The 72089-nt window shown below is 37.0% G+C and overlaps 2 pseudogenes; both read right to left on the bottom strand.

The window, feature by feature from the left end:
* Window positions 1-26824: 26824 nt before the first annotated feature.
* LOC113884243 lies at window positions 26825-29528 on the bottom strand (annotated as a pseudogene).
* A 23478-nt stretch (window positions 29529-53006) lies between these two features.
* On the bottom strand, window positions 53007-53942 carry LOC113884414 (annotated as a pseudogene).
* Window positions 53943-72089: the final 18147 nt, after the last annotated feature.

Raw genomic sequence — 72089 nt, 5'->3', positions numbered from 1 at the left:
CTGCAATTTGGCAAGAGATTTTTTGTATAGGCCAGGATTCAGGCCACTCGTGTTTAGAAATAATATCAGATCCGATGTCAAAGAGGCCAGAAAATCTTTTACCATTAATTTTGATATTTATGTTTGGTCGGGCATATTCAGATACCCATGATGTCCATAAGGATTTTTTTTTGATCTGTACTGCCAAATCCGCCTGTCCATACATTATGAGAGGAGTTAATAGAAATGTAAGGTAAAAGAAGTAACTGAGAAACTTTGTCCCCCTTTTTGAATTGCCATAGAATCTGAGATGACATCATAATTTGAATCTCTCCTTTATAACTTGAATCAATTACTCCAGGGTGAATAGTAATTCCTTTAGAAGTCAAACTAGATCAGCCAAGTAAAAGACAGGGGGTTTGTGGGGACAAAGACAGGTTTGTGGGGACAGGGGTCCAAAAAGTCTGGTAGGTATTCTAGAAGGGACTGTTTGAGGGTATAGAAAAAAGTCATTTAGGGCTGGTATATTGATGGCAGCACTGCTGGATGTTGAGGGTTTGAGGGAAAAGATGGAATTTGCCCCTGGTTTTTGTTGAAGGGGACCTGGAGGGGTCTCTTGCTTGGAGTTTTGCAGAATAGGTTTCGCTTCAATGTCAAATTTAGATTAACAGTATTTGGCCCAATGCATTCCTCTATGGCACCAAGGGCAGATTTTTGGAGGTTTTTTGTTAGCCTTCTTAGAGCAATCCCTTTTTAAATGGTTCTAATCTCCACATGTAAAACATCCTTCATTTCTCTTTCTAAAGGCAGCAGCCATTGTTTCAGCTAGCATTTGCATCTTTTGAGTTTCTGATCCTAGATTGCAACAAGCCTTCTAATAATCAATAATAGTCCCAGACTCACGAATCAGTGATAGCTTTTTTACATTCCTGATTTGCATTCTCATTAGCAAGTAATTTCTCTAGCTGATTTTTGGCTTCTTCTCTGATTACAGTATGGGAAATAGCAGTTTCTAATCTAGCTAAAAAATCAGCATAATTTTCATTCAGATCAGATCAGTTGCTCAGTCGTGTCCGACTCTTTGCAACCCCATGAATCGCAGCAAGCCAGCCCTCCCTGTCCATCACCAACTCCCGGAGTTTACTCAGACTCACGTCCATCAAGTCAGTGATGCCATCCAGCCATCTCATCCTCTGTCGTCCCCTTATCCTCCTGCCCTCAATACCTCCCAGCATCAGAGTCTTTTCCAATGACTCAACTCTTCGCATGAGGTGGCGAAAGTACTGGAGTTTCAGCTTCAGCATCATTCCCTCCAAAGAAATCCCAGGGCTGATCTTCAGAATGGACTGGTTGGATCTCCTTGCAGTCCAAGGGACTCTCAAGAGTCTTCTCCAACACCACACTTCAAAAGCATCAATTCTTTGGTGCTCAGCCTTCTTCACAGTCCAACTCTAATATCCATACATGACCACAGGAAAAACCATAGCCTTGACTAGACGAACCTTTGTTGGCAAAGTAATGTCTCTGCTTTTCAATATGCTATCTAGGTTAGTCATAACTTTCCTTCCAAGGATTAAGCGTCTTTTAATTTCATGGCTGCAATCACCATCTGCAGTGATTTTGGAGCCCAGAAAAATAAAGTCTGACACTGTTTCCACTGTTTCCCCATCTATTTCCCATGAAGTGGTGGGACCAGATGCCATGATCTTCGTTTTCTGAATGTTGAGCTTTAAGCCAACTTTTTCACTTTCCACTTTCACTTTCATCAAGAGGCTTTTGAGTTCCTCTTCACTTTCTGCCATAAGGGTGGTGTCATCTGCATATCTGAGGTTATTGATATTTCTCCCGGCAGTCTTGGTTCCAGCTTGTGTTTCTTCCAGTCCAGCATTTCTAATGATGTACTCTGCATATAAGTTAAATAAACAGGGTGACAATATACAGCCTTGATGTACTCCTTTTCCTATTTGGAACCAGTCTGTTGTTCCATGTCCAGTTCTAACTGTTGCTTCCTGACCCGCATACAAATTTCTCAAGAGGAAGATCAGGTGTTCTACACTAAGATATTACAAGTACATAATTTTCATTAGGTACTTGTAATATTTTTGTGTAGCTACCTGTAGGCTCTCCTTAAGGAGTAATTTGATTCCAAGCTTCAAGGGCCACTGTTTTTAATTGTTCATGCAACAAGGGAGGGCATTGTATTTCAGCTTCTATGGCATCAAATTGTCCGGTGCCAGTTAACATTTCAAAAGTAATTTTGTTTTGGGGAGCACCAGCTCAAGCATTCTTGTTAGCATAATCTCTGGTTATATCATGAAACCATAGTGTCCATTGAAGATATTCTCCTAGTTTAAGGAGAGCCTTTACTAAAATTCGCCAATCATAGGTAATAAAGTTTCCAATAGAAGATGCCACATCATTTAGTAAAAGGCGAATGTGGGCCATACATAGTTACAGGCTTTTTCATTTGTTGAATGTGAAAAAAGTTAATACCTTCATATTGAGGTATTATGTGCCCTTGAGTGTCAGGATTTCTTAAAACTGGAAAGGCAGAAAACCCATCAGCTTCAGAGACTTGTGATTGCAAAGCCAGCAATTCAGAGAGCCTCTGTCGCTGAGAGTGAGTAAGTGCCGATTTTTTGCAAATATGAGTTTGTGCTAAGGACTCATCATTATTATCCAGAAAAGTATTGCCAGTTTTGGTGTCAAAAATTGTCTCAGGAGAGTCATTGTCAGAATCATTAGGTTCCAGCAAAGGAGAATCTTTTGGATTTGTGCTTGCTGGCAGAGGAGGAGCTTTTGGAGCAGCCAGGGTATTGCTTGTAGGAAAATTCTGAAATATTTTATGTTGTTCTAATTGGGCCTTTTGTAAAGTTTCATCATCTAATTCATATTCATGTAACAAGTGTTCTGTCTGTTGTCAAATATTGTGAGGGCTAGGATTACCTTGAAATGGCAGAATTACAGCTTTAATGAGACCCCATAGGGGCCAGAAATCAATTGGAATATTCTTTCCCTGCCTGGTGGCTCATTCAACATTTTCTTTGACCTGGTGTCAAATTTCTAAATCACAACTGCCTTCACCAGTGAACCAGAGATTGTGCTTCACTACTGTTTGAAGGCAAGCCTCTACTCATTGGCAGGAAACCAAAAGTCCCTGAACTTTAAACAAATGGTGAAGTAAAGTAGAGAAATGATGGGACTTTCCAGCCGTTTGACCAATGTCTTAGTACTTACCGACCTCAATGGGTCCTGACCTCAGTAGGTCCCGACCTCAATAGGTCCTGAGTTGCTCCGTCCGAAATGCCACATATACCAGGTCCCTGTTCTGGGCGCCACTTGTTGCAGTCCTTTAATGGACCGGAACCTGGTGGTCTGGAGTCAACGATAAGAAAGTAAAAGAGAGAAAGAAGCTAATATTCCCTGGTTTATGCAGAGAACCAATAAAACCTTAGAACAGGGCTTCCACCACTCACAAAGGCACAGGGCATCCTCTTGAGGAGGTCTTGAAAGCCCGGGCAAGAAAGAGAGCTCGGCAGGTTTCCACTCTCCAGAGAATTAGCCAGAGGGAAAGGGGGAGAGAGAGAGAAAGAAAGAAAGAAAGACATGGGGATCCAAGCCTCTGGTGGAGCAAGGGTGCTTTTAATGATCTTTCTGTGAGTATATACAGGCTGTTGTACAAGGAATTTCTTTCAACAATGATGAAAATCAGAAAACCAAATGTACAGCAACCGTTATCAAGGGAACAAGGAATTAACAATGGTCATAAAGTCCATATCTCAAGAAAGAGGGTCGTGACTAAGCAGTTTTGTTGTAAGGAGAATGTTTGCTGAACGAAATCCATGCACATGTTTCATCTTATGACCTGAGATGCAGCAGTCCCTGGGAGCAGCATGCCATTCCACTCATTCCTGTTGCCAGGAACTGATAAGAAACAGAGGAACTGATAAGAAACAGAGGACAGACAGAAAACAGCACACAGGAATCCTCCTGTTAAACGTTCCCTGACAAGAGGCCAGCCAGGCCTGAGCTCCTGCTGGGGCTCGTTCAAGAAATAGTTCATTCTGGAAAGGAGTTATAAGACCTCATAATTTGCAGAGTTCAGTATTATGTATGGGCTTCTAAGGTGGCTCAGTGGGAAAGAATCTGCCTAACAAAGCAGGAGAGGCCAGGGACGCAGGTTTGAGTCCTGGGTCAGGAAGATCCCTGGGAGTGGAAAATGGCAATCCACTCCAGTATTCTTGCCTGGGTAATCCCAGGGACAGAAAAGCCTGGCAGGCTATTGTCCATGGAGTGAAAGAGTCTGAAACCACTGAGCGACTGAGCACAGCACAGCACAGTATCATGCATAAATAAAGAAGCCTTCTGATGGAATAGAATAGAAATTCCAGAAAAGGCTCAAATATACATGACAATTTGTCATTGACTGAAAACAGCCTACCAAATTGGTAAAGCATGGACATTTAAAATAACTGTTATTCAGACAACTGAACAGCCTTAGAGGGGAAAAAACAGTATATGTATTTTTGATAACTATCCCACAGCAGGATAAACCCTAAATAATACACAATTTTGTATATTTTAGAGTGAAATGATGACAGTATTCTAAGAAATGGGTTTTATAATTCTGGAATAAGGAAAGTTTAACTAATTAAAATTTAGAATGCAGGACAAACACACACAAACACATACACAACCAAAAAAAAATGTGTAAAAATAAATGATTCTAGATGCTAAAAAGTAGCAAGCCCCATAAGTATCAAATATAAATACTATAATGGAAAAAAATTGTTACAACTGATTTCTGGTAAAGTGGTCTTGGCTCCTTCTTTAATACAGAGGAAAAGTCTAAAATATAAATTTTAAAAATGGGTAAAACAGATGAATTAACAATTCACAGAAGAAAATTATTCCTGGAGGAGGAGCCAAGATGGCAGAGGAGTAGGACGGGGAGAACACTTTCTCCTCCACAAATTCATCAAAAGAGCATTTAAACATCAAGTAAATTCCACAGAACAACTTCTGAATGCCGGCAGAGGACATCAGGCACCCAGAAAAGCAACCCAACTCTTCGAAAGGAGGTAGGAAAAAATATAAAAGACAAAAAAAAGAGACAAAAGAGGGAGGGACGGAGTTCCGTCCCGGGAAGGGAGTATTAAAAAGAGAGAAGTTTCCAAACACCAGGAAACCTTCTCACTGCCGAATCTGTGCCGAGCTTTGGAAGCACAGAGGGCAATATAACAGGGAGAAAAAATAAACAATTAAAACTCGCAGATTGCGAGCCCTACGGTAACTCCCCCAGCGGAGAAGCAGCGCAGACGCCTGCACAAGCCATTAGCAAGCGGGGGCTGGGCAGGGAGGCGCAGCGCCTGCTGCATCGCTTAGAGTAAGAATCTGGCCTGAATACCCTGAGCACTATCTGAGCGAAATAATTTGGGCTAGCAAACCAGACTGTGGGATATCTACCACACGAAAAGCCAGCCCCAACCTAAGACACCGCTAGGCCCGCGCACAGAACAAAGGACTGAACAGAGATAGCCGGCTGCAGACTTTCCCCCTCCGGTGACAGGCAGCCAGAGCCGGAAGGGGGCAATCGCAGCCCCAGAGAGATATTATCTATAAAACTGTAAGCAGGCTTCTTTGCTAACTAAAACTTCTTGGGGGTCTGGATGGTCAACATCTGCCTGAGAAGGTGCGCTTGTTTTACACCCAGATAACCTAGTGGCGGGGAGGCGATAAGTCGCAGCATTGGCGTTCGCCAAACACCTCATCACCTGAGCTGCTCGGACCTGGGAAGGGCACAAAATGCAGGCCCAACTGAGTCTGCGCCTCTGAGGACTACCCGAGTGCCTGAACCTGAGCGGCTTGGACCTGGAAGGTACATGCAGCCCAGGGCCGGCCTCGGATTGTTCTTGGCGGAACCACCTAGAGCCCGAGCAGTGTGGGCAGGGAGGCTACACATGCTGTGAGTAGGGGCAGACCCAGTGTGGCTGAGGCACTGCGAGCGCACGCCAGTGTTATTTGTTTGCAGCATCCCTCCCTCCCTGCCCACAGCGCGACTGAACAAGTGAGCCTAAAAAAAAAAAAATAAGTTTCCCCCACCGTCCCCTTTGTGTCAGGGCGGAAGCCAGACACTGAAGAGACCAGCAAACAGAAGAAGTTATAACAGAGGGAAACGCCTTGGAAGCTACGGGCAATAGATTAAAACCCCGTGGTTACTACGGACTACATAGGAAGGGGCCTATAGATCTTGAGAAACATAAGTCGGACCAAGGAACTAGCCAAAAATGAACTGAACCCACAATACAACAAAACCAGAGAAAGTCCTAGATATATTTTTACAATTTTTACGATCATTCTTTCTTTCTTTCTTTCTTTCTTTCTTTCTTTTTTAAATAAAAAAATTTTTTTAAGTCCTCTCTTGTTCCTTTAATTTTCACTTTTATAACCTATTACTTTGCAAAAAAAAAAAAAAGACCCTATTTTTTTCTTCTTCAGCAAACTTCATATATATATATTTTATAATTTTTTTACCTTGTTTTTTTTTTTTTCTTCTTCTTTTCTTTAACATTGTATTTTTGAAATTCCAAACTCTAGTTTTTTAATTTTAGCTTTTTGGTATATGTTATCAATTTTGTACCTACAGTTATTTTTTTTTATAATTTCTGTGACTTTTTTTTTCTTTTCATTCTCTTCTTCTTTTATATAACACTGTATATCTGAAATTCCAAACTCTACTCTAGATTTTTAATTTTTGCTTTTTGGTATTAGTTATCAATTTTGTACCTGTATTTTCTTTATAATTTTTGCGACCTTGTTTGTTTTACTTTGTTCGTTTTTTCTCTCTTTCTTTTCCTTCTTCTTTTCTTTAACATTGTATTTTTGAAATTCCAAACTCTACTCTAGATTTTTAATTTTTGCTTTTATGTATTTGTTACCAATTTTGTACCTTTAAGAACCCAATCTTCAGGACCCATTTTTCACTATGGAGCGAGATTACTGGCTTGACTGCTCTCTCTCCCTTTGGACTCTCCTTTTTCTCCACCAGGTAGCCTGTGTCTCCTCCCTAACCCCTCTCTACTCTACCCAACTCTGTGAGTTTATGTGTGTTCCAGATGGTGGAGAACACTTAGGGAACTGATTACTGGCTGGATCTGTCTCCCTCCTTTTCATTCCCCCCTTTTATCCCTCTGGCCACCTCTGTCTCCTTCCTCTTTCCTCTCTTCTCTGTATAACTCCGTGAACATCTCTGAGCGGTCCAGTTGTGGAGTGCACATAAGGAAGTGACTACTGGCTACCCCACTCTCTCCACTACTGATTCCACCTCATCTCATTTGGGTCACCTCTAACTCCCTCCTCCCACTTCTCTTCTCCATGTAATGCTGTGAACCTCTCTGAGTGACCCTCACAGTAGAGAAACTTTTCATCTTTAACGTAGATGTTTTATCAATGGTGCTGTATAGAAGAAGTTTTGAAACTACTGTAAAAATAAGACCAACAACTGGAAGCAGGAGGCTTAAGTCCAAACCCTGACTCCAGGGAACTCCTGACTCCAAGGAACATTAATTGACAGGAGCTCATCAAACGCCTCCATACCGACACTGAAACCAAGCACCACACAAGGGCCAACAAGTTCCAGGGCAAGACATACCAAGCAAATTCTCCAGCAACAAAGGAGCACAGTCCTGAGCTTGTGTGGGCAGATACAAGCTGCCCAAAGTCACCCCAAAACCATAGACATCTCATAACTCATTATTGACATTTCATTGCACTCCAGAGAGAAGAAATACAGCTCCACCCACCAGAACACCGACACAAGCTTCCCTAACCAGGAAACCTTGACAAGCCACCTGTACAAACCCACACACAGCGAGGAAAAGCCACAATAAAGAGAACTCCACAAACTGCCAGAATATAGAAAGGACACCCCAAAATCAGCAATTTAAACAAGATGAAGAGACAGAGGAATACCCAGCAGATAAAGGAACAGGATAAATGCCCACCAAACAAAACAAAAGAGGAAGAGATAGGGAATCTACCTGATAAAGAATTCCAAATAATGATAGTGAAATTGATCCAAAATCTTGAAATTAAAATGGAATCACAGATAAATAGCCTGGAGACAAGGATTGAGAAGATGCAAGAAAGGTTTAACAAGGACCTAGAATAAATAAAAAAGAGTCAATATATAATGAATAATGCAATAAATGAAATTAAAAACACCCTGGAGGCAACAAATTGTAGAATAACAGAGGCAGAAGATAGGATTAGTGAATTAGAAGATAGAATGGTAGAAATAAGTGAATCAGAGAGGACAAAAGAAAAACGAATTAAAAGAAATGAGGACAATCTCAGAGACCTCCAGGACAATATTAAACGCTACAACATTCGAATCATAGGGGTACCAGAAGAAGAAGACAAAAAGAAAGACCATGAGAAAATACTTGAGGAGATAATAGTTGAAAACTTCCCTAAAATGGGGAAGGAAATAATCACCCAAGTCCAAGAAACCCAGAGAGTCCCAAACAGGATAAACCCAAGGTGAAACACCCCAAGACACATATTAATCAAATTAACAAAGATCAAACACAAAGAACAAATATTAAAAGCAGCAAGGGAAAAACAACAAATAACACACAAGGGAATTCCCATAAGGATAACAGCTGATCTTTCAATAGAAACTCTTCAAGCCAGGAGGGAATGCCAAGACATACTTAAAATGATGAAAGAAAATAACCTACAGCCCAGATTATTGTACCCAGCAAGGATCTCATTCAAGTATGAAGGAGAAATCAAAAGCTTTTCAGACAAGCAAAAGCTGAGAGAATTCTGCACCACCAAACCAGCTCTCCAACAAATACTAAAAGATATTCTCTAGACAGGAAACACAAAAACGGTGTATAAGTTCGAACCCAAAACAATAAAGTAAACAGCAAAGGGATCATACTTATCAGTAATTACCTTCAACGTAAATGGGTTGAATGCCCCAACCAAAAGACAAAGACTGGCTGAATGGATACAAAAAAAAGACCCCTACATATGTTGTCTACAAGAGACCCACCTCAAAACAGGGGACACATACAGACTGAAAGTGAAGGGCTGGAAAAATATTTTCCATTCAAATAGGGACCAAAAGAAAGCAGGAGTAGCAATACTCATATCAGATAAAATAGACTTTAAAACAAAGGCTGTAAAAAGAGACAAAGAAGGTCACTACATAATGATCAAAGGATCAATCCAAGAAGAAGATATAACAATTATAAATATATATGCACCCAACACGGGAGCGCCACAATATGTAAGACAAATGCTAACAAGTATGAAAGGAGAAATTAACAATAACACAATAATAGTGGGAGACTTTAATACCCCACTCACACCTATGGATAGATCAACCAAACAGAAAATTAACAAGGAAACACAAACTTTAAATGATACAATAGACCAGTTAGACCTAATTGATACCTATAGGACATTTCATTTCAAAACAATGAATTTCAACTTTTTCTCAAGCGCACATGGAACCTTCTCCAGGATAGATCACATCCTGGGCCATAAAGATAGCCTTGGTAAATTCAAAAAAATAGAAATCATTCCAAGCATCTTTTCTGACCACAATGCAGTAAGATTAGATCTCAATTACAGGAGAAAAACTATTAAAAATTCCAACATATGGAGGCTGAACAACACACTGCTGAATAACCAACAAATCACAGAAGAAATCAAAAAAGAAATCAAAATTTGCATAGAAACGAATGAAAATGAAAACACAACAACCCAAAACCTGTGGGACACGGTAAAAGCAGTCCTAAGAGGAAAGTTCATAGCAATATAGGCATACCTCAAGAAACAAGAAAAAAGTCAAATAAATAACCTAACTCTACACTTAGAGCAATTAGAAAAGGAAGAAATGAAGAACCCCAGGGTTAGTAGAAGGAAAGAAATCTTAAAAATTAGAGCAGAAATAAATGCAAAAGAAACAAAAGAGACCATAGCAAAAATCAACAAAACCAAAAGCTGGTTCTTTGAAAGGATAAATAAAATTGACAAACCATTAGCCAGACTCATCAAGAAACAAAGGGAGAAAAATCAAATCAATGAAATTAGAAATGAAAATGGAGAGATCACAACAGACAACACAGAAATACAAAGGATCATGAGAGATTACTATCAACAATTATATGCCAATAAAATGGACAACGTGGAAGAAATGGACAAATTCTTAGAAAAGTACAACTTTCCAAAACTCAACCAGGAAGAAATACAAAACCTTAACAGACCCATCACAAGCACGGAAATTGAAACTGTAATAAAAAAAATCTTCCAGCAAACAAAAGCCCAGGTCCAGACGGCTTCACAGCTGAATTCTACCAAAAATTTAGAGAAGAGCTAACACCTATCCTGCTCAAACTCTTCCAGAAAATTGCAGAGGAAGGTAAACTTCCAAACTCATTCTATGAGGCCACCATCACCCTAATACCAAAACTTGACAAAGATCCCACAAAAAAAGAAAACTACAGGCCAATATCACTGATGAACATAGATGCAAAAATCCTTAACAAAATTCTAGCAATGAGAATCCGACAACACATTAAAAAGATCATACACCATGACCAAGTGGGCTTTATCCCAGGGATGCAAGGATTCTTCAATATCCACAAATCAATCAATGTAATACACCACATTAACAAATTGAAAAATAAAAACCATATGATTATCTCAATAGATGCAGAGAAAGCCTTTGACAAAATTCAACACCCATTTATGATAAAAACTCTCCAGAAAGCAGGAATAGAAGGAATATACCTCAACATAATAAAAGCTATATATGACAAACTCACAGCAAACATTATCCTCAATGGTGAAAAATTGAAAGCATTTCCTCTAAAGTCAGGAACAAGACAAGGGTGCCCACTTTCACCATTACTATTCAACATAGTTTTGGAAGTTTTGGCCACAGCAATCAGAGCAGAAAAAGAAATAAAAGGAATCCAAATTGGAAAAGAAGAAGTAAAGCTCTCACTGTTTGCAGATGACATGATCCTCTACATGAAAACCCTAAAGACTCCACCAGAAAATTACTAGAACTAATCAATGAATATAGTAAAGTTGCAGGATATAAAATCAACACACAGAAATCCCTTGCATTCCTATACACTAATAATGAGAAAATAGAAAGAGAAATTAAGGAAACAGTTCCATTCAGCATTGCAACGGAAAGAATAAAATACTTAGGAATATATCTACCTAAAGAAACTAAAGACCTATATATAGAAAACTATAAAACACTGGTGAAAGAAATCAAAGAGGACACTAATAGATGGAGAAATATACCATGTTCATGGATTGGAAGAATCAATATAGTGAAAATGAGTATACTACCCAAAGCAATTTATAGATTCAATGCAATCCCTATCAAGCTACCAACGGTATTCTTCACAGAGCTAGAACAAATAATTTCACAATTTGTATGGAAATACAAAAATCCTCGAATAGCCAAATCGATCTTGAGAAAGAAGAATGGGACTGGAGGAATCAACCTACCTGACTTCAGGCTCTACTACAAAGCCACAGTTATCAAGACAGTATGGTACTGGCACAAAGACAGAAATATAGATCAGTGGAACAAAATAGAAAGCCCAGAGATAAATCCACGCACATACGGACACCTTATCTTTGACAACGGAGGCAAGAATATACAATGGATTAAAGACAATCTCTTTAACAAGTGGTGCTGGGAAAACTGGTCAACCACTTGTAAAAGAATGAAACTAGAACACTTTCTAACACCATACACAAAAATAAACTCAAAATGGATTAAAGATCTAAACGTAAGACCAGAAACTATAAAACTCCTAGAGGAGAACATAGGCAAAACACTCTCTGACATACGTCACAGCAGGATCCTCTATGACCCACCTCCCAGAATATCGGAAATAAAAGCAAAAATAAGCAAATGGGACCTAATTAACCTTAAAAGCTTGTGCACATCAATGGAAACTATCAGCAGGGTGAAAAGACAGCCTTCAAAATGGGAGAAAATAATAGCAAATGAAGCAACTGACAAACGACTAATCTCAAAAATATACAAGCAACTCCTAGAGCTCAACTCCAGAAAAATAAATGACCCAATCAAAAAATGGGCCAAAGAACTAAATAGACATTTCTCCAAAGAAGACATACAGATGGCTAACAAACACATGAAAAGATGCTCAACATCACTCATTATCAGAGAAATGCAAATCAAGACCACTATGAGGTACCATTTCACACCAGTCAGAATGGCTGTGATCCAAAAGTCTACAAATAATAAATGTTGGAGAGGGTGTGGAGAAAAGGGAACCTTCTTACACTGTTGGTGGGAATGCAAACTAGTACAGCCACTATGGAGAACAGTGTGGAGATTCCTTAAAAAATTGGAAATAGAACTGCCTTATGATCCAGCGATCCCACTGCTGGACATACACACTGAGGAAACCAGAAGGGAAAGAGACACGTGTACCCCAATGTTCATTGCAGCACTGTTTATAATAGCCAGGACATGGAAGCAACCTAGATGTCCATCAGCAGATGAATGGATAAGAAAGCAGTGGTACATATACACAATGGAGTATTACTCAGCCATTAAAAAGAATACATTTGGATCAGTTCTAATGAGGTGGATGAAAATGGAGCCTATTATACAGAGTGAAGTAAGCCAGAAGGAAAAACACCAATACAGTATACTAACGCCTATATATGGAATTTAGAAAGATGATAACAATAACCCTGTGTACGAGACAGCAAAAGAGACACTGATGTATGGAACAGTCTTATGGACTCTGTGGGAGAGGGAGAGGGTGGGAAGATTTGGGAGAATGGCATTGAAACATGTAAAATATCATGTATGAAACGAAATGCCAGTCCAGGTTCAATGCATGATACTGGATGCTTGGGGCTAGTGCACTGGGACGACCCAGAGGGATGGTATGGGGAGGGAGGTGGGAGGAGGGTTCAGGATGGGGAGCACATGTATACCTGTGATGGATTCATTTTGATATTTGGCAAAACTAATACAATTATATAAAGTTAAAAAAAAAAGAAAAAGAAAATTATTCCTTCAACATACAGACAACAGCTTCATTTGTAAAAATAATAGTAATAATAAGTAAATTGTAATCTGAACAATGATACAGTGTAAAAATTCTAAGACATTTTCCTATGCATTGTGTATGTGTGGAGAGGAATATACAATTGACCAAAATCACAATTGTGCTCACTCTTTGAATTGATCAGTAAGCATGCACACATACTAAGATATGCAGTAGCATGATATTGCAACAAATTTGTGACTGAAAAAGTGTGAATATTTTATGACTTAATGAGCCTTGATTTTGATATTGTCATGTATTCTTTTTTCTCCCACAGTTATATGATATCTTTAAAATAATTTCTGAAAAATTTCTAGTGCTTGAAAGTAGACTGGCTTATTGTGACCCAGCGCCTCTTAACCACAAGTGAAAGTTATTTGTTTTTAATTGTTTTAGATGTTGGAAAATTAAACTTGGCTTTAAGTATGTCCTTTTATAAAGATGTTGATTTATTTTTCAAAGCAATTCTGTAGTATCACCGGTCTTGAATCATATTTTTGTTGCTTGATTACTACTTTTTTATAATAAAAGGTAATTTATTTTTCTAAATTAGTTTCAGAAAAAAAATAAAAGCATAGCCAAAAGTAAGAAAGAGTATTATGCTTTTTTCCATGATAGAATATGCTCATTAAATAAAATTTAAGAAATAGAGGGAATTATGTACATACATATGATAAATGGTGTTCTAAACACTGCTTTTTACCTTAACAAAGAAGATATGTACAGTATGATTATGATTTGGTTTGCTTAAAAATATGCTTAATCCATGCTGTATGTAATGGCATTTTATTTATTTATATAACTCTTTGGTTTTCCTTTGTGTGTAATTATCACAATTACAGTCAATTCTAGTTTGATAAAGATTTGACAATATGAATTATGTGAAATGAGCATTCTCAGATGCGTTCCCTTGACACACATGCATATTTTCTGGTACATGGTTAAGGGTAAGATTTTCTTGATGAAGGCAGGCTGTGTGCTGATATGCTATATAATTCATACACCAGCATCAGGTGAGAGCTTTCATTACTCTATATCCTTTACATATGTGATAGGGTTAGTCTTGTTTATTTCATCCTTGTAATGAATGTGTCATAGATTTCATTTGGTTTTAATCTGGTTTTAATTTGCCTTTACTGGTTGCTAATGAGTTATTTTCTTCTTTTTTCTGAGTATTTAGATTATTCTGTCTTGCAAAATGCATCTTTAAGTCTATTGTCATTTTTTCTCCTGAATTTTTGATGCTTTTGATTTAGAGCACTCCTTTAACTATAGTGTATTTAAACATTTTATATTGAAAATTTTCACTCTGAATAGCAGTATTTCTTAGTCCAGGAAGTGCAACAGATTAATGTAAACATTATGACTAATAATTTTATCAAAAACACTTTTCTTGCACCAAAGTCATAAAGTTAATAAACATTATCTTGAAAAAGACTCATTGTTATGCATTTTACTTAAGTTTACAAATTATCTGAGATTACATTTTAAAATAAATTTTGTGAAATGAGGGTCAAGCTCTCTCTTTTTGCACCACTATATATAATTAAATTAATATAATTTATTAAAAGCCCATCTTTTCTATATTTTCTGCAGTATGAACTTTTGCTTATTCAAGTGTGCCCATGTTCTATAGTCATTCAACAAGTATTCTCTAAAGCTTTCCATATGCAGTAATCTTTGCTAGCTGAAATCTTTCGTTTTTAAGTAAGTTATAACAATACAGAGGGAGACAAAATAGAATATACATTATGAATTTTGGATAAAAATACTGGGAGGCCAATTGATAGATAAAATATACTATATTGTTTTAGTACTTTGGCCACCTAATGCAGAGAGCCAACTCAATGTAAAAGACCCTGATGTTTGTAAAGATGAAGGCAAGAAGGAGGAGACAGCATAGGATGAGATGGTTGGATATTAATAGTGTCACTGATTCAGTGGACTCTGAATCTGAGCAAATTCTGAGACATAGTGGAAGACTGAGGAGCCTGGTATGCTATGGTCCATGAAGACACAGAGAGTTGGACATGACTTACCAAACTGAACAACAACAACAAATCAAATAAGCAGTGAATTTTTGCTGACAAAGACTAGTCCATTAAATATGAGATCAGCAAAAACATTAATTTCTTATAAATACAAACACTAGGGAGACAATCCTGATATCAGAAAGTCAAGCAGAAAATGGCAAGTTCATGAGGATAATCAATTTATAGTAATACAGGAAGCAAAATTTCAAATAGTCCTTGATTAATACAAGAGAAGAACTAAGTGGGGGGAAAGATCACTAGCTCAAAGCAGTGGATAAGATGTTAAACATTAAGGCAGTCATTTTTTCAAGGCTGTCATGACATCCTTATTCCTCAGAGTATATATCATGGGATTAAATGTCAGGGTAACACAGTACAGAAAGGAGAAAAAAATCTTTCCTGTAAAATTTTTGGAATCATGTAATAAATATGTAATGGTTCTAGGTCCACAAAATAAAGGCTCAACTATGGGGCTTCCCAGGTGGTGCTAATGGTAAAGAACCTACCTGCCAATGCAGGAGACAGACATAGGCTCAATCCCTGTGTAGGGAAGATCCCCTGGAGAAGGGCACAGCAGCCCATTCCAGTGTTCTTGCCTGGAGAGTCCCATGGACACAGGAGCCTGGTGGGCCATGGTCCATAGGGTTGCAGAGATTCGAACACAACAGAAGCAACTTGGTGCACACGCATGGTGTGAGGTGAGCAGGTGGAGAAAACTTAGGCTCATTCTGTTGCTGATGGCAACATAGGATGGAGAAGTGATTTTACTGCAGGAGCCAAGTGTCACCTGAAAAGGGATCATGACAAATGATACACCAATGATACAATTACAGAGACTGACATCTCATTCAGAAAAACATTGTCACAGGCTGTCAGGAGGCATTTAACAGGAGGCTTCCTGTGTGCTGTTTTGGATTTGTCATGAATCCTCTATCCCTTATTAATTCCTGAATATTCAGGAATTAAGTGGAGTAGCAAACTACTCCTGGGGGCTGAAGAATGCATGCATTTCCTTCATTAGTTTTTCATATGGTGATAAGTAACTATTTACAACCCTCTTCCTTTTTATGAACCATATGGTAAAAGTGATTATCTACAACCCTTTCTCTTTGATAAAAGAGGATTGATGAGGGGTTGCCTTATCAAAAGTCTGGACCTTTGATTTTTATCTTTGCTGAAAATAGTTATCTTGTAAGACAGTATAAATATCCACACTATGTTGAAATAAATGCCTTTGCTCCATCAGAATGTGGATCCCTGTGTCTTTGTTTCTTTTTTTTCTCTCTCTCTCAGGCTAATTCTCTGGAGTGCAGAGGCTCACTGAGCTCACTTTCTTGCCCGGGCTTCTAAGACTGTCTGGTAAAGGAGCACTGTGCCTTCACCACCTCGAGAGGGAACCTGGTGCCTATACGCAGCAGTGCAAGACTCGTGTCAAAGGCTTTATTGGCTTTCTGCATAAACCAAGGAATATCAGCCTCTTTCTCTCTTTTACTTTCTTATCGTCGACTCTGGACCACCAGGTTCTGGTCCAGTAAAGGACCTCAACAAGTGGTGCCCAGAACAGGGGCCTGGTACACGTGGCAGATTCAGACACAGTGACCCCAAAGGCCTATTGAAGCCAGTAAGTACTAAGACGAGTAAAATGGCTGGAAAGCCCTGTCACTTTTCTACTTTACTTCATCACTTATTTAAAGTTCAGGGACCTAATGAAACGTATGCTGATTTTTTAGCTAGATTCAGTTCAGTTCAGTCATTCAGTCGTGTCCGACTCTTTGCGACCCCATGAATCACAGCACGCCAGGCCTCCCTGTCCATCACCAACTCCCGGAGTTCACCCAGACTCACGTCCATCGAGTCAGTAATGCCATCCAGCCATCTCATCCTCTGTCGTCCCCTTCTCCTCCTGCCCCCAATCCCTCCCAGCATCAGAATCTTTTCCAATGAGTCAGCTCTTTGCATGAGGTGGCCAAAGTATTGGAGTTTCAGCTTTAGCGTCATTCCTTCCAAAGAAATACCAGGGCTGATCTCCTTCAGAATGGACTGGTTGGATCTCCTTGCAGTTAGAAACTGCTATTCCCTGTACTGTAATTGGAGAAGAAGCCAAATGCAACTAGAGAAATTACTTGCTTATGAAAATGCAAATCAGGAATGTCAAAAAGCTATAGCTCTAATTCATGAGACTGACTATTATAGATTATTTGAAGGCTTGTTGCAATCTAGGATGAGAAACTCAAAAGATGCAATGCTAGCAGAAATAATGGTTGCTGCCTTAATAAAGGGAAATGAAGGATGCTTTACATGTGAAGATAAGAACCATTTAAAAGGGACTGTCCTAAGAAAGCTAACAAAAAACCTCCAAAAATCTACCCTCAGTGCCATAGAGGAATGCAATGGGCCAAAGACTGTAAATCTAAATTTTACATTGAAGGAAAACCTATTCTGGGAAACTCCAAGCAGGGGATCCCCCAGGTCCCCTTCAACAAAAGCCAGGGGCAAATTCCATCTTTTCCCTCAAACCCTCAACATCCAGCAGTGCTGCCATTGATACACCAGCCCTAAATGACTTTCTCCTTTACCCTCAGGCAGTCCCCTCTAGAATACCTACCTGACTTTTTGGACCCCTGCCCCCACAAACCTTCAGTCCTTTACATGGCCAATGTAGTTTGACTTCTAAAGGAATAACTGTTCACCCTGGAGTAATTGATTCAGATTATAAAGGAGAAATTCAAATTATGATGTCATCTCAGATTTTATGACAGTTCAAAAAAGGGGATAAAATTGCTCAATTACTTGTTTTACCTTACATTCCTATTAACTCCTCTAATGATGTACAGACAGGTGGATTTGGCAGTACAGATCAACAACAGTCCTTTTGGACATCATTATTATCTGAATTTGCTCGACTGACTATAAATATCAAAATTAGTGGTAAAAGATTTTCTGGTCTCCTCGACACTGGGTCTGATATTATTATTATTTCCAAACACTTATGGCCCAAACCCTGGCCTGTACAAAAAATTTGTTGCCAAATTGCAAGGATTTCTCAAACCAAAGTACAAGAGGTTTATCAGAGTACTCAGATTTATCCATTTGTGGGACCCAAAGGCCAACCTGCAACATTAAAACCTTATGTGATAGATTCACCCCTTATAGGGGTGGGATTTACTTATAGAAAGGGATTTACTAATGCAATGACAAACTCAGATATACATTCCACATTTTTCCTAGGAGCCACTGCTCATTTAACAAACAATACAATTATTAAAATAACTTGGAAGAATGACAAGACTATTTGGACAGAGCAGTGGCCGCTCAAGAAAAATTACAGGTGGCTAAGGAACTTATAGATACACAACTAGAATTAAAGCATATTGAGGAATCTTGTTCTCCTTGGAACTCTCCTATTTTTGTTATAAAAAGAAATCTAACAAATGGCATCTCCTAACAGACCTTAGAAAAGTTAATGCATCTATGAAACCTATGGGTGCATTACAACCAAAAATCCCATCCCTTACCACTATTCCTCAAAATTTACATATTATTATTATTGATTTACAAGATTTCTTTTAAAATATATCTTTACATCTTTTAGACTGAGAGAGATTTGCTTTCTTTCTCCCTTATCCTAATCATATTGGACCTCATAAATGGTACCAATGGACTGTACTTGACACAAGGGATGATGAATTCTCCCACCATGTGTCAGTACTACGTAGCCAAAGACCTTAAACCTCTGAGAAAGCAATTTCCTAACTTTCTTGTTATTCACTATATGGATGATATATTGTTGCTGGCTCCATCTATCTTAGAAACTCAACACATGTTTGATGTAGCTCAACTATGCTTAAAAACTCTGGATTAATCATTGACCCTAAAAAAATTCAAACCTCTACACCTTACCATTACTTGGGGTTTGTTGTAATAGACAACATATTACTCCCCAACTCAGATCCGTACTGATAAATTATCAACTTCAAATGATTTTCAAAAGCTCTTAGGTGATATAAATTGTATTAGACCTTCTTTGAAGTGAAGTCGCTCAGTCATATCAGACTCTTTGCGACCCCATGGACTGTAGGCTATCAGGCTCCTCCATCAATGGGATTTTCCAGGCAAGAGTGCTGGAGTGGATTGCCATTTCCTTCTCCAGGGTATCTTCCTGACCCAGGAATCGAACCCAGGTCTCCTGCATTTCAGGCAGAAGCTTTACCATCTGAGCCACCAGGGAAGCCCAGCACTGATAATTATCAACTGAATAACCTATTTAATACTTTAAAAGGAGATCCTGATTTAAATAGCCCTTGTTCACTTTCTCAAGAGGCATGAGAGGAACTCTATTTAATGCAAAATAAATTACAAAAACAATTTCTTACTCGCATCAAATTAGATTTACCTCTAGAATTATTTGTACTCCCCTCTCTTCATTCTCCCACAGGAATTCTTGCCCTACAAGAACACCCAGTAGAATGGATATATGCCCATTTTAGAGGAATAAAGTCACTTACACCCTACTTTGATTTAATTGCTCTAATCATTATTAATGGAAGAAATAGGACTAAAACTCTAATTGGTTCTGATCCTCATATTGTAATATCTATCAATAAATCTCAATTTGAGAACACATTACAAACTTCTATATTTCCAAATAGCTTTTCTGAAATATTTTGGAAAAATTTAATTTTATTATCCTTCTTGGTACAAGAAGGATGTAGAATTTCTTCAAAAATACTGAATTTATTATTTCTCACATTATCAGCTCACAGCCTATACCACAAGCCGAGGTTTTTTATATAGATGGGACTAAAAATGCCAAAGCTTCATTCTGGTCTCTTAAGGAATATAAAGTCTTTTATACTAAATTTCATTCTGCTCAACAAAGTAAATTATATGCTCTTATTCAAGTCATTTGCCTACATCCTTACGCCATTAATATAGTCTCTGACTCTATATATTCAGTTTTTGTGTTAAAAAATATAAAAACCTCCACCATAAACTCCAATCAACTTATTATTCAACAACTCTTTTTCATACTACAATCTGTTGTTAGAAACCACAATTCACCCATTTATATTACACATATTCGAGCACATTCTTGTCTTCCTGGCCCCATGACTTTTGGTAATGAGCAGGCTGATAAACTGGTTTCTTTTGCTACTCCAGAGGAACAGCATGCTCTATTGCATAACAGTGCTGGCTCCCTACACCAGCTATGGAAAATCCCATACCTCCAGGCTAAAAAAAAAAAAAAAAATTATTAGTAATTGCTCTACTTACAGACCCATCTACACCTTTGACCCATCACACAAGATATTAATCCTCGCGATTTGCAACCTAATGAACTATGGCAAATGAATGTAACTCATTACCCTGAACTTTATTTTCTTTCTTACATATCTGTATCAACACTAACTCTTCTTTTATTTGGGCCACACCTCTTCGCAGTGAGGCTACACAACACGTTATAACTCACTTATTAGCTTGTTTTGCTGTAATGGAAACTCCTAGTTCTATAAAAACAGAAAATGGCCCCGCCTATATTTCTAGACAGTTTAAATTTACAATCTTTTTCTATTAAACATATTAGAGGTATTCCTTATAATCCACAGACACAAGACATAGTCAAATGAGCACAGCACACACTAAAGTTGTAAATAAAAAATTAGAAAAGGGGGAATACACAGGAACACTACTGTCTTCCTTATCTAAAGCAGACTTTACTAGATTCCACATAAGATATTTTCTAAACCTATAACTATGTTAATACAGCTTTATTTGTTTTAAATTTTTTTAACTTACCACAGGGAGATATCTTAATGAGAGCAGAAAAACATTTCGAGGAATTGAAGGACACTTCTCTTCCTTCTGCCCATTTGGTACCAAGACAGGTTAATGAAGCAATGGAAATCTGGGAAACTAATCCTACAGGGAAAGGGGTATGCTTGTATTTCCCCAGATGGATCCAACAAACTCACATGGCTTCCCCTTCGGAAGATTCTACCCAAGGGGCCCCCAGCCTTCAAAATGGAGATGGGACAACAAGGATCCCAGGATGAAGAAATTCCAATACGGGCCATGGCGGCTCTAAAGATCTCCAGGAAGCACCGCCCTCGGCGACATCAACCTTATGATCTCCGCACTTGGGGACAAATAAAAACACTTACTAATTTGGTCTCACAACAGGGAATGCCTCGGAGTCCTGACAATGCTCTGTCCCTTGGCTTGTACCTCTCCTGCTCAAGCTCTGACTAATCACACTTACTGGGCTTACATACCCAACCCTCCTCTACTACAGGTGGTTGAATGGACAGAGAGAGGACCAATCGTATCATCTAATGACTCCACACATATGCCTTCTCCCTGGAGCATTAAAAGGCCCTCGCACCCTGAAGAAGAAGGAAAACTAATTAATATTTCTCTAGGTTATGAAGTCCTTCCTTTGTGCATGGGCCCAGCAGAATTATGCATAAATGTTAGCCGACAAACTTGGGCTTTCACCCTGCCTCCCAAAAAGGATTTTTGGACATTGCTTGGATTATTTACTGCCCTTTCTTTGTCTGTGAACCATGTTTATACTACTGAGACTTTAGGGAAAGAGTTAGGGAAAGAACAGAGATAATTATGCAAAGGGTTCACTTATAAGAACTTTACATATGCTCCTGTTCATTGGGACAAATGTCAAGCCAAATCAGGAAAATTAATGTTTGTGGCTAATCATACAATTGTTAATTGGGGACCCCATGGTATGTGGTTATCTAACTGCTCAGAAGATGTTAATAGCTCTGTGTGTGACTATGCTACTCAGGTGACGTGGGAGGTCACTGACACTGCGATGGAACATTACCATGACAAAGGACTTCTTGGGTGACTTGACGGTGGATTAGCCCCACTTCGTCCTAGGATCGTCCTTGGTAAACAAAGTGGGCCTGAGCAATGGGACATTTGGAAACTTGCTGCGAGCACTGAAGAACTTGGAACTTGGACTGAACATTTCACAGGGACCAGTTGTGGTCATAGTAACTACTTCTTTTGCTATAATCAGTCATATTTTATACAGGCCTGTGTCCCACTTCCTTTTGTTATAGCCACAGGGAATTTACAATTTAATAAGACTTTACTTTCTATAACTTGTATTAATTGCAAACTATATACTTGTCTTAACTCCTCTATCTCTTTAAGAAATGATTCCCTTTTGATTCTTCAATCTCGACGTAATTTGTGGTTACCAGTAAATCTCCAACGACCCTGGGAAGAAGGTCTCATGGCTGGACTTGCTTCTAGATAACTTACTAAACTGCTCCAATGATCTAAATGATTTGTTGGATGGCTGATTCTTGGAATTTTGGCGTTAATAGCTATTTACACCACTGCTGCCATCACCGGTGGTGCTTTACATACCTTGATTTGAACACATAATTTTATCCAAAAATTGGACCGAAGATGCTCATAATATGTGGGCTACTCAGGCTCAGGTAGATGAGGATATTCAAGCGGAAATACAGGAACTAAAAACAGCCATCAAATGGGTCAGAGATCAATTAATAGATTTGCACAATCAAGAGATACTAAAATGTGATTGGAATTCTACTCAATTTTGTGTTACTCCCGTTCATTTCAATCATAGTGCCTACAACTGGGAACAAATCAAATTTCACTTACAAAATATACATGATAATCCCTCTCTGAATGTACAATTACTGCAAAAGGAAATCTTAGAAACTTTTTCTAAATGTCTCCCCTTTTCCATTAATTTGGAAACTTTAGTGGAACAACTAGCTGTTCAATTATCTGGGCTACACCCACGAGGATGGTTTCAAAATATTACCCACAGCATCAGGTCTGGAACTGTAACTTTGGTGATTGTCTTGGTAATTATATTTGTTGTTTATCATTGCCTTTCTATAAGGTTGGTTAATACTAAACAAACTCAATTTGTCAGGACCTTTTTTACAAATATAATAAAATAGGGGGAATTGTCAGGAAGCATTTAACAGGAGGCTTCCTGTGTGCTGTTTTGGATCTGTCATGAATCCTCTGCCCCTTATTAATTCCTGAATATTCGGGAATTAAGTGGAATAGCAAACTACTCCCGGGGGCTGAAGAATGCATGCATTTCCTTCATTAGTTTTTCCATATGGTGAAAAATAACTATTTATGACCCTCTTCCTTTTTATGAACCATATGGTAAAAGTGATTATTTACAACCCTCTCTCTTTGATATGGATTGCCTTATGATAATTTGTAAGTCTGGACTTTTGATTTTTATCTTTTCTGAAAATAGTTACCTTGTAAGACAGTATAAATATCCACACTATGTTGAAATAAACACCTTTGCTCCATCAGAACTTGGGTCCCTGTGTCTGTCTGTCTGTCTTTCTTTCTTTCTCTCTTTCTTTCTCTCTCTCTCTCTCTCTCTCTGGCTAATTCTCTTGAGTGCAGAGGCTCACTGAGCTCACTTTCTTGCCCAGGCTTCTAAGACCCTCTGGTGAAGGTGCACTGTGCTTTCACCCCCTTGAGAGGGCACCTCATGCCTACGTGTAGCAGTGCAAGCCTTGTGTCAAAGGCTTTATTGGCTTTCTGCGTAAACCAAGGAATATCAGCCTCTTTCTATCTCTATTTTACTTGCTTATCATTAACTCCAGACCACCAGGTTCCAGTCCATTAAAGGACCTCAACAACAGGCCAGCTTGTAGTTATATCCAAAAAATGACAGAGGGAAAATCTGGCATGTTTGCCTTATCCTGACTGTAACACCACTGAGCCAAGAGCCAAGCATCATCAGCTGAATACAGAGCTCCTGGTTTATAACTAGAGGAAATTGAGGAAGTTACAGTTGGCCACATAGAAGTCATGGGTCATAACTGTCAAGACCAAGTATTCTGTGTTCCCAAGAATACAAATAAAATATATCTTTGTAGTGCAGGCAAAAAATATATATTTTCTTACTGTGAAGGCTTATGAATATTCTAATTTTCCAGGAAGGAAAAGTTACTGACAAAAAAATACATGGAAATTTGAGAGCCTGGTCAACTCTGATTATAAGAGTATTGTTGTTGCTTCTCACCAGGATAATCACATAAAAAAGGAAAATATTACAAAGAGAAACACGCAGACATTGGGAATACAGAAAAATAGAAAAGAACCAGTGTTATCACTGAAGTGAGATGTGCTTCTTGGTTGTGTGTGTGTGTGTGTGTGTGTGTGTGTGTGTGTGTTTGATGTTCTCTCTGTGACAAGAGTGAAATCAATAATTTTTATTTTTATTTTATATAGTAATTTTATTTTATATAGTATAGCTATACATAAATATATATTTGTTGTTGCTTTTCAGTCTTCCAGTCATGTCTGACTCTTCACAACCCTATGGACCGCAGCACTCCAGGCCACTATGTCCCTCACCATCTTCCGGAGTTTGCCCAAGTTCATGTCCATTGCACCCATGATGCCATTCAACCATCGCATCTTCTGATGCCCTCTTCTCCTTCTGCCCTCAATCTTTCCCAGCATCAGGGTCTTTTCTAATGAGTCGGCTGTTTGCATCAGGTGGCCAAAGTATTGGAGCTTCAGCTTCAGCATCAGTCCTTCCAGTGAATATTGAAATATATATATTGATATTATATAAAATATATATTATACATATGTAAAAGTGTCTATGTAAATATGTATCCATTTCATAATCTTAAATTTATCTCTGTTTGTAACTATTATTAAAGCCTTTTTAGTCTTTTTTAAAGACATGACCAAACATTATATATTCTGGCTCTGTTTAGTTTATAAAACATATGCTATTTCTTTCAAACATCAAATATTATTTGGCTGATATTGAAATTTCTCTGTTAGCTACCAAATATGCTGTAAAATGTTGGGAGGCAATAAGAAAAGAAGAAATGCAGTAATTTTCTTCCATATGTAGTTTTTATTTTCTGGATAAAATTTATTATTTTTGTGATGTGCATATTATTCTCTTTGTAATAAATCCATAGTGCAAAAAAGTATAAATAAATAAATAAGTCAGACATTATCTGAACTCCTGTCACTATAAAGAAGCCCATTCTCTCTTGTAATACACACCCAGATATTGCTGACATATATATACACCAACTAGAAAGATGCACATGTGAAATGATATATGAATATATGGAAGCTATCTCCCTTTGTTTTACAAAAATAGTTATGTTTTATACATGCATTTATGTACTTACTTACAAGTCTAAAAGCTTGGGATTTCCTCACTGATATGGCTCTAAAACATTGTCTTGAGAGACTGTGCAGCATCACATGGTAAACAGTTGCCCATGAATAATATGTTCCATATGAGAACAGCTTACCTTTGCTTTGCTAATGTTGTCTTTTGCAGTATTAAAAAAGATTTTAATAAACATCCTTGAACAAACACAATTAACCATGATTTTTTTGCAAATATTTTTATGAGGCTTCATTGATATAGTTTTTAAAGTTAAAAACAAATTCTACATATTTAAAAAAAAAAATCACTGTTCCCAAAAGATACAGAATTTATTCCAGATGATTAGAATAAAAACACCATAATAAAAAGACTGCTTACACAGTGTATTACTTTCCTAGATGTATTGTAACAAATTATCACAAATTGAGTGGTTTAAGGAACAGAAGTTGAATTTCTCACATCTTTAAAATCCAGTGTCCCAAATCACAATGTTGACAGGGTTTTCCTCCACAGACTCTAAAGGGATAGTCACTCCTTGCCTCTTTCAGCTTTCAGTAATCCTTGACCTGCTTTGCTTCATGGCTGTGTCACTCCCGGTTGCTTCCTCCATCTTCACGTGATATTCTTCTATGTGTCATTGCGTCTCTATTTTTAACTTAATCTCTCTACCTCCCTTATAAGAACTAAGAACACTTATCATAGGATATAGTGTCCTTCCCTTAAATTAACATAATCTTATTTCAAAGTCCTTAACTGAATTATATCTGCAAAGGCTTTTATTTTCCTAATAAGTTCAGGTTTGCAGATTGTAACCTGACATATATTTAGAGGGATCAACATTCAACCCAATGCAGTTTATAGTTTAAAAGCCTAATGTTCCTAATACTAAGGAGACACTACAAAGGCAAAACATGAAGCTACAAGCTGGAGAAAGTGGTGTCACTAGAGAATAGTCAGCATTGAGGTGACAAAAGATCCTTTTAGGGTTTGTACTCTGAAAGGAATATGGACAGTTGCAAAACAGAGAAAGAAGGGGAAATTGCTAGAAAACACTCAGATTCCCCTACTCCCACCAACTTGGATGCAGTTATTATTTTCTCATCATCTAAATCCAATCGTAAGAACAGAAAAGGACAGTGAATATGCCTGAAGGAATGGGAAGTTTCAAGCAAATTTCTTACAGGGCATGACCATGATCATTAGTTATATTGCAGTTAGCTGTCATTTTATTGATCAGGAAATCTCTTAACTCACTCTTTCCTAGTGAGAGGAAAGATAGGTCATCAGAATAGATCATTGCCATGGAGATAATGTGTGCTTTGATAACCCAGAAACCCTTAACTCTTTGAAACTAGGGTCCTTTTACATAACGTGAGATGGCAGTGATGATATTAACTATCATTTTATAGGAACATAGAAATAATACTAGATGATATTTTCTGATGTATTTACATGAGAAACATAGAAACAAATTGCTTCTGTAATTTCAAGCCTTCAAATCAAGTTGATAATTTACTTAGTAGTTTTCTCAGTGCTACAGTGATATCTTTGTTCCTCAGAGTATATATAATGGGATTCAACTTTGGGATCAAAACTGAGTAGAAAAGAAAGATCAGCTTCCCAGTTTCTTCAAACTTATTTGGTTTGGGCTGTAATCAGATGGTAGAGGCTGTGCCATAGAATAAGACCACCACTGTGAGGTGAGACGAGCAAGAGGAGCAGGCTTTAGCCCTCCATCTGGTGGATCATGATTTCATAATGTTAGAGATGATTTTGCCATTAGGAGACAACAGTCAACAGAAATGGAACTATGATGAACACCACTGCAACTACATAGACTGCTATCTTGTTCACAAATGTGTCCCTACAAGTAAGCTTGAATACTGGGGGAGGTCACAGAAAAGATGATTAATTGTGGTAGACCCACAAAAGGGCAGAGAGAAAACCTGTCATGTTTGCCCAATTACAACAGGAACTCCACTGACCCAGGAGGCAGTGACCAGCTGGACACAGACCTGGGGGTTCATGATCAGACCATAGTGAAGAGGATTACAAATGGCCACGTAGTGGTCATAGGCCATCACAGCCAGGAGGAGACACTCTAAACCTCCAAACAGAAGGGCCTAACACATGTGTAGCACAAGCAATGAAAAAAATGTGCCCTTCTGGTTCAGAAGGTCCACAAGCATTCTTGGGATAATGACAGTTACATAACAGATTTCTAAAATGGAAAAGTGGTTGAGGAAAAAGTACATGGGTGCCAGGGTCCAGCCCCAGTTGGATCCAGGGATTCCCTCAGGATGATGGCATTGGCGATTAGAATAGCAAAGGCTGAGACATTTTTTAGATGCTCAATAATAACTGGTTTACATGAGAAATCAATAAAGTTCATGACACCAAACTTGCTTTGACCATGAAGGCCGCAGGCGCCCTCTCGAATAGCGGAAGGTGCCCCACCTTAGGCACCTTCTCGAGTGGGTCTTAGAAGCCCAGGCAATGGATGGATGAAACTGGAACTTATTATACAGAGTGAAGTGAGCCAGAAAGAAAAACACCAATACAGTATACTAAAGCATATATGTGGAATTTAGAAAAATGGTAACAATAACCCTGTGTACGAGACAGCAAAAGAGACACTGATGTATAGATCAGTCTTATGGACTCTGTGGGAGAGGGAGAGGGTGGGGAGATTTGGGAGAATAGCACTGAAACATGTATAATATCATGTATGAAACGAGTCGCCAGTCCAGGTTCGATACACGATACTGGATGCTTGGGGCTGGTGCACTGGGACGACCCAGAGGGAGGGTATGGGGAGGGGGGAGGGAGGAGGGAGGAGGGTTCAGGATGGGGAACACAGGTATACCTGTGGCGGATTCATTTCGATATTTGGCAAAACTAATACAATATTGTAAAGTTTAAAAATAAAATAAAATTAAAAAAAAAAAAAAAGCAGCCCAGGCAAATAAGTGGTCGCAGAGGACCCCCAAGCTCCAAATTATTTTGGCATGAAGGAAGAACAGAAAAGAAAAGGAGGAAAAGGAAACAAGAAAGAACGACAAGGGGAGACCAAGCTTTGGTGAGCAAGGCCCGTAGCTTTATTTTCAACAGGGGCTTTTATACCCTAAGTTGCACATAGAGGATAATAGGGGGTGTGAAATCATGCAAAATCAGCAGTCTTTGATCTTTATCGAAACCAGGGTTTCTTTTCTGCAAATTTATCATATACAAATGGTTTAGGTGATTTACATCATCTTCTGGCCAGAAGGCCTGTTAACATTTTATGACTCTGATAAAGGTTTGTCAACCATAAGACTTATTTTCTCTAAGAGTAATTATTTTAAAGTTTGGCGCCATCCTCTGAAGGTGTTAGATAAAGTTGCATTCCTATAGGGCAGAGGTGCAGTGGGTTTACAACAAAGGAAAGAATTTGTTACCTTAAGGGTCTAAAGTTGTTAACACCAAGGCCACTACTTATATTTTCTACATACCAACTATATCAATTAATACACTTCCAAGGATACAATACAGGGGATGTGGAAACTTGGCAGCAAGTATTGACTCCACAATGAAATCTTCTACTAGTTCTATTCTGACAATTTCTAACTATCCAAGAGGCTCTATATTATTTGAATATCTTAAGCTCCCCATGCCTCTCGCAGTTGGGAGACTGTAAACAATCGTATGCATAGCTGTAGGAGTCCGGGTAAACGTGTCAAGCAAGTTAGAGAGCCATCTGAGGCGTTTGTGAACTAAAACACTCTTGTCACGCCCAGGAACTTTATTAACTGGAGCTGTAAGTTAACTCTTTTTCAGAGAGAGAGATGGTGGTGGGGGACAGCCCCCCATAAAGTCAGAGGTGTAGGTGAGAGCATAAAGCAGTAAAGTAGACAGACTCTTGTTTTGGGGTAGATGCTCAGGTAGGCCCAGAGGGGCACCCCTCGAGTTCTGGCTCGCCTTGCCCACCAGAACTCTCCCACATAACCTTGTTATGGGTGGGGACTCCCATGTTGGCTCCCGGCACATGGGGGTTTGGAGAGTAGGGTCAATTTTTGTTATCAGTACAATGACACTATTGCACATCAGGATGGTCAGATAGAGAACTTAAAATATCCCAAAAATAATTCATTGGAAATTGGGAATATCAGAAAACCACAAGATGATAAATTCCATCATTGTGGTGATACTTGATTTTTCTGTTCTTAATTTGTACTTCATCTGTAGATATGGTAAGTCCAAGATAGTTAATTTATTAATGCTTTTGAGCAACATTTCCCTTCTGTTAACTGAATTAGATGCATGAATTTATTTACATATTCCATGCAAGTATTGCTGCCTTTGCCTTGCTCAGTTTCTAAGAAATGAGATTTGAAACCTCATCAATGAACTGATGTACAGTTAAAATCAATTAGAGAAATAAAATCTTCATTTTTTTATACTTGGATGTAGTGATATCAGAGGGCTTCCCTGGTGTCTCAGCAGTAAAAGAATTTGCCTGAAATGCAGGAGATACAGGAGATGTGGGTTTGATCCACGGGCAAGGAAGATCCCTTGGAGGAGGGGATGGCAACCCAATCTAGTATTCTTGCCTAGAGAATTCCATGGACAAGGAGCCTGGTGGGCTATGGTCCATGGGATCACAAAGAGTCAGACATGATGGAAGTGACTGGACAGTAGCAGTAATGATACCAGAAACAACAAGATGTATGCATTTTTATTTAGAGCTTATTGTACAGGAATAGTATTAAAGTATTTCACCCCTTTTAAAAGTGAGATTATATATGAAACAGGCTTGCTATTGTTTTTCTTTGGGTTCATCAATTTCTTTTTCTGTGTCTATTGACTTATTCCTTTTCCTTTCAGTTCAAAGCTTTTCACTTAAAACTTTTGCCTAATCGTTATTTAAAACATTTTAAGCCCTCCCACTTCTACTCCAATGAGAACTGACTTTCTTAAACTCATTCTTTGTTACTGGGGGAACAGATATATGTAATAGTATTGTTCTCTACTGTGTATTTCACCCATCAGTTATGCTACACATGGAAAGCATTAGTTACATCATGGGGTCCAATAACATTCCCTATTAATACCCATTGTACACTGCATTACAAATACTGATTAACCTTTAAATCATTCCAAAAATGAAGACCCATTCTTCATGATATTCAGAGTTCCCTGATAGCTCAGTTGGTAAAGAATCCACCTGTAATGCAGGAGACCCTGGTTTGATTCCTGGGTCAGAAAGATCCAATGGAGAAGGGATAGGCTACCCACTCCAGTATTCTCGGGTTTCCCTTGTGACTCAGCTGGTAAAGAATCTGCCTGCAAGACGGGAGACCTGGGTTCGATCCCTACCAGAGTCCAGCCCCAGTTGGATCTAGTGATATCTTCAGGAGGACAGCGTTGGCGAAAGGACAGTAAAGGGGAGAGACAGGGCTTGATCTGACTGGTTTATGTGGGAAACCAATAAAGTTCATGACACCAAACTTGTTCTGACCACGGAGGCCACAGGCGCCCTCTCAAATAGCTGAAGGTACCCCACCTTAGACACCTTTTCGAGTGGGTCTTAGAAGTCCAGGCAAGTAAGTGGTGTCAGAGAGTCCCCACACTCCAAATCAGCCATCTTGAAGGAAGAAAAGAGAAGAAAAGGATAAAAAAGGAAGCAAGAATGACACGGAGAGACCAAGCCTGATGAGCAAGGCCAGTAGCTTTATTTTTAAAGGGAGCTTACATACCTTAAGTTGTGTATAGAGGATAATAAGGGGTGTAAAATCATGTAAAGTCAGCAGTCTTTGATCTTTATCGAGACCAGACTTTTTTTTCTGCAAACTTATCATATACAAATGTTTTAGGTGATTTACATCATTTTTTGGCCAGAAGTCCCATCAACATTTTATGACTCTTTGTTCCGATAAAGGTTAGTTAACCAGAAAACATTTTTTTTTTTTTTAAGAATAATTATTTTAAAGTTTGGCGCCATCTTCCAAAAATGTTAGATAAAGTTGCATTTCTAAAGGGCAAAGGTGCAGTGGGCTCATAACAAGGAAAGAATTTATTACCTTAAGGGTCTAAAGTTGTTAACACCAAGGCCACTACTTATTTTTATATATATATACCAACTATATTAATTAATATACTCTCAAGGACACAATACAGGGGATGTGGAAACTTGGCAACAGCATTGGCTCAACAATGAAATCGTCCGCCAGTTTTATTTTAATAATTTTTAACTCCTCGAGAGGCTCTATACTATTTGAATATCTTAAGCTTCCCATATCTCTCGCGGTTGGGAGGCTGTAAACAATTTTATGTGTAGCTGTAGGAGTCTCGATAAACCTGTCAGGAAAGTTAGAGAGCCATCTGAGGGGTTTGGATTGAAACACTCTTATGCCCAGGAGGCTTATTAACTAGAGCTCTAAGTTGATTTTTTTCAGAGAAAGGTGGTCAGGGATAGCCCCCCGTTAATGTCAGAGGAGTTGGTGAAAGTTGTAAATTAGTAAAACAGACAGATTTTGGTTTGGGGGTAGATGTTCAAGTAGATCCAGGGGGCCCCTCGAGTCCTGACTCGCCTTTGCATATCAGGCCTCTCCGCATGACCTTTGTCATGGATGGGAACTCCCGTGCTGGCTCCCGGCAGATCCCTGGGTTGGTAACATCCCCTGGAGAAAAAAAGGCTACCCCATCTAGAATTCTGGCCTGGAGAATTCTATGGACTGTCCATGCAGTCACAAAGAGTCAGACATGACTGAGTGATTTTCACTTTCATGATATTTTAATATAGTCTGTTCTTAACCTATGTGATTCTCTGATCCATTGTCATCTACTTCTCTTACAACCAAATAAGATAATTCCTATACAATTCCCTTGTAATTTTATCTAATAAATGTAACTTTATTTAAACCCTATGATTATTTATTTTAGGAATGCAAATGGAAAAAGCATATGAGTGGAACTAACACACACACACACACACACAGAGGCCTGTTATCTTGCAATCAGATATCAGGCAGTCAACACTGTGTGACAATTTTCATAACACTTTATTGTTTATTCTCTGTGTTTTCATATTTCATTAAATCTACTACATCTGTTCCCATTTCCAGCTCCAAAAACTATCGTTTTTGCATTGATTCTTTGATTAAAAAAAATTGAGTCAACAAATGTTCTCTCATATTTCTCTATTTCCACTAGAATTAGTTTTCAAAATTATCTTAAGTGAAAGTTTTATTATAAATACTATTATTATTATTGCTATTTCACTTATTTCTAATTTTATTTTATCATCTAGAAAGTTAAGAAATACATTGGTTAATTTAAGTTGTTAACAAATTTTCAGACAAAGGTCTCAGAATTTCATATTTTTCTGTTTTATCCTTTTTATTTTAAACCTCAAATTCACAACTACTTTTATTTTTTTAATTTAAATTTATTTATTTTAATTAGAGGCTAATTACTTTACAATATTGTATTGGTTTTGCCATACATCAACATGAATCTGCCACAGGTGTACACGTGTTTCCAATCCTGAATCCCTCTCCCACCTCCCTCCATATACCATCCCTCTGGGTCATCCCAGTGCACTAGCCCCAAGCTTCCTGTATCCTGTATCAAAACTGGACTGGCGATTCATTTCTTATATGATATTATACTACTTTTAAATAAAACCATCTAACATCTTACCTTCATGGATTTACATGAAGTTATCTATGAGAATATAGATGTTTTGACCCTGTAAATTTTTACAATTCTTTTGAATCAGGAAGTCACTGTCTTTCTGGATTATTCTTCAAAGATTAGCAGCTCTTATATAGGAAGTAGTCATGCTCACCCTGGGGGACATTTTCTCTTGAGTATCAATTTAATTTATAGTAGACTGTTTCTGTTCAGTGATCATCTTGGTTTATGTTTTAAGAATACTTTTTCTATAGATGATTTGTCCTCTGAAGCTCCTTCTTGGCATAAATGTTCCCCCGTGTGGGGGTGGAAAAATGACACTTAATTATCTAGTATCAATAGTGGAAAAATGACAATTATCTAGTATCAATAGTACTTTCTGGAAAAAAATTAAAACTTTCAGCTTATTGCATTTCAGACCATTAGTAATTACTGTAAGTTTGCCTTCCTTAATTTTATTCCCATAATTCATTAAGATCTCATCTTTCACATCTTTAGAAAAGTGTGTCACTTACTAATACACAAACATGATATGGTTGCTCTTTCCAATACACTGTGGGGAGGATTAGATCCATTTTTAGAAGTGGAACACTGTTCCTAGATTAACTTTTGTGGAAATTAAAGCACGTTGTATCTGCTGACAAAAATCGATGTAGTTTTATTCATGTTAGGATATCTAGTTGGTCATCAGCATAGGTATCTAGCAGATTCAAAATGAGAGGCACATTTAAAATAGCCTAGAGCCTGTTTTAAAAGAAAGACAGATATCGTATATTAACATACACATGCATAAATATATATGTATGTATGTGTGTGTGTGTATATATATATATGTCTGTGTGTGTGTGCGTGCTTGAGAAAAATGATACTGATAAACCTATTTGCAAGGCATGAATATAGACACAGACATAGATAACAGACTTGTGGACACAGCAAGGAAAGGAGAGGGTGGGGCAAACTGAAAGATTAACATTGAGACATACACAGCACCACAAGTAAAGCAGATAGCTAGTGGGAAGTTCCTAAATATATAAAACAGGGAGCTCAACCTGGTGCTCTGTGACAACCTTAGGGGGGTGGAGTGTGGAAGGGAGGTTAAAGACAGAGGGGATATATGTACATCTATGACTGATATACTTTGCTGTATGGCAGAACCAAAACAACATTGTAAAGCAATTATCCTCCAATTAATACATTTTTAAAAAATAAACATTTAAACACAATTATTTAAGACAGGAAAGGAAAAAAAAAACTTATCCTATCAAAATGTTTTTTCTATTTCAACTACTTCCAGGCAGGTATGTAGGTAAAATTATCAGGAATGAGGTTACAAGGCCAATATCCACTTCTGCTCATAAGCACATTTTTTCTTTCTGTTTAGAGATTCTTTGACAATTTGAAACACTATTCATGTTTCTAAAATTGCATTTCTTTTTTATATTTTAAATTTGCTTCTCTTTATTACAGCATGTTCCTCATAAATTGGACTTATGTACTCTTTTTTAGAATTGATGTTGTATCCATGTCATTTAGTATCATGTTTATTTACAAATGAGAATTGCACTGATGATTTGTTTCAACTAAGTTTTACTTACAGAATGGAACAAACTGAATGACTGTCACCCATCACCCATGTGAGTAAACTGATCTAATCCTTAAATCTATCATTAGGATATTGAATTGAATGTTTCTCTGTTCAATTCAATATCATCATCACCTGAAAACTAATCTACACTCTGAGACAATATCTCAAATATACCAGTGTAACAAAATAAAGAAACATCTTGCAATCATATTACAGCACAAGTTTGCAGTCAGTGATGAAGAAACTCTGGTGTTTCCATCTAAGAGTCCCACTGTTCCTACTTATTCTTTGTAGTTTCCTACTGGATCTTCAGAATGCAGAAACCTGAGATGGCAGACACACAGAACATAAGGAAACAAATACACTATTCAGAGCCTCTGTATGTAATAAACACATCACTTCTACCCATATGTCATTGTAGAAAGTAACCACCTGGTGCAATGTAGTTCTGAGAAGTTTAGGGAATGATGTTCACTATATGCCAATAACACAGATGCATTTGAAGAGCATAAAGCCAGACTCTGCCACAGTCCTCACTTTTGCTCACTAAAAAAAAAAAAAAAAAAGGTGTTATAGCATGCTGTAACACGTATACCTTTAGACTGATGACTTAGCATGACACATAAAGGAATAAGTATTTATGGTATATATTTACACATGTTAATTTGTTTTATAGATATATTTCAGCCTAACAACACTACATCACTATTATTTTCATTCATCTTTGATGCTTAAATTAGCAATAATGTTGCATAATTTCCAAAATCACTGCAGATGGTGATTGTAGCCATGGAATTAAAAGGCACTTACTATTTGGAAGGAAAGTTATGACCAACCTAGATAGCATATTAAAAAGCAGAGACATTACTTTGTCAACAAATGTCTGTCTAGTCAAGGCTATGGTTTTTCCAGTGGTCATGTATGGATGTGAGATTTGGACTGTGAAGAAAGCTGAGCCCCGAAGAATTGATGCTTTTGAACTGTGGTGTTGGAGAAGACTCCTGAGAGTCCCTAGGACTGCAAGGAGATCCAACCAGTCCATCCTAAAAGAGATCAGTCCTGGTTGTTCACTGAAATGACTGATGTTGAAGCTGAAACTCCAATACTTTGGCCACCTCATGCGAAGAGCTGACTCACTGGAAAAGACCCTGATGCTGGGAGGGATTGGGGGCAGGAGGAGAAGGGGACCACAGAGGATGAGATGGCTGGATGGCATCACTGACTCGATGGACATGAGTTTTGGTAAACTCTGGGAGTTGGTGATGGACAGGGAGGCCTGCCGTGCTGCGATTCATGGGGTCGCAAAGAGTAGGACACCACTGAGCGACTGATTTGATCTGATCAGTTCAGTTCAGTCACTCAGTGGTGTCTGACTCTTTGCGACCCCATGAATCGCAGCACGCCAGGCCTCCCTGTCCCTCATCAACTCCCGGAGTTCACTCAGATTCACGTCCATCGAGTCAGTGATGCCATCCAGCCATCTCATCCTCTGCAGTCCCCTTCTCATCCTGCCCCCAATCCCTCCCAGCATCAGGGTCTTTTCCAATAAATCAACTCTTCGCATGAGGTGGCCAAACTACTGGAGTCTCAGCTTTAGCATCATTCCTTCCAAAGAAATCCCAGGGCTGATCTCCTTCAAAATGGACTGGTTGGATCTCCTTGCAGTCCAAGGGACTCTCAAGAGTCTTCTCCAACACCACACTTCAAAAGCATCAATTCTTTGGCGCTCAGCCTTCTTCACAGTCCAACTCTAATATCCATACATGACCACAGGAAAAACCATAGCCTTGAGTAGATGAACCTTTGTTGGAAAAGTAATGTCTCAGCTTTTGAATATGCTATCTAGGTTGGTCATAACTTTCCTTCCAAGGAGTAAGCATCTTTTAATTTCATGGCTGCAGTCACCATCTGCAGAGATTTTGGAGCCCAGAAAAATAAAGTTTGACACTGTTTCCACTGTTTCCCCATCTATTTCCCATGAAGTGGTGGGACCAGATGCCATGATCTTCGTTTTCTGAATGTTGAGCTTTAAGCCAACTTTTTCACTCTCCTCTTTCACTTTCATCAAGAGGCTTTTCAGTTCCTCTTCACTTTCTGCCATAAGACTGGTGTCATCTGCATATCTGAGGTTATTGATATTTCTCCCGGCAATCTTGATTCCAGCTTGTGTTTCTTCCAGGCCAGCATTTCTGCTGATGTACTCTGCATATAAGTTAAATAAACAGGGTGACAATATACAGCCTTGATGTACTCCTTTTCCTATTTGGAACCAGTCTGTTGTTCCATGTCCAGTTCTAACTGTTGCTTCCTAACCTGCATACAGGTTTCTCAAGAGGCAGATCAAGTGGTCTGGTATTCCCATCTCTTTCAGAATTTTCCACAGTTTATTGTGATACACACAGTGAAAGGCTTTGGCATAGTCAATAAAGCAGAAATAGATGTTTTTCTGGAACTCTCTTGCTTTTTCTATGATCCAGCAGATGTTGGCAGTTTGATCTCCGGTTCCTCTGCCTTTTCTAAAACCAGCTTGAACATGTGGAAGTTCACGGTTCACATATTGCTGAAGCCTGGCTTGGAGAATTTTGAGCATTACTTTACTAGCGTGTGAGATGAGCGCAATTGTGTGGTAGTTTGAGCAATCTGTGGCATTGCCTTTCTTTGGGATTGGAATGAAAACTGACCTTTTCCAGTCCTGTGGCCACTGCTGAGTTTTCCAAATTTGCTGGCATATTGAGGGCAGCACTTTCACAGCATCATCTTTCAGGATTTGGAATAGCTCCACTGGAATTCCATCACCTCCACTAGCTTTGTTCGTAGTGATGCTTTCTAAGGCCCACTTTACTTCACATTCCAGGATGTCTGGCTCTAGGTGAGTGATCACACCATCGTGATTATCTGGGTCGTGAAGATCTTTTTTGTACAGTTCTTCTGTGTATTCTTGCCATCTCTTCTTAATATCTTCTGCTTCTCTTAGGTGCATATCATTTCTGTCCTTAATTGAGCTCATCTTTGCAATGAAATATTCATTTGGTATCTCGGATTTTCTTGAAGAGATCCCTAGTCTTTCCCATTCTGTTGTTTTCCTCTATTTCTTTGCATTGATCACTGAAGAAGGCTTTCTTATCTCTTCTTGCTATTCTTTGGAACTCTGCATTCAGATGCTTATATCTTTCCTTTTCTCCTTTGCTTTTCACTTCTCTTCTTTTCACAGCTATTTGTAAGGCCTCCCCAGACAGCCATTTTGCTTTTTTCCATTTCTTTTCTATGGGAATGATCTTGATCCCTGTCTCCTGTACAATGTCACAAACCTCATTCCATAGTTCATCAGGCACTGTATCTATCAGATCTAGACCTTTAAATCTATTTCTCACTTCCACTGTATAATCATAAGGGATTTGATTTAGGTCATACCTCAATGGTCTAGTGGTTTTCCCTACATTCTTCAATTTAAGTCTGAACTGAACTGAACTGAGGTATAATTTACATAGCATAACCCTATGTATATGTATAGCATAAAGCACGACCTTTAAAATTCAGTGATTGGCTGAGATATACTTGGCATAGCATTATATTAACTTCTGATGTACAACATAAATATATTTTAAATGATCATCACAATGTCTAATGTTAATATCCATCCCCACCCAAAATTATGCATTTTTTTCTTGTGATGTGAATATTTAAAAATTTCACAAAACCAATACCATATTATAAAGTAAAAAAATACAATACAATAAAAAAAAGAGAAAAAAATTTCTTTTGGCAACTTTCAAATTTGAAAAATTATTTAACTATAGTCAACATGCTCTTGGAGAAGGCAATGGCACCCCACTCCAGTACTCTTGCCTGGAAAATCCCATGGACTGAAGGAGCCTGGTAGGCTGCAGTCCATGAGGTTGCTAACAGTCGGACACGACTGAGGGACTTCACTTTCACTTTTTACTTTCCTCTATTGGAGAAGGAAATGGCAACCCACTCCAGTGTTCTTGCCTGGAGAATTCCAGGGAAGGGGGAGCCTGGTGGGCTGCTGTCTATGGGGTCGCACAGAGTCAGACACGACTGAGGCGACTTAGCAGCAGCAGCAGCAGCAGCAGCAGCAGCAGCAACATGCTCTATATTATTTCCTTTGGCAACAATATCAGTGTGGATCAGTTCACACCCCAGTGTGAAGGTCTGGCGTGCTTCAGTCCATGGAGTTACAAAGAGTCGGACATGACTGAGTGACTGAACTGAAATCAAAAGGCAACCATGAAATCAAAAGGCATTCGTTTCCTGGAAGAAAAGCTATGACAAACCTAGAGTGGGTACTAAGAAGCAGAGACATCACTTTGCTGACAAAACTCTGTATAGTAAAGCTATCATTTTTCCAGTAGTCACGTATAGATATGACAGTTAGAATATAAAGAAGGCTGAGTGCTGAAGAATTGCTTTCAAACTGTGGTGTTGGAAAAGACTTTTGAGGGTCCATTGAACAGGAAGGAAATCAAACTGGGTAATTCTAAAGGAAATCAACCCTGAATATTCACTGGGAGGATTGGTGCTGAAACTGAAGCTTCAATACTTTGGTCACCTCATGAGAAGAGCCAGCTCATTGACAAAAGGAGACGGGAATGACGATGGAGGATGAGATGGCATCACTGACTCAATGGACATGAGTTTGAACAAACTCCAGGAGATAGTGAAGGACAGGGAAACCTGATATGCTACAGTTCATGGGACTGCAGAGTCAGACAAGACTTAGCCACTGAACAACATCAACACCATGCTGTACATTGATTGAATTGCTATACATTTTAATAGCAGTTTTATAAATATGACTAAATTTAAATGTACTGCCTTGATGCTTGTGTTTTTTCTCTTATACATATATTTTCTCTTATACATATATATTTTCATTGTTTTTTCTTATTCTTTTTTGTGATTTTAATATACTTTTAGTATTTATGTATCACTTAGCATATTAAAAAGCAGACATTACTTGGCCAACAAGATTCCCTCTAGTCAAAGCTACGGTTTTTCCAGTAGTCATGTATGGGTGTGAGAGCTGGACTATAAAGAAAGCTGAGCACTGAAGAACTGATGTTTTTGAACTGTGATGTTAAAGAAGGTTCTTGAGAGTCCCTTGGACTGCAAGGCGATCCAACTAATCCATCCTAAAGGAGATCAGTCTTGAATATTCATTGCAAGGACTGATGCTGAAGCTGAAACTCTAATATTTTGGTCACCTGATGCAAAGAACTGATTCATTTGAAAAGATCCTGAGGCTGGGAAAGATTGAAGGTGGGAGGAGAAGGTGACGACAGAGGATGAGCTAGTTGGATGGCATCAGCGACTCAATGGACATTAGTTTCAGTAAACTCTGGGAGTTGGTGATGAACAGGGAGGCCTGGCGTGCTTCAGTCCATGGAGTTACAAAGAGTCAGACATGACTGAATGACAACTAAACCAATTTTTTTATCCAATGTTCTTTATTAATTTTTAGCTGTAACTATAGAGTTTGCAAAATAAATATCTGCCTAATACAATCTATCATTAAATAAAATATATACTTGAATATGCAAAATGCTGAGATCCTGAAGAGAAAATACTCCTATTTGTACAATCTTATCTTTTGTTTTGTATTATTGCTTTACACTTAACTCTTTTTAAATTAATTTTTATGGGAATACAGTTGATTTCCAATGTTATTTAGCTTCTGCTATACAGCAGAGTGAATCAGGGATACATAAACATACTTTGACTCTCTTTAAGATTCTGTTTCCTTATAGATTATTGCATACAATTGAGTAGGGTTCCTGTGCTATACAGTAGGTTCTTAGTGAAGTCGCTCAGTTGTGTCCAACTCTTTGTGAACCCATAGACTGTAGCCTACCAGGCTCCTCCATCCATGGGATTTTCCAGGCAAGAATACTGGAATGGGTTGCCATTTCCTTCTCCACACAGTAGGTTCTTACTAGCTATCAATTTAGACAGGTTAATTTGTATATTTCAAACCCAATCTCTCAGTTTACCCCTCCTCTTCCAACTTTCCCTCTTGGTAACTTTAAGTTTGTTTGCAACACGTGTGATTCTATTTCTGCTTTGTTCAAATTCCAGTTCAGTCGCTCAGTCATGTCCATCTCATCATGATCCCATGAACCAGAGCATGCCAGGCCTCCCTGTCCATCACCAACTCCCGGAGTCTACCCAAACCCATTTCCATTGAGTCGGTGATACCATCAAACCATCTCATCCTCTGGCATCCCCTTCTCCTCCGGCCTTCAATCTTTCCCAGCATCAGGGTCTTTTCCAATGAGTTAGCTCTTCGCATCAAGTGGCCAAAGGATTGGAGTTTCAGCTTCAAAATCAGTCCTTCCACTGAACACCCAGGACTGATCTCCTTTAGGATGGACTGGTTGGATTTCCTTGCAGTCCAAGGGACTCTCAAGAGTCTTCTCCAACACCACACTTCAAAAGCATCAATTCTTCAGTGCTCTTCTTTATAGTCCAACTCTCACATCCATACATGACACATGGCTACTGGAAAAATCATAACCTTGGCTAGACGGACGTTTGTTGGCAAAGTAATGTCTCTGTTTTTTAGTATGCTGTCTACGTTGGTCATAACTTCCCTTCCAAGGAGTAAGTGTCTTTTAATCTCATGGCTGCAATCAACATCTGCAGCGATTTTGGAGCCAGGAAAAATAAAGTCAGCCACTGTTTCTCCATCTATTTCCCATGAAGTGATGGGACCAGATGCCATGATCTTAGTTTTCTGAATGTTGAGCTTTAAGCCAACTTTTTCACTCTCCTCTTTCATTTTCATCAAGAGGCTCTTTAGTTCTTCTTCACTTTCTGGCATAAGGGTGGTGTCATCTGCATATCTGAGGTTATTGATATTTCTCCCAGCAATCTTGATTCCAGCTTGTGCTTCTTCCAGCCCAGGGTTTCTCATGATGTATTCTGCATATAAATTAAATAAGCAGGGTGACAATATACAGCCTTGATGTACTCCTTTTCCTATTCAGAACCAGTCTGTTGTTCCATATCCAGTTCTAACTGTTGCTTCCTGACTTGCATATAGGTTTCTCAAGAGGCAGGTCAGGTGATCTGGTATTTTCATCTCTTTCAGAACTTTCCAAAGTTTATTGTGATGCACACAGTCAAAGGCTTTGGCATAGTCAATAAAGCAGAAATAGATGTTTTTCTGGGACTCTTGCTTTTTCGATGATCCAGCAGATGTTGGCAATTTGATCTCTGGTTCCTCTGCCTTTTCTAAAACAAGCTTGAACATCTGGAAGTTCACGGTTCACGTATTGCCAAACCTGGTTTGGAGAATTTTGATCATTACTAGCCTGTGAGAGAGTCCAATTGTGTGGTAGTTTGAGCATTCTTTGGCATTGCCTTTCTTTGGGATTGGAATGAAAACAGACCTTATCCAGTCCTGTGGCCACTTGTAAGTTTTGCAAATGCAGGAGCAGCAGCTGTGATGGTGCAGGAGCAGCAGAGAAGAGCTACTCCACATCCATGGTCAGGGGCAGTGGCCAAGGAGAGCAGTGGCTCCATTTTGCTGGAGCAGCTGTGAAGAGATACCCTACGTCCAAGGTAAGAGAAACCCAAGTAAGATGGTAGGCTCTGAGAGAGGGCATCAGAGGGCAGACAAACTGAAACCACAATCCCAGACACCTAGCCAATCTGATCACATGAACCACAGCCTTGTCTAACTCAATGAAACTAAGCCATGGGGTGTGGGGCCACCCAAGATGGACGGGTCATGGTGGAGAGGTCTGACAGAATGTGGTGCAATGGGGAAGGGAATGGCAAACCATTTCAGTATTCTTGCCTTGAGAACCCCATGAACAGTGTGAAAAGGCAAAAAGATAGGACACTGAAAGATGAACTCCCCAGGTCGGTAGGTGCCCAATATGCTACTGGAAATCAGTGGAGAAACAACTCCAGAAAGAATGAAGGGATGGAGTTAAAGCAAAAACAACACCCAGCTGTGGATGGGAATGGTAATAGAAGCAAGGTCTGATGCTTAAAGAGCAATATTGCATAGGAACCTGGAATGTTAGGTCCATGAATCAAGGCAAATTGGAAGTGGTCAAACAGGAGATGGCAAGAGTGAACATCGAGATTCTAGTAATCAGTGAACTAAGATGGACTGGAATGGGTGCACTTAACTCAGATGACCATTATATCTACTACTGTGGACAGGAATCCCTTAGAAGAAACGGAGTAGCCATCATGGTCAAAAAGAGTCCAAAATGCAGTACTTTGATGCAATCTCAAAAATGACAGAATGATATCTGTCCGTTTCCAAGGCAAATCATTCAATATCATGGTAATCCAAGTCTGTGCCCCTACCAGTAATGCTGAAGAAGCTGAAGTTGAATGGTTCTATGAAGACCTACAAGACCTTCTAGAACTAACACCCCCAAAAGATGTCCTTTTCATTATAGAGGAATGGAATGCAAAAGTAGGAAGTCAAGAAACACCTGGAGTAACAGGCAAATTTGACCTTGGATTACAGAATTAAACAGGACAAAGGCTAACAGAGTTCTGCCGAGAGAACCCATGGGTCATAGCAAATACCCTCTTCCAACAACACAAGAGAAGACTCTACACATGGACATCACCACATGGTCAACACTGAAATCAGATTGATTATATTCTTTGCAACCAAAGATGGAGAAGCTCTATACAGTCAGCAAAAACAAGACCAGGAGCTAACTGTGGCTCAGATCATGAACTCATTATTGCCAAACTCAGACTTAAATTGAAGAAAGTGGGGAAAACCACTAGACCATTCAAATATGACCTAAATAAAATCCCTTATGACTCTACAGTGGAAGTGAGAAATAATAAGGACTAGATCTGATAGACAGAGTGCCTCATGATCTATGGGTGGAGGTTTGTGACATTGTACATGAGACAGGGATCAAGACCATCCCCAAGAAAAAGAAATGCAAAAAAAAAAAAAAAAAATGGCTGTCTGAGGAGGCCTTACAAATAGCTTTGAAAAGACGAGAAGCAAAGAGCAAAGGAGAAAAGGAAAGATATACCCATTTGAATGCAGAGTTCCAAAGAATAGCAAGGAAAGATAAGAAAGCCTTCCTCAGTGATCAATGCAAAGAAATAAAGGAAAATAATAACATGGGAAAGACTAGAGATCTCTTCAATAAAATTAGAGATACCAAGGGAACATTTCATGCAAAGATGGGCTCAGTAAAGGACAGAAATGGTATGGACCTAACAGAAGCAGAAGACATTAAGAAGAGGTAGCAAGAATACACAGAAGCACTATACAAAAAAGATCTTCACAATCCAGATAATCACGATGGTGTGATCACTCACACTCACCTAGAGCCAGACATCCTGGAATCCTGCCGGGGTCCAGCCCCAGCTGATGCAGGGTATTCGAAGGAGAGACGGCCTAGGCGACTATTTATATGTTAATTAGAGATATAAGAGTAATAGAATGAGGATAGCTCAGTAGGAAAATTCAGTGGAGAAAAGAAGCTGAGTAGCTTGGTTTACGTGGAAAATCAATATAACCTGTGACACCAGGTTAGCTCTGATCACGGAGGCCACAGGCGCCCTCTCGAAGTGGAAGGTGCCCCACCTTAGACACCTTCTTGAGTGGGTCTTAGAAGCCCAGGCAAATAAATGGTTGCAGAGGATATCCGTGCTCCAGATGGAGACTTCAGCCAGAATGTGAAAAAAATGACATAGGGAGACCAAGCGTTGGTGAGCAAGGCCCGTAGCTTTATTTTCAACAAGGGCTTATATACCCTAAGTTACACATAGAGGATAATAGGGGATGCAAAGTCAGCAGTTTTTGATCCTTATCAAAAACCAGGGTTTCTTTCCTGCAAATTTATCATATACAAATGGTTTAGGTGATTTACATCATCTTCTGGCCAGAAGGCCTATTAACATTTTATGACTCTTGACAAAGACTTATCAACAAAGACTTATTTTCTCTAAGAGTAATTATTTTAAAGTTTGGCGCCATCTTCTGAAGATAAAATTGCATTCCTATAGGGCGGATGTGTATTGGGTTTACAACAAAGGAAAGAATTTATGACCTTAAGGGTCTAAAGTTACTAACACCAAGGCCACTACTTATTTTTTCTACATACCAACTATATTAATTAATACACATTCAAGGATATGATTCAGGGGACGTGAAAACTTGGCAACAAATATTGGCTCATCAATGAAATCTTTTACTAGTTTTATTCTGACAGTTTCTAACTCTCTGAGAGGCTCTAAGCTATTTGAATATATTAAGCTTCCCGTGCCTCTTGAGGCTGGGAGACTGTAAACAATTGTATGCATAGCTGTAGGAGTCTGGGTAAACTTGTCAGGCGAGTTAGAGAGCCATCTGAGGGGTTTGGATTTAAACACTCCTAATTGCCCAGGAACTTTTATTAATTGGAGCTGTAAGTTAACTCTTTGACAGAGAGAGCAAGATGGTGGTGGGGGACAGCCCCCAGTAAAGTCAGAGGTGAGAGCACAAAGCAGTAAAGTAGGCAGACTCTGGTTTTTTGGGGGTAGATGCTCGAGAATATCCAGGGGGACTCCTGAGGCTCGATCCCACCTTTGCGTATGCCGAGCCTCCTTCCTCATGACCTTTGTCATGAGTGGAATAACTCACCGGCTCCCGGCACTCAGCAGTGGCCACAGGACTAGAAAAGGTCTGTTTTCATTCCAATCCCAAAGAAAGGTAATGACAAAGAATTTCTGCTTTGTAAAGAGATTCATTTGTACCAATTTTATAGATCCCATATATAAATGATATGATATGATATTTTTATTTCTCTGTCACTTCACTCAGTTTAACAATCTCTAGGTCTATCCATGCCAGTGCAAATGGCATTATTTCTTTCTTATGACTGAGTATTATTCATATATATATATACACACACACACACCACATTTATAAACACCATGATCCTTTTTTTGTTTGTTTTCCACTGCAATTTATTATTTGATTAACATTTTAAAATACTAAAAATGTTAATATTGGTCATCTTATTTTCCATTATGTGATCTGTTCATTCTTTGTGTTGATCCAAATTATTTTAATCTGTATTAGTTTCTTCTACTTGAAGAACTTCCTTTGACATTCTCACATGCAAATATGCTTATGATATAATTTTTCCCTTTAGTTTTATGTCAATGTTTTTATTCTTAAAGTTCACTTTCTGGTGAAGGGCTGGTAAAAGATATTCCATGCAAATAGAGACCAAAAGAAAGCAGGAGTAGCAATACTCATATCAGGTAAAGTAGACTTTAAAACAAAGGCTGTGAAAAGAGACGAAGAAGGTCACTGCATAATGATCAAAGGATCGATCCAAGAAGAAGATATAACAATTATAAATATATATGCACCCAATATAGGAGCACCACAATATGTAAGACAAATGCTAACAAGTAAAAAGGGGAAATTAACAATAACACAATAATAGTGGGAGACTTTAATACCCCACTCACACCTATGGATAGATCAACTAAACAGAAAATTAACAAGGAAAACACAAAATTTAAATGATACAATAGACCAGTTAGACCTAATTGATATCTATAGGACATTTCATTCCAAAACAATGAATTTCACCTTTTTCTCAAGCGCACATGGAACCTTCTCCAGGATAGATCACATCCTGGGCCATGAATCTAGCCTTGGTAAATTAAAAAAAAAAAAAACCTGAAATCATTCCAAGCATCTTTCCTGACCACAATGCAGTAAGATTAGATCTCAATTACAGGAGAAAAACTATTAAAAATTCCAACATATGGAGGCTGAACAACACGCTGCTGAATAACCAACACATCACAGAAGAAATCAAAAAAGAAATCAAAATTTGCATAGAAACAAATGAAAATGAAAACAAAACAACCCAAAACCTGTGGGACACTTTAAAAGCAGTCCTACAGGGAAAGTTCATAGCAATACAGGCATACCTCAAGAAAAAAGAAAAAAGTCAAATAAATAACCTAACTCTACACCTAAAGCAACTAAAGAAGGAAGAAATGAACCCCAAGGTTAGTAGAAGGAAAGAAATCTTAAAAATTAGGGCAGAAATAAATGCAAAAGAAACAAAAGAGACCATAGCAAAAATCAACAAAGCCAAAAGCTGGTTCTTCGAAAGGATAAATAAAATTGACCAACCATTAGCCACACTCATCAAGAAACAAAGGGAGAAAAATCAAATCAATAAAATTAGAAATGAAAATGGAGAGATCACAACAGACAACACAGAAATACAAAGGATCATAAGAGACTACTATCAGCATTATATGCCAATAAAATGGACAACGTGGAAGAAATGGACAAATTCTTAGAAAAGTACAACTTTCCAAAACTCAACCAGGAAGAAATAGAAAATCTTAACAGACCCATCACAAGCACAGAAATTGAAAGTGTAATCAGAAATCTTCCAGTAAACAAAAGCCCAGGTCCAGACGGCTTCACAGCTGAATTCTACCAAAAATTTAGAGAAGAGCTAACACCTATCCTGCTCAAACTCTTCCAGAAAATTGCAGAGGAAGGTAAACTTCCAAACTCATTCTATGAGGCCACCATCACCCTAATACCAAAACCTGACAAAGACCCCACAAAAAAAGAAAACTATAGGCCAATATCACTGATGAACATAGATGCAAAAATCCTTAACAAAATTCTAGCAATCAGAATCCAACAACACATTAAAAAGATCATACACCATGACCAAGTGGGCTTTATCCCAGGGATGCAAGGATTCTTCAATATCCACAAATCAATCAATGTAATACATCACATTAACAAACTGAAAAATAAAAACCATATGATTATCTCAATAGATGCAGAGAAAGCCTTTGACAAAATTCAACATCCATTTATGATAAAAAAAAAAAACTCTCCAGAAAGCAGGAATAGAAGGAATATACCTCAACATAATAAAAGCTATATATGACAAACCCACAGCAAACATTATCTTCAATGGTGAAAAATTGTAAGCATTTCCCCTAAAGTCAGGAACAAGACAAGGGTGCCCACTTTCACCATTACTATTCAACATTGTTTTGGAAGTTTTGGCCACAGCAATCAGAGCAGAAAAAGAAATAAAAGGAATCCAAATTGGAAAAGAAGAAGTAAAGCTCTCACTGTTTGCAGATGACATGATCCTCTACATGAAAACCCTAAAGACTCCACCAGAAAATTACTAGAACTAATCAATGAATATAGTAAAGTTGCAGGATATAAAATCAACACACAGAAATCCCTTGCATTCCTATACACTAATAATGAGAAAATAGAAAGAGAAATTAAGGAAACAGTTCCATTCAGCATTGCAACAAAAAGAATAAAATACTTAGGAATATACCTACCTAAAGAAACTAAAGACCTACATATAGAAAACTATAAAACACTGGTGAAAGAAATCAAAGAGGACACTAATAGATGGAGAAATATACCATGTTCATGGATTGGAAGAATCAATATAGTGAAAATGAGTATACTACCCAAAGCAATTTATGGATTCAATGCAATCCCTATCAAGCTACCAATGGTATTCTTCACAGAGCTAGAACAAATAATTTCACAATTTGTATGGAGATACAAAAAGCCTCGAATAGCCAAAGAAATCTTGAGAAAGAGGAATGGAACTGGAGGAATCAACCTACCTGACTTCAGGCTCTATTACAAAGCCACAGTCATCAAGACAGTATGGTACTCTCACAAAGACAGAAATATCGATCAACGGAACAAAATAGAAAGCCCAGAGATAAATCCATGCACCTATGGACACCTTATCTTAGACAAAGGAGGCAAGAATATACAATGGATTAGAGACAATCTCTTTAACAAGTGGTTCTGGGAAAACTGGTCAACCGTTTGTAAAAGAAGGAAACTAGAACACTTTCTAACACCATACACAAACATAAACTCAAAATGGATTAAAGATCTAAGCTTAAGACCAGAAACTATAAAACTCCTAGAGGAGAACATAGGCAAAACACTCTCTGACATATATCACATCAGGATCCTCTATGGCCCACCTCCCAGAATATTGGAAATAAAAGCAAAAATAAACAAATGGGACCTAATTAAACTTAAAAGCTTTTGCACAACAAAGGAAACTATAAGCAAGGTCAAAAGACAGCCTTCAGAATGGGAGAAAATAATAGCAAATGAAGCAACTGACAAACAACTAATCTCAAAAATATATAAGCAACTCCTACAGCTCAATTCCAGAAAAATAAATGACCCAACCAAAAAATGGGCCAAAGAACTAAATAGACATTTCTCCAAAGAAGACATACAGATGGCTAACAAACACATGAAAAGATGCTCAACATCACTCATTATCAGAGAAATGCAAATCAAAACCACTATGAGGTACCATTTCACGCCAGTCAGAATGGCTGCAATCCAAAAGTCTACAAACAATAAATGCTGGAGATGATGTGGAGAAAAGGGAACCCTCTTACACTGTTGGTGGGAATGCAAACTAGTACAGCCACTATGGAGAACAGTGTGGAGATTCCTTAAAAAACTGGAAATAGAACTGCCATACGACCCAGCAATCCCACTGCTGGGCATACATACTGAGGAAACCAGAATTGAAAGAGACACGTGTACCCCATTGTTCATCGCAGCACTGTTTATAATAGCCAGGACATGGAAGCAACCTAGATGCCCATCAGCAGATGAATGGATAAGAAAGCTGTGGTACATATACACAATGGAGTATTACTCAGCCATTAAAAAGAATACATTTGAATCAGTTCTAATGAGGTGGATGAAACTGGAGCCTATTATACAGAGTGAAGTAAGCCAGAAAGAAAAACACTAATACAATATACTAATGCATATATATGGAATTTATAAAGATGGTAACAATAACCCGGTATACGAGACAGCAAAAGAGACACAGATGTATAGAACAGTCTTTTGGACTCTGTGGGAGAGGGAGAGGGTGGGATGATTTTGGAGAATGGCATCAACACATCTATACTATCATATATGAAATGAGTCGCCAGTCCAAGTTCGATGCACGATACTGGATGTTTGGGGCTCGTGCACTGGGACGACCCAGAGGGGTGGTACGGGGAGGAAGGAGGAGGGTTCAGGATGGGGAACACGTGTATACCTGTGGCGGATTCATGTTGATATAGGGCAAAACCAATACAATATTGTAAAGTAATAAAAAATAAAATTTAAAAAAAATTTTTTTAAAGTTCACTTTCTGTTTTGTGGGATAATTTTATTAGAAAATCATTCTAGTTTGATACATGTTTTATCCAGTTCTTTAAAGATGTGATCTGTTCTTCTGACCTAAATAGTTTCCAAATTGAATTCTGCATCAAACAAATCTCTCCCATTGTTATGGTATGTATTTCCCCCTCGTTACTTCTAGTTTTATCTTTTTTTTTTAAGTGTGTGTGCATGAAGGAGATATGTTTTGGGCTCTCTACCACATATCGCTGATGTCTTTATCAATCACGGCCTGAATTCTGCACTATTATAGTAAGGCATGCTATCCAGTAAAGTAAATCCTCTCATTTTACTGTTCTTCAGGAGTGCCTTGGTGATAATTGCTTGTCTTTATATACACAATTTAGAATCAGCCTAAGTCACACACACACTCCCCTGTACATCACCTCACCCACCCATACACCAAAGGAATTTTACTTTACTTCATGGAATTTCTGTATCATTGAATTGAATTATACCAGGGAAAAGTGACATCTTTTAAATATTGAGTTTTCCAGTACATAAAAGTGTTATTGCAATCCATTTATTTCCTTATTTTAAATTTCTCTCAAATTATTTTCTAGTTTACTAAATAAACTTCCTGCAAGGTTTTCATTTCCATTACTTTTAAAATTTTCATATCTTAGTTCCTATTTAAATAGTATTTTCAATGTCTATTTATTTTTGCTTTTCTATGTGGAAATAAGGGCTTCCCAGGTGGTCCTAGTGGTAAAGAACCTGCCTGCCAATGCAAGAGACATAACAGATGTGGGTTCCACCCCTAGATCAGGAGGATCCCCTGGAGAAGGAAATGGCTACCCTCTCCAGTATTCTTGCCTGTAGAATTCCATGGACAGAGGAGCTAGGCAGGCTATACAGTCCATAGGGTCACAGAGAATTGGACATGACTGAAGCGACTTAGCATGCACACACATATGAAAATGATTTGTGTTTGTTGATTCTGTATCCACTACACATGTTGAATTCATTTATTATGTCTAATAACTTCATTATAGATTATTAAATATTTTCCACATATTCATATATAACCTCTTCCAACAAATAGGTTAATAAAACCCTGGTGGCTCAGATGGTAAAGAATCTGCCTGCAATGTGGGAGAATCAAGCTTGATCCCATTGGGAAGATCTCCTGGAGAAGGAAATGGCTACCCTCTCCAGTATTCTTGCCTGGAGAGTTCCATGGACAGAGGAGCCTTGCAGGATACAGTCAATTGAGTCACAAAGAGTCAGACATGATTGAGTGACTAACACTTTACAATGTTCACATATGCATTTTATTCTCTCTCTCTCTCTCTCTTTTATCCCCCACTGTATAGGCTAGAATCTCTACTAAAATGTTGAATACAAACTAAGAGAAAAATCCCTTTCCTTGGTTCAAATTACAGGAGGACATGTTTTAATATTTTTTTATTTAATTTTGTTTGTTAGTCCTACTGTAGATATATATTTTTAAAATTACTTTAGTGTCATCCTTTACTGAAAGCATTCTTTAACTTCTTATTTCCCAAACTAAGTTAAATACCATTCTAATATCACAAGTTCAATGTGGATCATTTTACTATATGATTTATCTTATAATTTTATGCTAAATTACTTTATTATTTATCTAATAATAGTTTGTCCCTCTAGAATATGAAATTTAAGTGAAAACTGGGTTTTTCTTCTCTGTAATGCATCACTGTAACTACACAATATAGTTATGTGAAGCTTTTTTAGATACGAAAACAAAATCAGTCACCATATGAATTCTCTTTAGTAATGATAGTCAATGCTATATGGAAGAGAACAACCATGCAGCTGATCCCTGCCACAATACTGGACAATGCATGTGATACAATCAAATTATATTATTATAAACCATAAATTTTGGGTATAATTTGTTGTGCAGCAACAGAATATTGAAACAGAGGACTTCAAAATGGCTACAAAACCAACTTTTATATTTTACTTCCTTTAGTATTCTCAATGGGTAATTTGTAATAGCCACAGTTGTCATCTGTTATTGTCATCTGCATATTATCTCCTCTGAAATGATTGCTATAATTTTGGTGTGCCTTTTAGATCTCTTTTTTGATGACATGATACCTACTCAAAGAAGAGAACTAGCTGATAGATGAATTATGGTCTTATGAAAAATAATTTAAACACATAATATAATAAGAGAAAGACAGATTTAAAAAAAAAAAAAAAACCTTCCTCAGATTGCATCACTTCCCAATCAGTTTGACTGAAAATGATCCAGTGTACTGTCCATAGTTCAATTCTTTCCATTTGAAGAAATACAAGATCTTTTTAATAGTAATTTCTTTTAGTTTAATATAGTGATTCTGTCTTATCAAGTATAATCCTTTACAACCAGGAAGACTTGGGAAAATAATGCATTTTTATTTTAATTTCAATTATATAATCGCCAAAAGAATTTTTTTTTTTTTTAAAAAGCAAGAGATCTTAGAGAATGGTTAACACTATATGGGCAGAAAAGGATTGATTTCCATACATCTTATATCTCTGAACAGCAAACATGAATTCATATTTTTTGCATTAGTAAAAATTAAGTTAACAAATTATCAAGATGCTAGTAGCATGATTTGGCTACATAAAACATATCTACAGAGAAGAATTCAGAAAGAAGCAAAGGGTAAAAATTCATTGCCACACTACAAAAATTTAAGGGTCATTATGCAGTTTTATATTTAATCTTTACAGAAGGATCAAATTGAAGTCATTGAAAGGTAAAATGTCTAAAGTTAAAAACACATAGATATTTAACAACTGTCCCCCAAACTTTTGCCATCTGTATTATCTAAAAACATCATGAAAAGGCAGGGGGTGGGGGAAGTGCATGATAGTTATATGAACAGGAAAGTACAAAAATATCTATGGTTTTAAGGGAAAAGGTAAGTGATACTATATTTTCTTTTAAAATTGCAAATCACCAGTAAATTTGTGGACTGAATATAATATCGCCTAAATACATAGTTTCTTATCAGCAAGACACCATAATATAATCCTGATATTTTAAAAATCCAGCATTAAACAATAAGGCCAGGAATGAATGAATATAATATATCTATTAATCATGTGGAAAGAGCAACCTATTTCTGATTATACAATGGCAAAATTAAATAGGAAAACAGAAAATGAGTTTAAATCAAGCAGCTAATGCTTTAAATTAAGGTAGCAGTTTTCTCAAGGCTGTCAAGACATCCTTGTTTATCAGTGTGTATATCAGGGTGTTAAACATCAGGGTGATAGTGTTATAGAAAAATGAGAGAAATTTGTCTGTTCTGAAGAATTTCTGGATTTAGGTCGTAAATATGTAACGATTGCAGATCCAAGTAATAAAGTCACAACCATGACATGAGATGAGCAGGTGGAGAAAGCCTTTGCTCTTCCTGTTGCCGATGGCAACTTCAGGATGGTGAAGGTGATTCTACTGTAGGAGCCAAGAATCAGCAGAAAAGGGACCATGACAAAAAGCACAGAAACCGTAAAGACCAACATCTCGTTCAGAATATTGTCCCCACAGGCCAGCTTCAGTACTGGGGGGATGTCACAGAAGTAATGATTGATTTGGTTGGACCTACAAAAGGACAGAGAGAAAATCTGGCACGTCTGCCCTACCTGAATTGGAATTCTAGTGATTCAGCAGGCAGCCACCAGCTGGACATGGGCCTTGTGGTTCATGACCAGAGGATAGTGCAGGGGGCTACAAATGGACTCATAGTGATCATAGGTCATCACTGTAAGAAGCAGGCACTCTATGTTTCCAAATATAAGGACAAAATTCATCTGTGTTGCACAAACAAGCAAAGAAATATGTCTTTTCTGAGTCCAGAGGTTTATGAGCATTCTAGGAAGAGTGGCAGACACATAACAGATTTCCAAGAAGGAAAAACTACTGAGGAAAAGTACATGGGAGTCTGGAGAGTCTGGTCTGTTTCTCTTTATGAGAATAATGATGCCCTTTCCCACCAGAGTTATCACAGAGATAAACAGAAACATCACAAAAAGAAATATTTGAGTTGGGAACTTCAGAAAATCCCAAAAGAACAAATTCCATCATTGAAGTGAGATTCACATTTGCTAGATATTTTTGAGGTTCCATATGTGAAAATAGTACAATTAGACATTTATCTTTTTGTTTTGTAATTCTATAAATTAAAGGGATTTAGAGGAATCATTAATAATACATAAGATTTCTATTCTCTATTAATGTCTAGTATTTTATATCCTGGACTCAACACAACTGTGGTCTAATGGAGACTATGTATGCTAAATTCTAAATATAAAAGCATAAGTTGCATTTTAAGGTTTAACTTGAAATAAAAGTGATCATTTTGAATCTGTTTGTGTTCAGAGCAAAATCTATCCATTTTACTTATAATAAAAAAGCAAAATTCTAAAGTAGAAATATTTGCATCCCACTTTCTCAGTGGTAAGGCACCACCAAATTCTGTAATGTATTTTTAAGGAATTTCCAAAGTCTTCCATTGGAACTTTCTCAAGCATAAAGCATGCCTTTCCTTCCATATTCTTCAATGATAGCTCTTACTTCTTGTGTGCATACTATATTTGACACCAATCTGGCTGCCTTTATCTACTAAAATAAGCAACATAGCCAACAGGCATTATAAAGCAGGAACTTTCATTTATCTTTTACAAGGATGCAGCTTATGTTTGACAGTGTTCTTGACTTATTGGTTGTTTAAGTAATAATGACAAACTTGAAGGAATTACACTGATGATATGATTTCTGAAACTGTGCCTGGTATATTTATTCTCAAATACCTAATGATGTGTCAGGGGTCACTTTCATTTAAAAATTATCATGCTAATAATATATCTAAGATGCAGCACATGAAAATTAAAACTGAAAAGTGTAAATTATTTAAAATATGGCTAATACACAGTTGTCAAAAGTATCAAAACCAGATAATATGTATATTTTAGCTAGTAGATAGGTGAGCAAGTATAGTTTCAGTTCAGTTCAGTTTGGTTCAGTCACTCATTCGTCTCTGACTCTTTGCGACCACATTAATCGCAGTACACCAGGCCTACCTGTCCATCACCAACTCCCAGAGTTCACTCAAACTCACATCCATCCAGTCAGTGATGCCATCCAGCCATCTCATCACTGACGTCCCCTTCTTCTCCTGACCCCAATCCCTCCAAGCATCAGTCTTTTTCAATGAGTCAACTCTTCATATATATATATATAATAATTATAATCTTAAAATTATATAATTATATATTTAATAATTATAATATATTTGATATTATGATATACATAGATTACAATATTATATAATTATATAATAATATTATAACATATAATATTATATTTATATATTATATATGTACATATTTTATATGTACATATTGATATTTATATATTATATACAAATATATATTGAATATAATAATATATAATATAATATTTAATATATAAAATTATATAATATAAAATATATGATTATATTATATATATGATATATTATATACATAATAATATATGATATATAACATACATTTTAATTATATAATATGTAATATATCAGTTTGGTTCAGTCTCTCAGCCGTGTCCGACTCTTTGCGACCCCATGAATATCAGCACACCAGGCCTCTTTGTCCATCACCAACTCCCGGAGTTCACTCAGACTCACATCCATCGAGTCAGTGATGCCATCCAGCCATCTCATCCTCTGTTGTCCTCTTCTCCTCCTGCCCCCAATCTTTCCCAGCATCAGAGTCTTTTCCAATGAGTCAACACTTCGCATGAGGTGGCCAAAGTACTGGAGTTACAGCTTTAACATCATTCCTTCCAAAGAAATCCCAGGGCTGATCTCCTTCAGAATGGACTGGTTGGATCTCCTTGCAGTCCAAGGGACTCTCAAGAGTCTTCTCCAACACCACAGTCCAAAAGCATCAGTTCTTCGGAGTTCAGTCTTCTACAGAGTCCAACTCTCACATCCATACATGACCACAGGAAAAACCATAGCCTTGACTAGCCAGACCTTTGTTGGCAAAGTAATGTCTCTGCTTTTCAATATGCTATCTAGTTTGGTCATAACTTTTCTTCCAAGGAGTAAGCGTCTTTTAATTTCATGGCTGCAGTCACCGTCTGCACTGATTTTGGAACCCCAAAAGATAAAGTCTGACACTTTTGCCATTGTTTCCCCATCTATTTCTCATGAAGTGATGGGACCAGATGCCATGATCTTTGTTTTCTGAAAGTTGAGCTTTAAGCCAACTTTTTCACTCTCCTCTTTTACTTTCATCAAGAGGCTTTTAGTTCCTCTTCACTTTCTGCCATAAGGCTAGAGTCATCTGCATGTCTGAGGTTACTGATATTTCTCCCCGCAATCTTGATTCCAGCTTGTGTTTCTTCCAGTCCAGCGTTTCTCATGATGTACTCTGCATAGAAGTTAAATAAGCAGGGTGACAATATACAACCTTGATGAACTCCTTTTCCTATTTGGAACCAGTCTGTTGTTCCATGTCCAGTTCTAACTGTTGCTTCCTGACCTGCATACAGAGTTCTCAAGAGGCAGGTCAGGTGGTCTGGTATTCCAATCTCTTTCAGAATTTCTCACAATTTTTTGTGATCCACACAATCAAAGGCTTTGGCATAGTCAAAAAAGCAGAAATAGATGTTTCTCTGGAACTCTCTTGCTTTTTCCATGATCCAGCAGATGTTGGCAATTTGATCTCTGGTTCCTCTGCCTTTTCTAAAACCAGCTTGAACATCTGGAAGTTCAGGGTTCATGTATTGCTGAAGCCTGGCTTGGAGAATTTTAAGCATTACTTTAATAGCATGTGCGATAAGTGCACTTGTGTGGTAGTTTGAGCATTCTTTGGCATTGCCTTTCTTTGGGATTGGAATGAAAACTGACCTTTTCCAGTCCTGTGGCCACTGCTGAGTTTTCCAAATTTGCTGGCGTATTGAGTGAGGCACTTTCTTTTTTTTTTTTTTTTTTTTTCCTTTTTTAAGGCTTCAAAATTTCTTTTTTTTTTTTTTCTTTTTTTAGAATTTTATTTTACTTTTTTAAATTTTATTTTATTTTTAAACTTTACAATATTGTATTGGTTTTGCCAAATATCAAAATGAATCTGCCACAGGTATACATGTGTTCCCCATTCTGAACCCTCCTCCCTCCTCCCTCCCCATACCATCTCTCTGGGTCGTCCCAGTGCACCAGGCCCAAGCATCCAGTATCGTGCATCAAACCTGGACTGGCGACTCGTTCCATATATGATATTATACATATTTCAATGCCATTCTCCCAAATCATCCCACCCTCTCCCTCTCCCACAGAGTCCAAAAGACTGTTCTATACATCTGTGTCTCTTTTGCTGTCTCGTATACCGGGTTATTGTTACCATCTTTCTAAATTCCATATATATGCGTTAATATTGCTGTTTTTCTTCTGGCTTACTTCACTCTTTATAATAGGCTCCAGTTTCATCCACCTCATTAGAACTGATTCAAATGTATTTTTTTAATGGCTGAGAAATACTCCATTGTGTATATGTACCACAGCTTTCTTATCCGTTCATCTATTGATGGACATCTAGGTTGCTTCCATGTCCTGGCTATTATAAACAGTGCTGCGATGAACATTGAGGTACATGTGTCTCTTTCAATTCTGGTTTCCTCAGTATGTATGCCCAGCAGTGGGATTGCTGGATCATAAGGCAGTTCTATTTCCAGTTTTTTAAGGAATCTCCACACTGTTCTCCATAGTGGCTGTACTAGTTTGCATTCCCACCAACAATGTAAGAGGGTTCCCTTTTCTCCACACCCTCTCCAGCATTTATTGCTTGTAGACTTTTGGATCGCAGTCATTCTGACTGGCGTGAAATGGTACCTCATAGTGGTTTCACAGCATCATCTTTCAGGATTTGAAATAGCTTAACTAGAGTTCCATCACCTCCACTAGCTTTGTTCGTAGTGATGCTTTCCAAGGCCCACTTGACTTCACATTCCAGGATGTCTGGCTCTAGGTCAGTGATCACACCATCATGATTATCTGGGACATGAAGATCTTTTTTGTACAGTTCTTCTGTGTATTCTTTCCACCTCTTTTTGATGTCTTCTGCTTCTGTTAGGTCCATACCTTTTCTGTCCTTTATTGAGCCCATCTTTGCATGAAATGTTCCCTTGGTATCTCTAATTTTCTTGAAGAGATCTCTAGTCTTTCCCATTCCATTGTTTTCCTCTATTTCTTTGCACTGATTGCTGAGGAAGGCTTTCTTATCTCTTCTTGCTATTCTTTGGAACTCTGCATTCAGATGCTTATATCTTTCCTTTGCTCCTTTGCTTGTCACTTATCTTCTTTTCACAGCTATTTGTAAGGCCTCCCCAGACAGCCATTTTGCTTTTTTGCATTTCTTTTCTATGGGGATGATCTTGATCCCTGTCTCCTGTACAATGTCACAAACCTCATTCCATAGTTCATCAGGCACTCTATCTATCAAATCTAGTCCCTTAAATCTATTTCTCACTTCCACTGTATAGTCATAATGGATTTGATTTAGGTCATACCTGAATGGTCTAGTGGTTTTCCCTACTTTCTTCAATTGAAGTCTGAATTTGGCAATAAGGAGTTCATGGTCTGAGCCACAGTCAGCTCCTGGTCTTGTTTTTGCTGACTGTATACAGCTTCTCCATCTTTGGCTGCAAAGAATACAATCAGTCTGATTTCGGTGTTGACCATCTGGTGATGTCCATGTGTAGAGTCTTCTCTTTGTTGTTGGAATAGGGTTCTTGCTAGGACCAGTGCATTTTCTTGGCGAAACTCTACTAGTCTTTGCCCTGCTTCATTCCGTATTCCAAGGCCAAATTTGCCTGTTACTCCAGATGTTTCTTGACTTCCTACTTTTGCATTGCAGTCCCCTATAATGAAAAGGACATCTTTTTTGGGTGTTAGTTCTAAAAGGTCTTGTAGGTCTTCATAGAACCGTTCAACTTCAGCTTCTTCAGTGTTACTGGTTGGGGTATAGACTTGGATTACTGTGGTATTGAATGGTTTGCCTTGGAAATGAACAGAGATCATTCTGTCTTTTTTGAGAATGCATCCAAGTACTGCATTATGGACTCTTTTGTTGACCATGATGGCTACTCCGTTTCCTCTGAGGGATTGTGTCCGCAGTAGTAGATATAATGTTCATCTGAGTTAAATTCACCCATTCCAGTCCATTTGAGTTTGCTGATTCCTAGAATGTCTACATTCACTCTTGCCATCTCTTTGTTTGGCCACTTCCTATTTGCCTTGATTCATGGACCTGACATTCCCGGTTCTTATGAAATATTGCTCTTTACAGTATCAGACCTTGCTTCTATCACCAGTAACATCCACAGCTGGATATTGTTTTTGCTTTGGCTCCATCCCTTCACTCTTTCTGGAGTTATTTCTCCACTGATCTCCAGTAGCATATTGGGCACCTACTGACCTGGGGAGTTCCTCTTTCAGTATCCTATCATTTTGCCTTTTCATACTGTTCATGGGGTTCTCAAGGCAAGAATACTGAAGTGGTTTGCCATTCCCTTCTCCAGTGGACCACATTCTGTCAGATCTCTCCACCGTGACCCACCTGTCCTGGGTTGCCCTACGGGCATGGCTTAGTTTCATTGAGTTAGACAAGGCTGTGGTCCTAGTGTGATTAAATTGACTATTTTTCTATGAGTATGGTTTCAGTGTGTCTGCCCTTAGTGTGATCTAATTGTTTCCAACACAGACGAGACTTCAAACCTAAATTACCATAGCCTGGTTTTATCTACAAAAATCCATCCCATAATTGTGGGAGATTTTTTCCTCCTTTGCTGAAACTTTTCTTGTTGCTCTGATTGAGCTGGAGTAATAGAAAAAAGCTCAAATTTATGGCCAGAGTCAGAGCAGGCATAATTAATTGGCCCAGTGAGGGGATCCCATCTAGTAATATCACAGTAACCTGAATATGACTATAATTTTTTTTTTAAGTAAATTTTCTCAGGGCCAACCAGTTAGTCTTGTAGTAGAGAAATTTAACAAGGGAACCCAGAACTAGACACAGGTAATTGGCCACAAACCCAACAATTGAATTGATTTCTAAAACTAACATAGAATCAGGCCTATGATAGAAAAGCATTTGATTTATATGTAGAGGTCTAAAAAGTCAAGAAAACATAAATGATCATACAAATCAGGTCCAACAACTTGGGCAAGCTGTCTACCTCTGATGTAGTCATCTTCTCGTCCTGATATAGTGTAATTTCACCTGCTTTACCATCAATTTAAGGTGAGATTAGGTCAGCTCTCTTCTCTATAGACCAATCCACTATAGGGGCCGATCAGGGCACTCTGGCCAGTTGTCCACGTCAGGAAGAGATCAGGGACAAAAGTGTCACAATTGTGGTCACTGGGTCTGGTCCATTGGCAGGCAAGCTGGCCCCTGAGTACCAGGAGTGGTCAGGATGTCATTCTCTGCGAAGAAGAGTCTCTGCCAGAGTCACCATTTGTTGCAGGAAGGTGGACGCTTCCATATACATATATATATATATATATATATATATATATATATATATATTATTATTATTATATGTAAATATTATATACATATTTTCTGTCATATTGAGTGCATATATATAATTATATTATTAGAATATATATAAATATATATGTATAATATATATATAAAATATATTATATAGATATATACTATCTATATATAAATAACATATATAATTATATATAATATATAATCATTATATTTAATATATGTATTACTATATTATAAATATTATATATATATAATATTAAATATACATATAAATCATATATATTATATATTATACAATATATACAAAACAATGTATTATACTATAATATATTATAATATATATATGAATTTTTAAAATATTAATTTTATAAATTATAAATATGAATTTTTATAAACATTTTTAATTATAAGTATTATAATAATATATTATATGTTATTTTAATGTTATAAGATATATATTATTATATATTATATATGAAATATAAGTAATATTATATATATTGTAATGTATAATATATATGTTATACATATTATATATAATATGATATATATTACATTATATATACATAATATATATTAAAAATTTTATAAATATTAATTTCATAAATTATATATATTAATAACTATATTATTAAGTTATAATTATATTATATATTTCATATTATATATTCTATAATATGTATAATATATATCATATTATAATATTATATACATAATATTATGTATAAAATATATCATATATATATTATACATATAATATATACCAAATATATTATAGGTAGATAATATATACAATATATATAATATAACAATATATAATATATAATATTTATAATTTTAAAAATATAATTATAATAAAAATATATTTATATATAATATAAATTTGATATAATATATAATGTTAAATATATACTTAATATGTATTTAATATATATTTAATATAATATATATAATATATAATAAGTATAGTAAAACATAATATATAGAATATATAATTGTATATATTATATTTTTATATATATTCTATATATTATATTTAATATATATTATATATGTGTGTATATCAGAAATATTATATTATATTATATATATTATATATATGTATATATATTTTATAAATATATTGCATATATTATATATATTTATATTTTTATATATAATATATTGTACAAATAATATATATCTAATATAATATATACTATATAATAGTATATAATACATAAGATATAATATATATAATATACTATACTATATAGTATATTACATCTATATTATATAATATACATAATTATACATATATAATTATATATTATATTATATTATACTATATTATTTAATTATATTATATTATAATTTACTTTATTATATATATTATATAATATATTATTTTATATTATATGTTAATATAATATATATATAATATGTTATAATATATAAGGCAGTTCTATTTCCAGTTTTTTAAGGAATCTCCACACTGTTATCCATAGTGGCTGTACTAGTTTGCACTCCCACCAACAGTGTAAGAGGGTTCCCTTTTCTCCACACCCTCTCCAGCATTTATTATTTGTAGACTTTTGAATCGCAGCCATTCTGACTGGCGTGAAATGGTACCTCATAGTGGTTTTGATTTGCACCAGAAGGGAAAGAGACACGTGTAACCCAATGTTCATTGCAGCACTGTTTATAATAGCCAGGACATGGAAGCAACCTAGATGTCCATCAGCAGATGAACGGATAAGAGAGCTATGGTACATATACACAATGGAATATTACTCAGCCATTAAAAAGAAAACATTTGAATCAGTTCTAATGAGATGGATGAAACTGGAGCCTATTATACAGAGTGAAGTAAGCCAGAAGGAAAAACACCAATACAGTATAATAATGCATATATATGGAATTTAGAAAGATGGTAACAATAAGCCTGTGTACGAGACAGCAAAAGAGACACTGATGTATAGAACAGTCTTTTGGACTCTGTGCGAGAGGGAGAGGGTGGGAGGATTTGGGAGAATGGCATTGAAACATCTAAAATATCATGTATGAAATGAGATGCCAGTCCAGGTTCAATGCACCATACTGGATGCTTGGGGCTAGTGCACTGGGACGACCCAGAGGGATGGTATGGGGAGGGAGGAGGGAGGAGGGTTCAGGGTGGGGAACACATGTATACCTGTGGCAGATTCATTTTGATATTTGGCAAAACTAATACAATTATGTAAAGTTTAAAAATAAAATAAAATTTTAAATAATAAATAAATAAACACCATAGCAAGTTAGAGGAAAAAAATATATATATAATATATATTATATATAACATTAACATACAGTATAGATTTATATATTATATATATTAAAGATTTAATTACATATATAATTATATATTTATAATATATCATTATATAATATATAATGTATAATGATATATATTATATATATAATATTATCATATATGTATAATATAGTGCATATTGTATATTGAATAACTTATATCTTATATAATATTATTGTATAATATATATGATTAATATATGATTAAAATATAATGATTAATTATATTAAACATTATAATATGTATTATATAATATATATGGTTAATGCATGATTATAATATCTATGATTAATATATGATTGTGTAATATATCATTATATAATTATATCATTGTATAATCATTATGATACAAAATATATCATTATATAATATATAATGATATATGTGTAGTATATCGCAGAAGGCAATGGCAACCCACTCCAGTACTCTTGCCTGGAAAATCCCATGGATGGAGGAGCCTGGTAGGCTGCAGTCCATGTGATCGCTACGAGTTGGACAGGACTGAGCGACTTCACTTTCACTTTTCACTTTCATGCATTGGAGAAGGAAGTGGCAACCCACTCCAGTGTTCTTGCCTGGAGAATCCCAGGGACTGGGGAACCTGGTGGGCTGCCATCTATGGGGTCGCACAGAGTCGGACAGGACTAAAGCGACTTAGCTTCAGCAGCAGCAGTATAGTATATAATATATATTATATATATCATTATATATATTATAATTATGTATTTTATATATAATAATATATATAATATTACAATATAATATATATGATATATATCATATATATTATATAATATATAATATAATTATAATATAATATAACAATAATATATAATATATAGTATATGTAATATATTATATATCATGTAATGTAACTTTATATAATATATATTCTTATATTCATAATATATAATATTGTATATATAATATACTATATATGTGATAATAATATATATTATTATATGTATAATATGTATTATATTATAATGTATATGTATGTTATATGTACATATATATTATATGTAAATAATATATATTATGTATATTATATGTATAATTTTATAATATATATTGTATATAATAAATATTATATATAACTGATAATAAATTAGAATATATTATATAGTATATATGATTATATAATATTATATATTATATATGTTGTATATATTCATATATTATGTGTATAATCATATATCATATATCATGATCATGTATAATTTTATATATATCATATATCATATATATCACATATCATATATATTTTATCACCTATCATATTTATGTATCATATAGTATAATCATATACATAATATATATATTCTTTTTTATATATTATATATAACATATAATATATATAATATATTATATGTTATATTATAATATATTATATATTATTTATATATTATATTATATTATATATAATTTTAATTATGTTATAATATATAATATTATATAATATTAATTATATTATACAATAATATCTAATATATTATATTTTAATATATTATATGTAGTATAATATTATTATGCATATTATTATATACAATATTATTATATTATATATAATACATTATATTAACATTATTATTTCATTATTCATTAATTTTTCATTTTTTATTATTATTTTTCATTATTCAAAGCATTTATTTTTCTTAAAAATGGTTGTTCCTTTAATTCCCCAGTACTTGCAACTGTATGAACTAGACTGCTTTATATTTATTTCAGTTCAGTCTCTCAGTCATGTCCGAGTCTTTGCAACCCCATGGACTGCAGCACGCCAGGCTTTCCTGCCTATCACCAATTCCTGGAGCCTGCTCAAACTCATGTCCATTGTCAGTGATGCCATCCAACCACCTCATCTTCTGTGGTCCCCTTCTCCTCCTGCCTTCAGTCTTTCCCAGCTTCATGGTCTTTTCTAATATGTCGATTCTTCGCTTCTGGTGTCTAAAGTATGTTACAGGGAATTAATAGCTCCTGCTCCTTTAAAGTCTCAATTATGGGTTTTAACCCTTTCTTAACCTCAGGTTTCAGTGGGTACTGCTTCTTATGTGGAAATAAGTGTGGTTCTTTGAGCTTGACAGCTACAGGAATAGCATTTTGTGCTCGACCCACAGATTTTCCATCAGCCCATACTCTAGTATTTACATTTTATTCAATTAAAGGGAGAGAAAGGGAAGGCTCCATATTCATGATAACTGAGGCATGGACCTTGCTCAGTATATTCCTTCCCAAAAGGGGTGAGGGAGACTCTGGCACAATCAGAAACTCATGTGAAAATAGCACCAAATCCCAGTCACAACTGACAGAAACACTGAACTAATACATTTTGGCTCTTCCAGACAGTCCGGATATGGAAGTGGATAGGGAAGAAAGTTGACCAGGGGCTTCAGTAAGCATGGAGTAAGTTGCGCCAGTATCTACAAAGAAATCGATGGATTGGCCCCCCACAGTTATTAATACCTGGGGTTCCTCAGGTGTAATTAGAATGGGAGCTTGTGTGCGGACCTCCAGACACCTTCAGTCCAAATTGTCTTGAGAGTCCAACCCTTGAAACCTACACCTCTGGGGGCAGTCTCTCGTCCAGTGTGGTCCTTTGCAGACCTGACATGGAGCCAGGGGCAGCTTAGATGCCTGAGGGCAATCCCGCTTGAGATGTCCCTCCTTTCCACAGTAATAGCAAGCCTAACCCTTTTTACCTGGGTCCCTCTGGGCATTTTTCTCAGGCTGTTTAAGAATATTTTTCATAGCCATTGCGAAGGCTTCCACCTGTTCCTTTGTCTTTTTCTGCCTTTCTTTCTTTTCCTCATATTCCCTACCATAATACACTGTCTGAAGCAGTTGTAACAGAGTATCTAAAGACTGATTTGATCCATACGCCCATTTTAATAGCTTACAGCAGATATCTGGAGCTGACTGAGTGAGAAATCTATCCTTTAAGATCACTTTTCCCTCTTCAATTTTAGGATCAATCTAAAGGGCTGTGAAGGGCTTCTCTCAGTCTATCTAGAAATTTACCAGGAGCTTCCTTCTCCTCCTGTTCTATGTCTGCCAATTTGCCATAGTTTAAAGGCTTAGCACGCTCCTGCCTGAGTCCTTCAAGAATACATCTGACAAAATGACTATGATCCCATCTTCCTTTAGCTGTGTTATAGTCCCAGTCTAGTTCTGTAGTTGGGGCTGCCTGATTCTCAGTGGGGAGGGCAGTTATCTCATCCTCATTACCAAACCATTCATCTCCATACACAACTGCTTTTCCCAAAACTCAAGTCTTTGTGTTAGGACTCAGCATTTGTCCCAAGATATACATCGCATCCTTCCAAGTAAGGTCATAAAGCAGAGTAACACCTTTAAAAGCTCAAATATATTTTTCTGGGTCTTCTAAATAGTCTCCCAGATCCTCCTCGATTTTTTGTATTTCTTGATAAGAAAAGGGCTTATTAACTCTCATAGACTGATTATTTCTCCCAGTGGGTGCTTCATGAAGAGGCAACAGCTTGTGTGGCTGTTCCTCAGTCTCTCTGGCTGCTTTGTGCATATGATCCCAGGGATAGATTGGAGAAATCTGCTTTTCTTTATCTCTTTGTCTCCTGCACTCCATCTCCTCTAGCAAAGTAGGGGGACAGGAGCGAGCTGAAGGTGTCACACCCAAATCTATACCCTTAGGACATAAGTCTGACATATTTCGCAGAGAGAAAAAGGGCAACACATATACTACTATAAAACTGAGATGTTCCTTCCAAGCATCACCACACCAGTGTAAGAGCCTCCTAAGTGTCACCACACCAGTATAATAGTCTCCTCTGGTCCACTAAGAGCCAGCATTACCAAAGGGGAAAAAAAAAATCCATTGTAGTTCCAATCTGAGTAGCCTTTAACCTCAGAGATGCTCTTGGAGCTAGAGCTCCATCTAGCTTCCAAACTTCCCATGTCTAGCAAGGCTAGGCACTTCCTGACTACCAATCCAAGTCTGGGACCTAAGTCATAGTACACAGTAACAGCATAGACCACAAGTCCCTTGAAAGTCTATGATCTGACAGATTGGGTTAGAACTTCTAATTCCTGAGGAGTTATTAAATGGTTAAAGAGACCAAAATGTTTGACAGAGAAAGGAGTGTTCAGTCCACATGCTTTGCCCATTTCTGGTCGGTCCCCAAAGGAGACATTGGGTGCCTCTTGGCATTGGCAGGTCGGTATAAACTCCCAACAGGTTTCTGCCATAAGCCCTATGAGGTTGCTGTGGAACCACAGAGCAGGGCTCCCCACTTGCTTCGTAGAGGGCATCTCATTCATTCACACAAGCACACCATAGAGTTAGCAAAGTACAGCAGAAAACATGTTCGCTAGGACAACAAAGAACAAGAGCTCCAAGCATCCTTACCTTGCCCTGAAGAATCCCAGACAAGCCCCCAAGATGAAAGGTTGTTGCTGGACCACGGAAAATAGACCGGGATTCTTGGCTTCCAGAGGAGAAGAATTCAATCTGGGGCCAGAGACAAGGCTTGATCACTCAGAGCTTTGTGTAATAACGTTTTATTAAGGTATAAAGGAGATAGAGAAAGCTTCTGACATAGGCATCAGAAAGGGGTAGAAAGAGTACCCCCTTGCTAGTGTTAGCCATGGTGTTATATACTCTCTAATTAGTTATTACAGTGAGTCAAAAGAATGTCTGGAAGTTGTAAAGACCTCACTATACTTACTCCCATAATTTACACCTTAAGATAACAGGATTAGCCAGAAGGTTTTTTCCAGAGACTGTCTTCAAACAGGATACATTATTGTTATATAATCCTAAGGAATGTAGTGGGACAAAAAAAGTTTGTCCTTTCTTCCTCCTTGAGAATTCCAGACCCCTCTCTCCTTGGGGATCCCTAGACTTCTTATCAACCTGCCTAGGAAATGACTGTCTCATAATAAGCCTTCATTTTGATGTTGTCATTGACTTTTTACTTTTTTCCATAGCTATCTGTTTCCTTCAAAATAGGAGTTTTGTAATTCTTTATCCAAATTTCTCTAGTGTTTTCAGTAGGAACAATGGCTTGCTGTAACCCTGTATGTCACAAACAGAAATGAAAGTTACTTCTTTGTTTAAAAGTTCCTAATTATATTCAAGTTGATTTTACTTCATAAAATATTGTTTTTTTATACTTTATAATCCCTTCTGTCAATAATCTTATTCATTTATTAATATATCTCCTCTATAAACTGCCAGTGAATTTATCTCTTTATCCCTTTACCCCTTCGTAGTGTAGCACTTTAAAATTTAAATATCTACAGTAATCTTTATTTAATGATAATGAAGTCTATAATAGGTACTTTCATATTATTTCATTATGTAAACATTTACAAAATTTTCAGAGTAGTAGCACGTTATATTCCCAAGTAGAGAAAACTGGATTTCAGAGTAATTAAATCATCAACCCAATGACATAGCTATTAAACGTCAGAGCTTGTTCCTCTATATCATTAGATGTCATTCCAATTCTGTGCATATTTTTCTTCTGCTGAGAGAACATTTTACACCAGAGGCCAGAGTGCATTCATATAATCATTTTAACTTTGTTGTTCATTGCTCTAGAATCAAGCATTTTTCTTCATCACTAAGAAGAGGGGAAAAAAAAAATCTTGTTACTTTTCTATCCCAGAAGAGAATTAGTGTTTTTTGTCCCTGAGATATCCCTAAAGATTTCAAGAGCCAGAGAATCTGGTATAAGAGTCCAAATGCTTAATACTCATATCATATTTTGACTGAGTGTACAGTTCATTTTCACAGGTAATATGAAAGGATTTTCATTGATTACAAAATATTTTAGAAGCGATAACCTTGAACCTCATACTAGATTCTATGCCTTAATATTTAACTCTTAGATAAATTTTTCTAGTTAATTCAGAATTGAATTAAGCATTGAGTGAGGAAATTTATGAGAACATAGTAGGGGAAATAAGAAAGACTCCCTAAATTGTTTTAGTTTCCTAGATGGAAGAAAGCAGTCAGAATAAGGGTATAAATAAATGGTTATACTTAAACTTTAGGAAAATTATTAAATGGAAAGAAAATTATTTATTAACCAGCCATTGAGTATACATCATTTGAAGATCATTATTTTTTCTCATGAAGGGATATAAATTAATTTTAAATTTATTTCACTAGTTAGCTGATTGACCTAGAAGCTACAGCAATATTTTTCTTTCATTTTATTTTCATAGTCTACTTAAGCTTGACTAAAAAAAAAAAAAAAAGATTCAAGCACATGACAGCAAAAGAGACACTGATGTATAGATCAGTCTTATGGACTCTGTGGGAGTGGGGAGATTTGGGAGAATGGCATTGAAACATGTATGAAATGAGTCGCCAGTCCAGGTTCGATGCACGATACTGGATGCTTGGGGCTGGTGCACTGGCACGACCCAGAGGGAGGGTATGGAGGGGGGGGGGGAAGGGAGGAGGGTTCAGGATGGGAAACACATGTATACCTGTGGTGGATTCATTTCGATGTTTGGCAAAACTAATACAATATTTTAAAGTTTAAAAATAAAATTAAATTTTAAAAAAAAGAAATCACTTTGGAGAAATTAAAAAAAAAAAAAAAAAAAAGAATGTTAATGTATTTCTAGGGCATAGAAATTCCAGAATTGTGGCATGTTGCAATTAGATTGTGATATGTTGATGGTAATAGCATGGGGTCTGACAACAGAGAAATTTGTATTTCAGCCTTGGTGCCTCTAGCAATTCAGTGTGTGAACTTACTCAGTTCATAGGTCTAGCTGTTCTTCAATGTCTAATCTATAAGAGAATTCTCATTTATTTGGTTGCAGGTTGCTATGTAGATTGCACAGAATATTGTTTGTACCATTTCTAACCTCTTGTAGCCATCTTATGATTTGTGGTAGCTGTTAACACAGCTTTGTTTTTCTCCAACTCAGTGTTTATAATATTATTCATATCATGAGTGTCTATTATTGTGTGTTTTCCACCTGTTTGTGAGTTGAGGAACTCATTTGATTTAGCTTTTCAAAATGATGATACTTTGTCAAAAACGGGGGACCCATCTTCCTAGACTCTTTCTCTCAAAGTGGAATCAAGCTAGATGCAAAAACAATTAGTTCTAATCTCCTTAATTAGTGGACAGAATCACCTGTTTGAAGAGCACCCTGGATGAAGTAAATGACCCCATACTTTTTGTCTGTGTGTACTAAGTCATGTCTGACTCCTTGCCACTCCATGGACTGGTCCACTAGGCTCCTCTGTCCATGGAATTTTCCAGGCAAGAGTAATGCGTTGGACTGCCATTTCCCTCCCCAGGGTTTCTTCATGATCCAAGGATCAAACCCACATCTCCTGCATTGGCAGATGGATTCTTTACCACTGGTACCACCTGGGAAACACTTTTTGTCTATCATTCCTCATTTCTCTACATTGAAATAGGTAATTGCACTAATGACTCATGACTAAGAATAGCATATACCTTCATTCATAATCCACCTTTTGTTCCTATGGCTGATTCATGTTGAAGTTTGACAGAAAACAACAAAATTCTGCAAAGCAAATATCCTTCAATTAAAGAATAATTTTTTTAAGAAAAGAAATGGAGTCCAAAAAGATAGATCGGAGATATAAAAGTGTATGAGAAAGTTGTAAAGGAAAATATTATCAGGATATTTAAGTAAACATACTATTGTTTTATTGATATGCCCCACATCAGAATGCAATAGAAGAGAATTTTGAAGATGGTTGATAGTGTTAAATATTGGAATTCAGTTAGTTTAATTTCATGAGAATGACATTTTAATTTATATTGAGTGTCATGTAACACATAAGCTTAACTAAAAGAAGAGCTACTTAGATTTTGGTTTGGAGTCCATTCATTATCCAATGCTTTGACAAAAATTTGATTTCCTAACTCCCTATTTATTTATAACTGCCCCTTCAAGTTAAGAAAAATTTGAAACAAATTATAGTCATATTTAATATGTATGCATCCTTCACATATAATTAATACTTTAATAAAATATTTTAATGCATCTCATAAATAAGAACTCTGTTGTCATAACATGTTCATGTAATTAAACAAAATATGTACCAAAATTTTGATCAATTTTATTCTCTCATTTGAAGGATTAAGTTGCTTTTGCTAAATTACATTAGGGGCTAACTCTGAGATTGTATATGTTCTTGAAAGAACATATACATGTGAGTTCTTTGAATTAATAAAAAGATAAACATTTGATTTAATTATATGTTATATTTATACCATATATATTTATCTAAGAATTAAGATTTTCCTTTTTGATTTGGCAACTCCATTATTGAAAAATTATTTATTCTATGTATTAAGCAAAATTTCTGAATGTTGAGATTAAAGCCAATTTTTTCACTCTCCACTTTCACTCTCATCAAGAGGCTTTTTAGTTCCTCTTCACTTTCTGCCATAAGGGTGGTGTCATCTGCATATCTGATGCTACTGATATTTCTCTCGGCTATCTTGATTCCAGCTTGTGCTTCCTCCAGCTCAGCGTTTCTCATGATTTACTCTGCATATAAGTTAAATAAACAGAGTGACAATATACAGCCTTGACATACTCCTTTTCCTATCTGGAAACAGTCTGTTTTTCCATGTCCAGTTCTAACTGTTGCTTCCTGATCAGCATACAGGTTTCTCAAGAGGCAGGTCAGGTGGTCTGGTATTCCCATCTCTTTCAGAATTTTCCACAGTTTATTGTGATCCACATAGTTAAAGGCTTTGGCATAGTCAATAAAGAAGAAATAGATGTTTTTCTGGAACGCTCTTGCTTTTTCCATGATCCAGCAGATGTTGGCAATTTGATCTCTGATTCCTCTGCCTTTTCTAAAACCAGCTTGAACATCAGGAAGTTCATGGTTCACATATTGCTGAAGCCTGGCTTGGAGAATTTTGAGCATTACTTTACTAGCGTGTGAGATGAGTCCCATCACTTCATGGGAAATAGATGGGGAAACAGTGGAAACAGTGTCAGACTTTATTTTTTAGGCTCCAAAATCACTGCAAATGGTGACTGCAGCCATGAAATTAAAAGACGCTTACTCATTGGAAGGAAAGTTATGACCAACCTAGATAGCATATTGAAAAGCAGAGACATTACTTTGTTCATCTAGTCAAGGCTATGGTGTTTCCTGTGATCATGTATGGATGTGAGAGTTGGACTGTGAAGAAGGCTGAGTGCTGAAGAATTGACGCCTTTGAACTGTGGTGTTGGAGAAGACTCCTGAGAGCTCCTTGGACTGCAAGGAGATCCAACCAGTCCATTCTGAAGGAGATCAGCCCTGGGATTTCTTTGGAAGGAATGATGCTAAAGCTTAAACTCCAGTACTTTGGCCACCTCATGTGAAGAGTTGACTCATTG

This window comes from Bos indicus x Bos taurus, chromosome 26 (genome assembly GCF_003369695.1).
Source record: "Bos indicus x Bos taurus breed Angus x Brahman F1 hybrid chromosome 26, Bos_hybrid_MaternalHap_v2.0, whole genome shotgun sequence".
Lineage (NCBI taxonomy): Eukaryota > Metazoa > Chordata > Mammalia > Artiodactyla > Bovidae > Bos > Bos indicus x Bos taurus.
The sequence above is the reverse complement of the archived record's forward strand: the minus strand, read 5'-3'. Positions and strand labels throughout refer to the sequence as shown.